General features: G+C 34.3%; 2 protein-coding genes across 5 annotated transcripts; both read left to right on the forward strand.

Annotated features, from left to right (window-relative positions):
- The first annotated feature begins 10,258 nt into the window (after positions 1–10,258).
- Positions 10,259–18,694, forward strand: LOC149808463 (uncharacterized). 2 transcript variants are annotated; one of them, XM_089977645.1, is made up of 4 exons: positions 10,259–10,692; positions 12,709–12,832; positions 14,774–17,272; positions 17,818–18,694. In XM_089977645.1, exons 1-4 carry the CDS (start codon positions 10,687–10,689, stop codon positions 17,901–17,903), a joined length of 2,715 nt encoding a protein of 904 aa, XP_089833771.1. In that variant the 5' UTR covers positions 10,259–10,686; the 3' UTR covers positions 17,904–18,694. The 2 variants fall into 2 exon arrangements, with proteins under 2 accessions (XP_089833771.1, XP_089833763.1); XM_089977637.1 differs by lacking the exon at positions 10,259–10,692 and adding an exon at positions 11,854–11,944.
- A 4,709-nt stretch (positions 18,695–23,403) lies between these two features.
- On the forward strand, positions 23,404–43,038 carry LOC149808464 (BPTI/Kunitz domain-containing protein-like). Of its 3 annotated transcripts, none has more exons than XM_089977653.1 (5): positions 23,404–23,528; positions 31,359–31,452; positions 31,850–31,909; positions 39,669–39,792; positions 42,004–43,038. In XM_089977653.1, exons 2-5 carry the CDS (start codon positions 31,362–31,364, stop codon positions 42,476–42,478), a joined length of 750 nt encoding a protein of 249 aa, XP_089833779.1. In that variant the 5' UTR covers positions 23,404–23,528; positions 31,359–31,361; the 3' UTR covers positions 42,479–43,038. The 3 variants fall into 3 exon arrangements, with proteins under 3 accessions (XP_089833779.1, XP_089833792.1, XP_089833784.1); XM_089977658.1 differs by lacking the exon at positions 23,404–23,528 and adding an exon at positions 29,810–29,834; XM_089977666.1 differs by lacking the exon at positions 31,850–31,909.
- Positions 43,039–51,365: the final 8,327 nt, after the last annotated feature.

Here is a 51,365-nt window from a genome sequence, read left to right on the forward strand (position 1 = left end):
AACGAATTGTGGAACCTTAGAACAATAACGTCTTGAAGAAGTTTGATCCTTCCGATAGTCCTATGAAAAAAAAAACAGTTGTGATTGTTTTGAGTTGATGATAATAAATGTTGAATTTGAAACTGAACTGGCTTCTATTTGATTTTAGCAGAATTAGTTAAATTTAGGCTGGATCAATCAACAGTTTATTTTGGCAATCCTGCGGGTTTGTTAAAAATATCCCAATTTCGACCACTGATGTTAGTCACGTGGATGACAAGTTGTAGACAGACATTGCAGACATGCAATCATATGAAAAATAGAACAATGGACGTAAATACATTTTCACAGTGGTAACTGTCTTTTGAAAATACGCATAGGCTGAAAAAGTGAAAGAAAAAGATGACATACAAAATATATTTAGAAGTATTTAATGAGCGAAAGACTTAGAAATATACAGTTCGATGAAGAAAACGTTTGGTTGGATTGAAAAATGTTGAATACTTTTAAACTTACCCGAATTAAAGCATCGGTAGTGAAGAAGGTATCATCAAGTTATAGACTAGAAGGTGAAAATATTTCACTCAAAACGAAACCAGGAAATGGACTGACGCTTTACCAAAGGTAACGGAGGGATCTAATACCACTCATATCATATCAGTAAACATGGTTCCTGTTGAAGCAAGCAAGGAAGAAAACATTAAAAGTATTAATAATTCTATTACGTTACATGACGACTTATTCATTCAGAATGCGCAAATTAAACTCGATGAAATAGTTAGAATTTGGAAATACAAAACACGTTTTTAATGGGCAATCTTTTAACTTTAAAGAGTATATATTGTAAATCCGGGAAGTAATTTGCAGGAGTCATCTCTATACGACAAACAAGATGACATACACAATGTTTAAATGACTACGAAGACGAAGAGAATGAAAGGTACGACGTTTATACTTGTAATATGGTAAGGAGATGATGACTCGTTTAACAGTTTTAATAAACACCATCTGTCCTTTGGAGATATGTACAGAAGAGCACACAGATACAAGTATTCAAAACATGAAAACTCTGAGCTTTTGAAGGGCAATGAGTTTTAGAATGTTATATATATATATATATATATATATATATATATATATATATATATATATATATATATATATATATAAAGAAAGGCGTATCAAAAAATGCAGGAGTTACGACATGCACTGCATCCGAAATTATCCAGATAGCTAATCAAGCGGGAAAGAAGAAAGTGTATTAAAATATTATCAGTAAAAAAAAAAAGAATGTTAGACATGAAAAGCGTGAAAAGCAGACTTTAAAAATGACAATGTGTCACAGGGTAATAAACTATCTGACGGTATCTGAGCATTAAATCCAAAATTCATATACGAATTACGTGCGAAAATTGTTCAGCGCATTAATCATATGAAATTTTAATTATATGAAATTTGCCGAAGCACACATGCTTTCTTCATTACCTAAATAACGGATTTTAGATTAAAATCCATACTATAAACAAAATAACAAGTACATCACTTTTCATGTCCCATATATGAATTTACGGAAAATTGTACTTGCACAGCACCTTATCCATATCTTGCGGATTAATTTACTAACGCAGCATCTTAGCATTGTCCCACGAATTAATTTACTAACACAGCACCTTATCCATATACAAGGGATACGTTTACTAACACACCACCTTATCCATATCACACGGATTAATTTACTAACACAGCACCTTATCCATATACAAGGGATACGTTTACTAACACACCACCTTATCCATATCACACGAATTAATTTACTAACTCTGCAACTTATCCTTGTCCCATGGATAAATTTACCTGCACAGCACATGATTTATGTCCCACGGTAAAATTTCCCAGCACAGAATCTTATGCATGTCTCAACTATACATTTGCTAGCACAGAAGCTTATTCGTGCCCCACTGATACATTTACTATCACAGCACCTTAGCCATGTCCCACGGATAAATTTACTTGCACAGCAACTTATCCATATACAACGAATAAATTTACAAGCACATAACCTTATCCATGTCCCAAGGATAAATTTACTAACACAGTACCTTACCCATGTCCCAAGGATAAATTTACTAGCACATCACCTTATCCATGTCCCAGGGATAAATTTACTAGCACAGCACCTTACCCATGTCCCAAGGATAAATTTACTAGCACAGCACCTTAGCCATGTCTCAAGGATAAATTTACTAGCACAGCACCTTACCCATGTCCCAAGGATAAATTTACTAGCACAGTACATTACCCATGTCCCACGGATAACTAGCATAACACCTTACCCATGTCCCAAGGATAAATTTACTAGCACAGCACCTTAGCCATGTCCCAAGGATAAATTTACTAGCACAGCACCTTAGCCATGTCTCAAGGATAAATTTACTAGCACAGCACCTTACCCATGTCCCAAGGATAAATTTACTAGCACAGTACATTACCCATGTCCCACGGATAACTAGCATAGCACCTTACCCATGTCCCAAGGATAAATTTACTAGCACATCACCTTAACCATGTCCCAAGGATAAATTTACTAGCACAGCACCTTACCCATGTCCCAAGGATAAATTTACTAGCACAGCACCTTAGCCATGTCTCAAGGATAAATTTACTAGCACAGCACCTTACCCATGTCCCAAGGATAAATTTACTAGCACAGTACATTACCCATGTCCCACGGATAACTAGCATAGCACCTTACCCATGTCCCAAGGATAAATTTACTAACACAGTACCTTACTCATGTCCCACGGATACATTTACTAGCACATCACCTTATCCTTGTCCCAAGGATAAATTTACTAGCACAGCACCTTATCCTTGTGCTTTGAATAAATTTACTGGCACCTTATCCATGCCTCACCGATATATTTCCCAGTACAGCACCTTATCTTTGTACCACAAGTGAATTTACTAACACAGCACCTTATCGGTGTCCCAGAGATGAATTTACTAACACTGTACCTTATCCTTGTCCCACGGATAAATTTACTAACACATCACCTTAAATATTTCCCACTGATAAATTTACTAGCGCAGCACCTTATCCTTGTCCCACAGATGGATTTATTAACACTGTCTTATCATTTACTGCTAACTCCCATTCTGATATTAATGCTCTAAAAATATCTCACACTGAAAAACATTCTTGATACTTTACAATTTCATATTGATTATTTAGGGAATAATGACGGGACACTATGCAATATAATATTCTGGCAGAGTAAATTAATATGGTCCTTATGGATGGCGATGCCGTTAATGATGTACGTTTTAGCAAACTGAGTTGTTCTTGAGTGGCGATAGTAGGGTGCCGTTAATGATGTACGTTTTAGCAAACTGAGTTGTTCTTGAGTGGCGATAGTAGGGTGCCGTTAATGATGTACGTTTTAGCAAACTGAGTTGTTCTTGAGTGGCGATAGTAGGGTGCCGTTAATGATGTACGGTTTAGCAAACTGAGTTGTTCTTGAGATTGTTGCATCTGTTTATAGATTTCATATTTACTTAACAAGGAGAAATGTTCCGTCTGACTGTATTATCCCGCTACCTCTTCATGATTACTTTAAGCCAACCAACAATAACAGTCTGCAACAGTGTAAAACTCCTCCTCATCATTGCTGGAGACATGATACAAAAAACAATGATCTCTTTCATTATAAGAATTGGTTCGACTTATCTGCCGAGGGAAGTAAAAAAAAAAATCATTATTTTTTTTTTACTGGAGACAAATATTGTCATGACATTTTCTTTTCCTTATGGTCAAGATGCATAAAAATAATAAAGAGTTCAACAAACCAGAGATAAAACAAGCTCGTTATACTGTTTAGAAGATATAAACCGTCTATCAGAACCCTGTATTGCAAATTTAATAAAGGCATATAGTCTCATGTAATCTTCATAATAGATGCACAGGTGTAAAACTGAGTATATAGTATACAGTCTATTCTATAGTATCTGACACTTTTACATAGATAACAAAGTGATTCATATTACGACAACAAAATAAGAACCCGGATGAAAACATTAGGATAAATGTCAAAAATACATAGCAGATTCGAAAGTGAAATCGGACTTTGAACACTTTGCTACTGTAGTCTGGTGTCAGGTGTGATCACATGCTACTGTAGTCTGGTGTTAGCTGTGATCACGTGCTACTGTAGTCTGGTGTCAGGTGTGATCACATGCTACTGTAGTCTGGTATCAGGTGTGATCACATGCTACTGTAATCTGGCTTTAGGTGTGATCACATGCTACTGTAGTCTGGTTTCAGGTGTGATTACACGCTACTGTAGTCTGGTGTCAGGTGTGATCACATGTCCCTTTAGGCAAGATCATCATGAATCCTGAAGCTGGTCCCATCACTTGAAAAGTTTGATTATTATCTATACTAACAACTGGTTTATTATCCGGTGCAATCAATAAGAAACAGAGTACATATATTTGTTTCTTTGGTAGGTCACCAATATACGTTTGAACAGGTATATTTGCAATTTGCCGCAAAAATCACCGTGAGTTACCCCTGGACAAGCTATCACTTGTTGGTAGTTTCGTGTTTTAAATTTGTATGAAAATTCAATTTGACGTTCTTTTTTTAAAGATTTAGTTAAAATAAAATTATTTTTTCCATCTGAAAAACTTTAAGATATAAATTATCCTGTATTATTAAGTTTTCATTGCATTAAAAAATTCATACAATTAAGGAAGATATAGCAAATGTAGTTTTAAAGTCTCGAAAGTAAGTCCGAAACTTGCATATTTCTAATAATAACGTTATACACATTTTGCCATGAACATCAACAAAATTTGGTGATTAGAGTTTAATGGGTGTGACATTGCCATGAATATCAACAAGATTTGGTGATTAGAGTTTAATGGGTGTGACATTGCCATGAACATCAACAAGATTTGGTGATCAGAGTTTAATGGGTGTGACGTGCAAATGTAACGTTTGATTTATACTGGTCACAAATATGTTGGCCGGATACGCTTCAGGTCATAATTAGTATTTCTTGGTAAGATTCCACAAAGGTAATCCCAATCTATTGCTGTTCTAGTTCTGTAGCGATCATTGGACTAGATTTACACATTTTGGTTTCAAGGCTAATGTTGATGCTGTGGAATATGAGCATTATGGTGAGAGTGTCTTCATGTCTTCTGACAATATTTCACATTAAGCTCTTTGGCAGTGATGAGTGCCCGGGAGTGAAAGGTGTGACCCACGGCATGTTTTGTTTTATAGTTTAGCGTTTCCAAAATATATGCAGGTTAATCGATAACAAGAACATCGCCCTGAGATTAACATATGATCTGTTAGGAGATAGCACACTGGAAAGTTCAGTAGTGACAACCAAATGTAGATACAATAAAGGAAAAAAAATAATTGTGACCCTATTTCAGAAACCTCAATCTTTATCGGTGTCTTGCTGATCTATATTTTCTCACATCCTGGGATGTGAAGACGTTGCTATAACTAAAACATTGCACCTGTCTCATCTGTGTGACGTCAGTTGCTTATTTTAGATGAAACTACACTATACTTGTTATTTTACAAATAAAGTGGTTAAGACTGATGTCAACATGTTGGCTTAGCTCAAACCACAATTGTGCTTTCATGCGTCAGAGTGTCATTCATATTCCGTGACACATCATTATTCTGCACAATCGCCGCTTTGTTGTTATGGGTTTAACACCATGTTTCAGAACATGATGCATAGCAATCGGTATAGCTGGTGGAGGAAGAACCCGGGCAAACTGTGGGAAGAACCACTGACCCAAGGAAAGATCTTGACAAGCTTTCTGACATACCCATGCTGGCAGAGCCTAGACTAGAACCCACACGGATAGAGGTGAGATGTCAGCGATATGTAACGCCGAGCTCCTTTGACCACTAAGCTACCCGGGGCCCCTCGCTGCTAAGTAAGCGCCTCTGCTATCTGGTGATTTACTATATCCAATATTTTGATATTATCCATACGTCGACCAATTTCGATGACAGATCTATCACATAATTGTAACAAAATAGTGCCACACATTGTCCCCACTACTTTGCTTATTTTCATGGCTCTCTAAGTTCAATGCAATTTATGACTTTACTGTAATTTAACTAAGTAAAATTCTTCGTAGAAAGTATGTTATAATGTGCCTTTGCAAAGCATATAACATCCCGTCCTTTGCTGGATCACTTTAGTTGTCAAAGCTTCAGTTTCGAAGGCGAGAGATTTTTCACGTTCTCAAGATCTTCAATTCAGGAGCAATTAATCTTGGACTTTGTCCGCAATCCCATAATGCCTAAATAAAAGTGATCGGTTTTGAATTTTTTTTAAAAACCCAGAGACTTTTGATTTTTGGACACACAACAATGAGCCTTTAAAAGTCAGGAACAATGCACTGTCACTAAATAATGGGTGCAAAGGCTATCGAAAAGTTATTGAAGTTACAATGACACTCACTGACCCCTCAGAAAACGGAGAATGCCCCGCCTTCTCATATCCATGGCATTGTTCTTATTACCAGCTAGCTTTTATTTTGAAAAAAAATAGTCAGTCGATTGAAAAAGATTTACAAGTATGTTGTGAAATATGCAATACAAATAGGATGAAAATGTTGACGTTATTAAAACTTGTGTTTGCACATGTCATATAATACGTTCTATGTATTTGCTCTAATCAGTCTAGCGAGCAATCGTCTGGCCACCTGATTATGTCACGATTGATATCTAATATGGCAATCGAGCTCTTTTTTTGTGGTCCATTTGAATCACTGTTATGCAATAGCTGACTGGCATATGCTAGCATCGCCCAAGGGTTCAGTTATTGTATCGGCCAGTTGCAACCGTTGGACTGAATAAATTCAGTACTTATTATCGGGCAGCATTAATACCTACCTTCAGTATACGCTTGTGATTTTTTTTTCGTCAGTGTTTTTGTTGCTGGATGAAGCAGGGTTTGAATTGGATTTAGCGAAGACACTGAAAGAAATATCTTTTAATGAGATGTTTATTTATCACGTAATTCAATAACAAATGAATTTGACGCCATACTCGTGAGAATAAAGCCCAACAATGGATTTAACAGAATGATGTGCAGCAACTTGAACTATTGATATAATGAGATGATATCATTTCTAACTGGGACTAATCAGAACATGTAACTTCAACGAATAGTCAAACAAGAATCAATGTATGGAACCCAAAAACAACTATAATTTATATATACGTCTATCACAATGGATGATCAATATTTAGAATTTAAACGAAACAAGGACAATGTTTCATTTATCACCAAATCACCAAGGGTAAAAAACAATAGCATTTACACAACTATGAATAAGGTATGATTATGTCAGCATGGATAATCAAAGTATAGAAGTTTTGCAAAGATGTCATGACTAGAGTCGTGTGGTACACGAGACACGGTTACGTACGAGTACAATGATATACGTTCTGCATGCGCGCACATGAATTTGCTTTGTTACATTAATAACCAGGTTTGTTAATGAACCTGTATCCGACATGAATAATCTCACTGAATTATAAGAGCTCAAGCATTGCTCATAATTTAATGAACGCGTTGTATATTTAAATTCGATTTGTCTGTCCGGTTATCAAAACGGTTCCCATGAAAAAGTATGTCTGATAGCATGTCATTATATGACATATGTCCGATTATCTTTAAAATACGTGAATAAAATATTGGAACATTCAATATATCAAGCAATTCTATTACATAACAAGTACAGCGAAAAAGAACGCAATTGTTTAATTCACATACCTTTACAGCTGAAGATTTCTCACGCAAAGGCTGTTTTTGTATGTCTTTTTAAACACACAATCAATATCTAGTTTGGTTGGGCTGAGCCCGCTGTAATATATTTTGCTTTACAGGATTTTTGTTTGTTCAGGAAGACGTCCGTAAAGTAGAAAGCTTCTTAACAAACCCGATGTGTTGTGATTATACGGTAAGATTTAAATCCATATGTATCAGTTTTAGGTGAAATCTACGGCCAGAGAGTTTAGAGTTATCAGTTTCTCAATGTATGTACATTTTCGTCCATATATTGTCAACAAATACACACAATTCCGCGGCTGTTTCTTTTTAAATAAATAAAATATGCATAATCGCTTTATGGTCTTAAGATAATTTGACTCGTACTCGCAGGATCTATCTGCCTTCTCACACACACCCCTTCGCCGATCCCATTTGACTCTAGGTAATATTTCAATCGAACACCCTTTGACTTCCAAACATCAAGATGTCAAGTGTTATCAAACCAAGTTCAGATCCTTCAAATAAGTCGTTGTTCATCGACAGCGTATTCCCTTATGGCCATTTCAAATACGTAACTCGCACTTTTTATAGGTTTAGTGAGTCTGAAGTCCTAACTGTATCAAATTAGTATATATTTAAAGTGTTTTAGCTTCATTCATAATGGTATATCGTAAACATAATTGCATAGTTCATATTTTAAAGGTATTGGAAAATGTTTCATGTAATTCTTAATAATGCTTTAGCTTCATTCATGGGGTTACGTCTGCCACCAAATGTGTTGTTTCTTAACAATTTTAGTTTTGCTGTTGATATATCATTGATAAGTCCTTCTATCACAGGTTTAAGGAAATTATTAAAGATATGTGAACAATACGCATTTGAGAATGATATCATCTATAATACAAAAATTCAGTATGCATGGTCTTTCAGTCAACTTCTTTCAAATTACCATCTCCTCCCCCTGTACATCTTAACGGCAATGCTCTTACATATGTCAACAGCTATACCTATTTGGGTCATATTTTGAAATCCAATCGGTCGGATAATGAAGATATGATGAGACATTACCGATTTTTGTGTACTCGAACAAACATGCTTCTACTTAAATTTAAGAATTGTTCATTGAGTATTAAAATTAGATTATTCAAATCTTATTGCTGCACTATGTGTTGTGCTCCTCTGTGGACAAACTTTAGTTAATGCATGAAAAGAAAACTAGTTATTGGTTATAATAACAGTCTTCGTTTTCTATTAGGTCTTTTTAAATGGAACGGTGCATCCAGCATGTTTGTAAATTATAATGAATTCGGTTTTGACGAAGTAATGATAAAGTATGTATTCTCAATGATGACAAGAATATCTAATAGTAAGAACTGTATATTGAAATCTCTTTTGAACTCTGACATTCATATAAATTGTTATATTATTAGTAGATGGAACAAATTAGTCTTTAAATGTGCCACTTAATTTCGTTCTTATCAATGCAGGGCGGGGTTAATTGTTGTAGATATATCTGTATACTTGTATGTATGATAAATCTTTTTCTTTTATATTTACAATGTTTTTAATTTACATCTATGTTTTTAATTTAGATGTATGGACTATGTAGCCTGAAATAAAGAATTATCATCTTATCTTATCTTATATGTCTCAGTACATTGCATATGTTTTATAATAGTACATATAGTATAGTTGGTACATACATTTTGGTTTTGTTGTAAATATGATGTACACTGATGAGGCATTAAAAAAGACTTGTGTGTCTATACAAGAAAACCATGCCATATATTGCATTGTTATTTTGCTTTGATATTCAAAATATGTATATTCAAACATTCAGCAGAATCATTTTTAAAATTGTCATCTCTTAAGAAATATCTATCTGTGTATAAACATTGCAACAAACAAATGAATAAATGTTAATAACAATTATTATTATTATTATTATTATTATTATTAGTAGTAGTAGTAGTAGTAGTAGTAGTAGTAGTAGTAGTAGTAGTAGCAGCAGCAGTAGTAATAGTAATAGTAACTAATAAGTAATTTATTTTTTAAATTCTTGTTCAGTGATAGCACCCTAACTCTTGCACTGTAATAATTCTTCTCAAAGTTAATGAACAGCAGACACCTGGAAACGTTTCGAAAATAGGTACCATATAGTGAAACATTATGAGCGTACAACTTAGAATAAGTTTTATTATTTTGTATACGTAGACCACGAACTGTATATGTAATTTGTCAGATTCGTGTTTGCTTTTGTGCTATTTGAATTGTTCAAAACAATCGCCGATGTCGTCCACAACAGGTAAACGTAGATTTTTTGAGAAGTACAAACCCTGCCTCCAATAACAACTAATGACACAGTGTTACTATTTTCGATTAGCCTGGGGTTAAGACAGGGTAATACTGTGCCCTGAAAGGGAAGTTTAAACTTTTCGTGACATATTAGAACTGCTCTCTGATGAACACGGATCAAAGCTTACTCACGTTCTCGCCGCCCTGCGCCATCATCTTTCAAATTAATGATTCCTGTATGAATCAAAAGGTACTTGATGTGACTGAATACGAACATAAGCGAGAAGACGTTGAAACCGAATACACCAATTTCTATATAATAAGTGTTTCTTTATCATTATAGAAACGAAACCAAATTAAGATTTTCTCTCGTTGGAAACGTATGTTTTTGTCAAGAACATCAAACTTAATTGGAGTTTGGAAACATGTTTTAGGCGTGTGGACATTATTGAACTAAATTTATCACCCAAGGATCATCATTGGTTTCTGCAAGTCAAGCACGTGACTTCCCAGTATTGTATATAGAGGAGAGGTCATAGATTAAGCCGATGGTTTAAGTCACGAAAGGAACTAGTAACATAGTCTGGATAATAGCATGAAGGTAGGTGATAACACTAATATTTTTACGAGAGGTATATAAGGGCAAAATACTTTCGATAGTGAACATAATTGCAAAATAAAAAATAACGCAAAATGCAGCAAAAATTCTACTCAAATCAGCTTTTTTCTAATTAAAAAAATCTTCGAGATTAGCAAGTTAGTTGCCTGATACCGATGCTTTGATTAACTTATGAGCGGATGGTTCTAACATTAACATCACACTAATTTAAACTCGCATTCTTGTCTTGTCCGGGTCCGCATTAATTTCTTTATTTCGAGCACTTGAACAAGGTTATAAATGAAACCGAAGAACCTGCTATGGACCGTTGTTAAAAACTCAACACCTAAATAATTATTACATTGTTTTTGTTTTAGCGGGTCCCGTGATTAAATAAATTACACCGTACAAAATTATTCCTCGTGTGTGGACTGCTAAAGATCTGTCTCTCTGGGACCGTTGAATTGGAATACAGATTGATATAAAATCCATTCTCAAGATCTTGAAAATCTAAAATGTTGCATCTTTTCGGTTTCTTGTGCAAGGTATTAACAAGTATTTGTTAATACATGCTTATGTATGTATGTATGTATGTATGGCATATGATATTTGCGAGGGCAGTTTAAACTGAGCATCAGCGAACGATACATTTGGTTTTAAAAAAAAAGCAATCATATTAATGACGTCACGTCATCGTGTAATTTATGCATCATTTAGAGCTGCACGGTAGATTTCACTACTTTCATTGTCATGACCATTGATTAAAGTATACAACTTGCAGTTTTGGATTATATAGCATAAACGTAAACTTTTTTTGCCTTATTTAGGATTTGAAAGTCATTTTCATATTTTCCATTCTTTCTTTGCAACCATTTTCATTTTAAAAAATATTTAGATAGAATTAGAATCATGATGTCACATAATTCACTATGTTACATGCCTTTTATGGCCTTTTTGTTTGGGATAGATCAATATCTGAATAAGTATGTCATTCAATCAACTTTCTAAAGAAATCTTGAGATGTTCAACAGGGAGTGAATTTAACACAGGAAAACAAAAGCATAACAAAAACATGAAATAATTGTAGGCATAAAGTATACTGCACTATAGATATATTATAAATTGTCAAATTCTTTACAAAATTACAATAGATGTGTTCATTAATTGATCTTCACTCTTGCATTGACCTGTTATGATAGCAGTAGTATCAGTCGCTTTGGCGGTAGCAGCAGAAGCAGCAATGTTTGTGGTAGCAGTAAGTTTTGATGATTTATGTATTAGTAGGAGTATAATTGACATTATTTCATTATAATCAGGACTATTATTGTTATTATTGTCATCATCATCATCATCATCATCATCATCATCATCATCATCATTATTGTTGCTGTTGTTGTTATTGTTTCTCTTCTTGTTAAGTGCAGGCAATACCATGATACAAACTTAACATTCATGCTCAATGGAAGCTTAATATGCATCCAGGTGTTACCAGCCGTGAAGTTGCAATTACTGTATATTCATGTCCATTGTCATTTACTGCTGGTCACCGGTCACATGGACCACGGTAGCCATATTTTATGTCTCAACCATCGTTCTAGTAACTGCCACGGACTGTCCTAAATCCGCAGGTAGTCTTGATGGGAACTGACGTCGTTGTTTTTATAAAATATATGAAGGACTGTATTGATGATAGTGTTTAACCTATGTTTATTCAAATTTCAAAATTTGAACGTGAGTCATTATTTGTCTCTTTACACCATGACACAGCTCAGTATTGAAAAATGTAACAACTTCCATAAATGTGTTGAAAAGAACAAAATGATATAAAACAACAATTAATCGAATGACGAATAGAGGTACAGAAACATGAAAGACATAAATATAAGAATACATTCACTGTGTTAAAATATAACCTTCACTGGAGTTGCGTATTTTGTTATTATTAAAGAGGCATATATATATAATTTCTGTTTTCAACATCTTCGTTTGAGAAATATCAAGGTTTGTTTTTCACCGCAGGGTCACGCATGGTTGTTGACTGTGGTATCCACTATTTTCGTGTCATGTGAAGGACGGATACAACATTCGTATCCCCAGCCAAAATGGGGGCAACTACAACTTGATACAGGCACAGTCCCTCCACGTAAGTGTACTGTTTATTGAACGTATTATTATTTAATAAGTGTCCCAATTGTTTATTTAACTTATTACTCATTAATATATCATGGCAATATTTTATACAACCAAAATACGTGTGCTGTTGATTGCAAAGGGATTCCATTTAGACTGCAGAAACCAAGAAGAAAAAAAGAAAGAATAAAAAAACAACCAACAAAAAATAAATTATAAAAAAACCATTTAAAAAAACAAATAACCAGCTAAAAAAAATAAGACAAACCAAAAGGTTACTGCTTCAAGAACTTATCCCCATCAGACTCTGTCGAATTTAGATTTTTACAATTTTAGATTCAAATATAGACTCCGAAAATATATATTACTAATTGGAATAATATCCAACTTTGCTTTACTTTCTTCAAAAAATGAATGCAGGCATGCAGTTATTAACTGACAATGGTCTTCATTGAAAATCAATATATAGTAACTCCTCTACAGGTTAAAAACTTGCAATTGTCCAGAGCAACGTTATCGCATTGTTGTCGTTATTGTTCTCACTAAATTCGATGAGCACATGCAACACTATGTTTTATTATGACGAGGAACTGTTTTATTTGGCAACTAATAATTAGTGTTACTTTATACAAATGATATTTTGACAGTAGTGCACATTTCCCGCAGTGTCATGCCAAAAATGTTTTCTGCAATCGATTTCCTGAAAACTTTTACGTCGAAATTGATATGAAGTGATATATGACAGTCGTAAGTTTGCCAAAGATTCAGACAAAAACATCAAATCTTTTCTACGATAATCGAGAGTAATTGATGGGTTGTAAGTATTGCACATCTCACACGATGTCTTTTAAATAATTATATTTGCTATCGATTCACTGATCAACAATGACAGTGATATATCGTTGTATATGACATATCAGACTTTGTCAAATGTTATGATCGAAATACCAACTCACGATGAAGTGATTTCGACGATATTTTCTCGAATGTACATTAACAAAGTATTGTCATGTGTATTCCTTGCCACCATCTTGAATATGCATTAACAAAATATTGTCATGTGTATTTCTTGCCACCATCTTGAATGTGCATTAACAAAGTATTGTCATGTGTATTCCTTGCCACCATCTTGAATGTGCATTAACAAGGTATTGTCATGTGTATTCCTTGCCACCATCTTGAATATGCATTAACAAAGTAGTGTCGTGTGTATTCCTTGCCGCCATCTTGAATGTGATTAACAAAGTATTGTCATGTGTATTCCTTGCCACCATCTTGAATGTGCATTAACAAAGTATTGCCATGTGCATTCCTTGCCACCATCTTGAATGTGCATTAACAAAGTATTGTCTTGTATATTCCTTGCCACCATCTTCGCTTGGTAGTAACACTATTTGTACAAATATTTATATGCTGGCTAAGCTTGAACCAAAGATAACGACTGATATAGATCAAATCGAAAGTGTTCGGACAGTTCGTACTGAGCCACTAACAAACAGAAAAGTATAGGAATACATTTGCAACGGTATGATTACCGAACTGTTTCCATATGCGGCCGTTTTACTTTGATAAAATGACAATATGGCTTTGGCGTTCACTTTACTTAGTATAGGTGAGTTCAACGCAGGTAGCATACGAATCAGGGAACCAAAAGATTTACTGTGTCGCATTTTATTCACTATGTATTGGGTCGATGAAGCGGTCAGTCAAAATCGTTGAGGATAATATGAGGGTCGGACTATAAATTTAATGAAACTTTACCACATGCTCAAATGTTAGCTGTCAATCATATTGATTTAATAAAAAAATTTAAGATTTTAAAGAAGTATTTATGCTAGTTATTGGGTGGAACGTTCTTCGATTCTTGAAGGAATTAGCCAAGTTGTTTTTTCATGCACTATTTGGGTTTTAGTACTCATTTAATAGTATTTCACAACAATACTTTACTTTTCAGAATGTTTGTTGCACGTGAATGGAGGGCCTTGTCGAGCGTATATGCAGAGGTTCTTCTTCAATACAACATCTGGCAGATGTGAAAAATTCGTTTTTGGAGGATGTCAAGGAAACGAGAACCGGTTCTTAACTTTTGAAAGTTGTCGTAGTGTTTGTTCTTGCAACCTTCCACCTGAGGTTGGTCCTTGTAGAGGACATGTCAGAAGGTGGTTCTTCAACCCAGAGGCAGGATCGTGTCTTCCCTTTATTTATGGAGGATGTGGTGGAAACGAAAATAACTATGGGGACTGGGCTGAGTGTAGTTCTTCATGTGGCTACCGCACTGGCTCTTGGGGCAGCGGGAGATGGGTGTGGGCAAATGGTAAATGGCAATGGGAAAAGACCGGACATGGCGGGCACGGCCATGGTCAGTTTGGCAAAGGAGACTGGAACTGGATTTCTGCTTTCATCAAATGGAATCAGATCACTGGCAAATGGGAATGGATAGGGAATGAAGCTCCTGATAATTCTTTATTTGTAAATGGAAAATGGATGTGGAACGCAGTGAGAGGAAAATGGGAATGGAGTGGGTCAGGTTCTCCACAATTTGGATTGGGTAAGTGGAGGTGGAATGCTAATACGGGGCAATGGGAATACTGGAACGGAGACGCCAATGGAAATGGAAATGATAACGGAAACAATGGTATGAGCTGGAAGTGGAATTCTATAAGTGGCCGATGGGAATGGACGGGATTAAATAGACCAACGGATGTTGGAGTCGGAAAGTGGATGTGGAATCAAGCCTCTGGAAAGTGGGAATGGACAGGGACAGGCGCTCCTAGAGGTGGAAGATGGGTATGGAATCCTGATATGGCAAAATGGGAATGGGAGACAGGAACCGATAATGGAGTCAAAGATTGGGCTTGGAATGGCATGTCAGGTCGATGGGAATGGACTGGAAGTAAGGCTCCGGTAAATATCGGAAAAGATCAATGGATATTTGACAACATCTCTGGAAAATGGGTTTGGAACGGGAGAGATGCACCAGGAATATCTGGTGCAGACTGGACGTGGAATGAGAGACAAGGACGATGGGAATGGACGAGCAGTGAAAGACCCACAAATATTGGCCCAGGCAAGTGGATGTGGGATAATCTATCCGGTAAATGGGTATGGAATGGTAGGGCAGCCCCAGGAGAGAGTGAAATAAACTGGACTTTTGATAGGAATACAAGTAAATGGCAATGGGCAGGAAATCAAGCCCCTACTGACACTGGTCCTGGGAAATGGATGTGGAATAACATCTCTGGCAAATGGGAATGGGACGGAATTACAGCTCCTGGAATTGCGGGCTCCACAGGAGATATGCATGCAAACGGGCATTGGCGTTGGAATCCAAAACTTAGCAGATGGGAACTGGATGGGATGGGCGCTCTAGATTGGATATTCAACAGAACTTTCGGAACAGGAAAAGAAAGCTTCAGAACTTACTTTAATATTGGGAAAGGGGAATGGATATGGAACGATCATGAGGTAGAATGGGAGTGGTCCGGCTCTGAACCACCGATCACTGTAAAGAACACCATTTGGAATGGTACTACTGGCAGATGGGAATGGACAGGCGCAGGAGCTCCTCCTGATGCCATCTTTGGGAAAACAAATTGGGAATGGAATGCAGCAAGTGGAAAGTGGGAATGGTCCAGTCAGATGCTTCCAGGCATTGGAAATGTAAACTGGCGATGGGATGGAATATCCGGAAAATGGGTGTGGATTGGAAAAACAGCTCCTGTTAATCCTAGTCTCGGTGGTAACCTCTGGAAATGGAATGATTTAACTAGTAAGTGGCAGTGGACTGGACCGGGAGAACCATTTATCTTTGGGTCTGGCGGTTTGGACTGGGAATGGGATTTCGACGCAAATAAATGGATCTGGACAGGATCGAAGTCTCCAGCTACGAATATTAATTACGGACATGGGCAGTGGGTGTGGAATAATGTTACAGGGAAATGGGAATGGTCTGGATCGAGCGCGCCATTAGTATCTGATGCTAAACTTTCCAGCTGGCTTTGGAATAGAGATAGAAATATATGGCAATGGTCGGGAAATACAGCTCCATCCACTGAAATGAATTTTGGTAATGGAAAATGGGTGTGGAACCAATTGACGTCTGCCTGGGAATGGTCGGGCCCAGGTGCTCCTGTTGATCCCACCACTGTGAGATGGGTCTGGAACGCTGAGGCAAAGTGCTGGGAGTGGACCGGAGTTGGGTCTCCGTTCTTGGCCGTGGCTGACAAAGATGGTTGGCTCTGGCGCGCACTTCCTGACATAGATTTAGACCGGGACTCTGGAGACTCGACAGAATATGAATCTAGAGAGAATGCATTAGAATGGGAATGGGAAGACTCACGGGAAGAGATGGTGTGGAAGGGGGTCTCGTCGCCACCAGATATTAATATAGGCAAGGAAAAGTGGACATGGAACGCACAAGAGGAGGCGTACGAGACGGGAGGCTCATCAGAAGGTACGCACATGACTGGCAATGAATACAAATTTAAAATACATGCATTACATACATGCGTGTATGCATACATACATACATACATACACATTTACACACATACATACAGACATACAGACAGACAGAAAGACAGACAGACAAAAAGATAGGTGAAGTACGTAAAAATAACAACAACAATAATAATATAATCATTTTTTACTACTTCTACTATTACTACTACTACTAGTACTACTGCTACTACTACTACTAATGACATCCTTTTGACCTGTATTCTTATTATTGCTGCAATTATTCCATATTTTAATCTTTACAGGTACATGAATACTACCTATTGTATGTAGCAAGTCAGTGTACTATTACTCAGAGCTTGTATAGTATTGTGAAATGTCTGAATATTTATTAAAAGATTCAGCACCATAATTCACGTACTTTACATTGTTTTCTCTTTTAGTGTAAGAAACATTGGTGCTAGTATTTACCAATATTACCGAACATGGTCACTATCACCATTTAAATAACTGTCATTTGGTTCCATTCATTCTTTGCAGAACATGATGAACTCTTCAATTTTATGGGTCAATTGCTAACTGGAGAGGACTCATCAGAGGAAGCTGTGTTCGATCTTGACGATTGAAAATCAATTTAATACTAGAAATGTTGCATATTTTTGCTGATGGTAGAACAAGACAACTTTTAGTTTTCCTTGCAGTTCAAAAGACAGTTTGTAGTTCAATAGGCGTGTTTTGTAACACTGAACGTATTTATTTTATTCGTATATTACACGAGGGTTACCATATTCCGTTAAGTGAAGAGAAAAAGGGAGATGACTGGTCATATGAAGAGGAATTAAAATTATGTTCTTTTTACATTTAATTTTATATTTTGTTCATGCAAATACTTACGTATATATTATTATTTAAACCAGTCTTTTGTGTTTAGTTACAATATCAGGTCATAATTTTGGAGTTTTCCAATTTCATAAAGACGCTAGTTTGCCTCTTGAAGTGGTGTGAAACCTGCATTGAGTTATTTGAACCAGTTACAAAAATAAAACGTAGCGTATTTCATACACTATGCTTTAAAGCAACTAAATTGTTGCTATTTGTGTACAACATCTAGGATATAAAGAGCACCAAAATCATAAAGACCAAGTTAGCTAGCATAATGAAGAAAACATCAATCGAGGTGTTGTAAATAAGCTTCCATAATTTAAATTGATACATTCTGTCCTACATTATGGTCTTTTTTATGCATAAAGGCTGCATTTGGTTTACTGTGTGCAAAAGGTATATCAGTCTACCAGAGTATTGTTAGGGGTAGGGTTTAGAAAGATAACTTATGTTCATCTAGATGTTTATATAAATGTAACATATATAATTGATAAATAATAAATTATGGAGTTTGAATAAACAATATTTCGACTGATACATGTTTGCTTTGTGCATAGTGATGTCCATATATTTGATTAAGAAGCTGAACTACACACATGCTTTGTTGTTCTTCAAAATTTAAATATGTCATACGGTCCTGCGCCAGTGGTATGTTTGTAGTACGATCCTGCGTCAGTGGTGCGTTTGTAGTATGGTCCTGCGTCAGTGGTGCATGTGTAGTAGGGTCCTGCGTCAGTGGTATGTTTGTAGTACGGTGCTGCGTCAGTGATGTGTTTTTGAACGGTTCTGCGTCAGTGGTGCGCTTGTAGTAAGGTCATGCGTCAGTGGTATATTTGTCGTACGGTCCTGCGTCATTGATATGTTTATAGTATGGTCCTACGTCAGTGGTACGTTTGTAGTATGGTCCTGCGTCAGTGATGTGTTTGTAGTACGGTCCTGCGTCAGAGAATTGTTTTTAGTCCTCACTCATTTATAATATTCGGTGAATGGCTCAGTATTCAGGCGACCAATTAATTGTATCGCCTATGTAAGGGAACAGTCAATTATTTGTCATCTGTGTGAGTGTTATTCATTACTATGAATCGGAAATAACATTTTGAAGACTTCTGTTTCAAATAGGCCGCTAAAATGACACATCTCTTAAAACTTTAATGTGTTAGCTTACTTTGTCCTGGGTTTGCAAAGAATAAAAAGAGTACATACTACTAAGGGGGTAATGGTGGGGTGCAGTCTTAATCTTGTTTACTTATTAGAGATCTCCCATAACTAATTTCGGATCTCAGTTTACTAATCGAAAATCATGACCGGTTAATTTGAAGTTTTGTTTAATGTATGCAAAATCAGATTAATAAGTTTTCATCTCGGATTATAAGTCTGAAATCTCGGTCTACTACCAAGAAAACATTGGCAGAGGCTCTTGTTTATTAATTTAAGCACTTAGTTTACTGATTAAAGTACTTTGTTTACTGATCTGAGTACTTTGTTTGCTGATTTAAGTAATTTTTTTACTGATTTAAGTACATTGTTTACTGATTTAAGCGGTTCGAGTCTAGGATTCAGCCAATGTGGGTATGTGAGAAAGCTTGCCAGTAGCTTCTCGTGGGTCGGTGGTTCTTTCCGGGGTTTTCCCGGGTTCTTCCTCCACCATTAATACTGGCCGCCATGTATAGCTTATCGTGTGCTGAAAAATGGCGTTAAGCCCCAAAACAACAACAACAACAACTACTGATTTAAGTACTTTGTTTACTGATTTAAATACTTTCTTTATTGATTTAAGTACTTAGTTTACTGATTTAAGTACTTTGTTTACTGATTTAAGTACTTAGTTGACTGATTTAAGTACTTTGTTTACTGATTTAAGTACTTTGTTTACTGATTTTAGTACTTCGTTTACTGATTTAAGTACTTAGTTGACTGATTTAAGTACTTTGTTTACTGATTTTAGTACTTCGTTTACTGATTTAAGAACTTTGTTTACTGATTTAAGTACTTTGTTTACTGATTTAAATACTTTCTTTACTGATTTAAGTACTTTGTTTACTGATTTAAATACTTTCTTTACTGATTTAAGTACTTTGTTTACTGATTTAAATACTTTCTTTACTGATTTAAGTACTTTGTTTACTGATTTAAATACTTTCTTTACTGATTTAAGTACTTTGTTTACTGATTTACTGATTTAAGTACTTAGTTTACTGAATTAAGTACTTCGTTTACTGATTTAAGTACTTTGTTTACTGATCAAAGTACTTAGTTTACTGATTTAAGTACTTTGTTTACTGATTTAAATACTTTCTTTACTGATTTAAGTACTTAGTTTACTGATCAAAGTACTTAGTTTACTGATTTAAGTGCTTAGTTGACTGAATTAAGTACTTCGTTTACTGATTTAAGTACTTTGTTTACTGATTTAAGTACTTAGTTGACTGATTTAAGTACTTCGTTTACTGATTTAAGTACTTTGTTTACTGATCAAAGTACTTTGTTTACTGATTTAAGTACTTTGTTTACTGATTTACTGATTTAAGTACTTAGTTTACTGATTTAAGTGCTTAGTTGACTGAATTAAGTACTTCGTTTACTGATTTAAGTACTTTGTTTACTGATCAAAGTACTTAGTTTACTGATTTAAATACTTAGTTTACTGATTTAAGTACTTAGTTTACTGATCAAAGTACTTAGTTTACTGATTTAAGTACTTTTTAACTGATTTAAGTATTTTGTTTACTGATTTACTGATTTAAGTACTTAGTTTACTGATTTAAGTACTTAGTTGACTGATTTAAGTACTTTTTAACTGATTTAAGTACTTTGTTACTGATCAAAGTACTTAGTTTACTGATTTAAGTACTTAGTTTACTGATTTAAATACTTAGTTGACTGATTTAAGTACTTAGTTTACTGATTTAAGTACTTAGTTTACTGATTTAAATACTTAGTTTACTGATTTAAGTACTTAGTTGACTGATTTAAGTATTTTGTTTACTGATTTAAGTACTTAGTTTACTGATTTAAGTACTTTGTTTACTGATTTAAGTACTTAGTTTGCTGATTTAAGTACTTAGTTTACTGATCAAAGTACTTAGTTTACTGATTTAAGTACTTTTTAACTGATTTAAGTACTTAGTTTACTGATTTAAGTACTTTATTTACTGATTTAAGTACTTTGTTTACTCAGTTTTAACTTGGATTTTTATACCATGACATCGAATTAGTGAACAAGATCTAAGCCTAGTAATCTAATACCGATTAATCCATAATATCGGATTGAAAACTGCGCCTCGGATTAGTACTTTGAAACCTAGGATTAGTAAAGTGTGTTTACAAATTATTTAAAAAAAGTAATTATGTATTTTCGGGTCAGAAGGGATAGGGGTCTGTCATTGAACTCTTTTTCCTTGTCCATACAATTAAAAAAACTACTCTGAAGGCCATCTTAAAGATGTATGGGAATGAGAAGAAGACGAGTGGTTGGTGTTGGGCTCATCGTGGCTAACTTTTAAAGCAAAATTTTTTATATCAAGGCCCTCTTTGGTGCGTCATTTACATTGTTAGTATATTCAAAGATTGTGCACTCTCTCCTTTCTTCTCACGTTGTTTTGAGTCCTCAACAGGCTATTCAAAACAGTATGTATCTACAGACAATTCGATTATATCAGCCTGTATTTTAGTATGTATTTATGTATGTTGCATAGAGTGTTGAAAAGTGGTTGAAGAAAAGCCATAGTGCAACTTCGTATGTAAATTCAAAATAAATCCTTCCAATTCTGCTTAAATATCGACGTTAATTACAGCAATCATATACTCACAAATCTTCTGTCGACGTTAATTACAGCAATCATGTACTCAGAAAGAGAACCGTTATTTCTTTGACGAAACGTAGAAACAGTGCTGTTTGTAAAATCTGCATTGCACGCGCTTCTCCATTAAAAAAACCTCCACTTCACAATTTTCCAGCCCACTGGGAACCTGCCCGGGATAGCATTAGCAAGTGATTGATATTTTAGTGCTATTACAGCAGAGCAATGAAAGTAAAGTGCCTTTTCTCATAACAAACTATGGTAGCCAGCTTTTTCTCATGACAAACTATGGTAGCCAGCCTTTTCTCATGACACACTATGGTAGCCAGCCTGAGTTGGTCCAGTTGTAGGATTCATATTTGCACCATTTTGTTTGCATGTAGTGCACACTAACTACTGAGCCAAAATGGCTGCAGTGATATTTGGATGGTTCGGTAGTCGATTTCCTGCCGCTTGAATCGTAGTCTCAGCCGTAAATACTAAACTATTAGCTTAAAATAAATCCTTGTTTCCAAGGGAAGGATCAAATACCGTCAAGATGATATATTTTCTCATGCCTAATCCATGCCATATTTCAAATAGTGCAGATATAGATCTGCAATTGCAGCATATACCAGCAGATAAATCTTTACATGACCTGGTACAATGATGCATTCAAATAAACAGCCTAGACCCAAATCTGCCTATTTATTATGTTATGACATATCTGGGTCTAAAACGCCTGCAGTTCAGTGTGTACTATGCGCAACCTAATATGTGTATTGATGGTTCTACATGGATAGAATCATGGATATATAATGTATATGCATGCAACCTAATATATGTACTGATGGTTCTACATGGATGGAATCGTGGATATATAATGTATATGGTTCTACATGGATGGAATCATAGATATATAATGTATATACATGCTTACAAGTCAGGTCCAACTGCAAACAACAGCGATACTGATCAGGATGTATGTGTGCGTATGCGCGCATGTGTGTGTGTCCGTCTGTCTGTATAACGACGAAGGCGAAGGGGAGTCCTTTTTTGCAAGATCCCCAAAATTTGCATTTATTCCCTGACAAAATTAACACTGACGGAAATGGAATTTTGCAAACTCTAGCTGACATACTCATGAAAACGACGAAATTCTCAGCTGCATGCATGCAGATCTTCGTTTTACCTACTTTTGTCTATTTTAGTTAACATAATTAATTAAAAGACACGTCTTGTAGAGTTCCAATTATATGCGCTTCTGTTTGTAAAAAATATACAGATCGCAGTTTTACTTAAAGCTTAAATCAGTTCCAGGCTCTGATCTAAAATAACCCACAACAAAAAAAAGCAACATTTTTCGTCTTTTTCGGAAGAAATATGATAGAATGTAGAATAATGATACTAATGTCTGATTACTTGTTGAATTAGCGTAATTTTATGGAACAATATGGCCGTAATTAGCATGTTAATTATGACGGCAGTTATCTAAACGTGTCTCCAATTTTAATAAAAGTCGCGCCACAGTCTACAGAAATTTTGTATAGCTCGTTCTCTTCTCGAGGAAACTACGTTCGTCAAGAAGAGGTAATATCATTTGTTTAATTTTGATAATATTTTCTTTTACATCTATGAAACAGAAAACAATACAAGTTTAAAAATTAGGATAGATGTAAATTTGTTTCTTCTTAGTTCAGTTATACGTGTAGTTGATGTCCTTTCAGCGAAGGTTTTGGTCATTCAGATGACCTTGATGTCGTTGTGGAAAGACTGGAGCAAAGTCTAAATATGGTTAAACAATACACTAGTGGCAATACGTCGGCTCTCGTTACGTGTCTTTCTTGACAACAAAGTTTGCATGAAACAAAAATATTTTACAAAACATCACTCCTCCAATGATCGTTAATTTTTATATTCCTTAATTTTTACAAAGCCGAACGTAACACAGATTAACAATAAACATTTTTAATTATAATTTACAGATTTTGATGTCGCAGAAAACATTCAAGATGAGTACACAGCCTGCATAACTGTTTTATAGGCCTAATCACTCTGGTTCAAAGTACAATCGTTATGTAAATGTTGCATACATTTATGTTACACCCCATTTTTGTATAAATGCCCTTTTCGTGAAAATTGTTAGCTGAATTTCTGTCCATGTCATGTCATGAACTGAAAGGTGGTGTGCACAAACTTGTATGTTTCGTGTGCAATGTTATATAAATATTCAGAATTATATTCAGTCTTTTTTCATACAGCCTGATGGGCATTCCAGCAGTTAGTCAGAAAGCATCATCAGAACGTATATTTGGAACAAAAGTGCATCTAATAGCAGCTACTAAAGGCCAGCATTGCTTTATCAAATGTCTTAGAGATACTTAATGACTTGCCACATACCCTTTCTGATTCAATTGTAACTCAATACAACTCTGTGTATAGACGGATATTTACTTAGCATAAGTGTAGAGATGAATATTTACTTAATATATGTGGTTAGATGGATATTTATTTAGTCTATGTGCGTAGATGGATATTTACTTAGTCTATGTGCATAGATTGATATTTACTTAGTCTATGTACATTTATGAATATTTACTTAGTCTATGTAGCTAGATATACATATATGTGTATTAATTTAGTCTACATGCATCGATTGATATTTACTTAGTTTATGTGCAGAGGTGGATATATATTTTGTCGATCTACTCAACAACCATTCGTAACTTCCAATAAAGTGATATAAAATACAACATTCAAAATTGTCACCTCTAGTCCTAAGAAAGCGTTAGTTTTTGCAATCTCGGCAATGTGCTGATTTTAATGATCGCAAGGGAATGTCTGGAAGACCGTGACCATGAACAAACTGCCTTCCAAGGTCAAAAGGTTTGGGATCTCGTTTCCTTTCATTAAAATGGTCAACATATAAAGGGTTTATCAGCAGTGGCGTCACTCGGGTTGGTGTCACCCAGTGCGGTAGCTCATGGTGTCACCCCCATAGTCCTCCTTCCGTAACAGACCATACAGAATCCTTAGTAATGTCATTTTGGTGTCACCCTCTCTGATGGTGTCACCCGGTGCAGTCCGCACCCCCCTCATCCCCCTAGCGACGTCACTGCTGTGCCTGCTAGTCATGTATTTAACTATGATCGGTTATCCGCTTATGAAATCCGACTAGACCGAGCAGTGTGTGCTCTGTAAAATTTGCAATTTTTCATTTTGGTGTTACCCCTCTGAGATGGTGTCACCCGGTGCGGTCCGCACCCCCACACCCCACTAGCGACGCCACTGTTTATCAGTCATACTGATAAGTTATAAAAATGTTAAAGTGGGAAAAAAACAAGTTGAAAAAGGGAAACGCTCTTAGAGCTTGAGGCTGTGCGTTTTGCTGTTTTATTTTTTACAAAGAGATTATCGCTGCAATTATTACGTATACATTTTATAACAAAGTCTGTACAACTTACATAATCGCAGAGTTCTTAATCCGTAACAGTGTATGTATAACCAGCATTTAAAATGTATCTCGCCTTGTGCAAGAAATGTTAAGTTTCATAAATGATTGCCCATCCCATGAAACAGGTAGCATATGACTTGACCGTCTCTTAAAGCGTTATAAGCATAATGGCAACTACATGAAATGAGCAAAATGACTACAAATTTCAGGAAATGGATAATTTCATATATCGGGTGTAATATATAGAAAAGTACGTACATACCTACCATACAATTCACTGTCTCTTTCAAATGTGTTTTAGATGTTATGTAAAAGCCATATATTCATGTTACACTATCTTATGAGATTTATCACATGCGCATATCCCAGAAAACTGAAATTTACCACATGAGCATCTCGCAGAAAATTATTAAATGACCAGATAAACGTATAGGAAAGTCACCAGAACTTACAATGATTTTGATTTCGTTGCCAATAGCAAAGATAAGTGATGCAAATTTACAGCATAGCACGCATCAAGCTACGCAATCCTTTAAGTAAGCACACAACAAGCTACACTGACAAGTAAGTAAAACCCATCAAGCTACTCAGATTTTTAAGCAAGAACACATTAAACTATTAAAACTTTTACAAAAGCGCATATCAAGTTACACAAACCTTTAAGTATAACACATCAAACTACATTGACATGTAAGTAAACAGATATCAAGGTACTCAAACCTCTAGTTAACACACATCAAAGTACTCAAACCTCTAGTTAACACACATCAAAGTACTCAAACCTCTAGTTAACACACACCAAGCTACTCAAACCTCTAGTTAACACACATCAAAGTAATCAAACCTCTAGTTAACACACACCAAGCTGCTCAAAAATGTTAGTTGCTACGCATCAGCGATCTTAACTAAGAAAAAGAAGTGAAACCAACAAGTTTTGTAAAAATCAATAATAAATCTTTTTCCTTGAAAACAAAGTGAAAATTCGAAGAGATACCTACAATATTGTTCATTAAATTCAAAATAATAACAAATATTCTATTACAAGTCTACAAGAATAAAATGTTCCGAATGAATTCCAATAATCTTGAATGTGCTAATGTACCAATTGTCTTAATGTATTACAACGAAATAATCAGAATGTCATTGACTGAATTCCCAATAATCCTAATGCAGTGTTTTAGTCCAAAAAGGCAATGACCACTTTGTAATTCCAATGCATAATTTAAATAAATGATCCTATCAAATTATATGTGAATATAATAGTTAAAGATTGCACAGATTAAACTTAAAACAAGAATGGATAAGTGTTTGTTAAACCCTCTTTGTATACAAACTGTCACCTGACCTATGGCACATCAGAATGTTCTAGAAAACTAATGATTTCTAATGAAAACATTCACTAATTCGTCAACAAGGTCAGGCCTTGAGCGTAAATTCAAGTAAACATCTTTTATAAAAGTGGCAAAAGTCAGGTAGGTCGAAACTCTACCCTCAATTACAAACAAAGGTCGAACACATAATAAGCTGCTCAAACCTGTAAGTAAACACACATCAAGTCATTCAAACCTTTAAAGAAACACACGTTATGCTAGTCAAACCTCTGAGTACACACACATCAAGATATTCAAACTTATGAGTAAACACAGATCAAATTACTCAAAACTTTAAGTAGACACACATCTAATCACCTTCAAGTAAAATACACATCAAGCACACCAGTTATTGAAGTAAACATACATCAAGCTAAGATAACAAATAAATAAACACACATCAACTACTCAAAGCTTTGAATAAATATACTCAAGCTACACACAAACCATTATATTAGTGCACAAGAAACTACTCAGACATTTAAGTAAACACACATTTGGCTACTCAAATGTTTGAGTAAACATACATCAAGCTACTCAGTCTTTTAATTAAACACACATCAAATTACTCAAACCATTTATGTAAACATACATCAATCTGCTCAAACATTAAAGCAAACAAATACCAAACTACTCAGCTACTCAGTCTGTAAAGCAGACGAAAGAAAACCATCACACACCAAGACATTCAAGCCTTCGATTAAACACACATCACGCTACTCAACCTTTGAGCAAACACACACCAAGCCACTCGAAACTTTGGGTAAACACACGAGTTACTTAAAACATTTAAGTAAACAAACACCAATCGACTCAGCTACTCAATCGTTTAACTAAAAACATACAAAGACACTTTGAGTAAACACACATCAAGCTATTCCATCCTTGGAGTAAGCATACATCAAACTACACAAGCCTATGAAAATAACATCAAACCTTTCAGTAAGCACACATCAAGCTACACAATCCTTTGTGTAGTTGAGTAAATAGTATATAAGCATAGGGAGGGCTCAGTTAGTAAAATGCCCAGAAAAGCAAACACAAAATGTGCTTTCATTATTTTTTTTTAAGCTAAAGATGAACTAATGAAAACATTTGCCAAATTGATGGTGTTGTGTGGTTAAACGCCATTTTTCAGCACACGATACATGGCGGCCAGTATTAATGGTGGAGGAAGAACCCGGGAAAACCCCGGAAAGAACCACCGACCCACGAGAAGCTACTGGCAAGCTTTCTCACATACCTACATTGGCCGAATCCGAGACTCGAACCCTCGCAGACAGAGGTGAGATGGCATGATCCATAACGGAGATTGCTTTAGACCACTCGGCCACTCGGGGAACATTTGCCAAATTGAAATAAACTTCAAGATTATGATGTTGTAACACTTCGTGCCACGGAATAAAAGAAAAATGTCTGTACAGGATTCGGTCATTCACATAACTAACCATCCACCAAGTCTTTCTTGTACAAGAAATAAAAAGTTTACGAAACATGTTAAATCTTATAGCCACTATTTATAATATATCATACTCTATTTTGTTGAATGATGTGTGGTTATTTGAATCGAGTATTAATATTAATTAGTTTGTTTAAAGGTGTGTGGCTAATTGAATCATTATAGTCATAATTTAGTTTGTCTAATGGCGTCTGGCTATTTGAATACAGTGCAAGGAAAAAGCAGCAGTATATCACATAAATCTACCATTTTGATTGCTAAACAAGGTCTTTGTTTTTATGTCTTCCATTAATAATTTAACATCTTCAAGGCATTAATGTTTGTGTATCTGAGTGCATCAATTTATCACTTCAAATATCCATGCCCTGACCAAGAGCAAACATTAGTTGACATTAAGGATGGAGCTTTCTAGCCTCATTTAACACTGTATTTCGCCCTTAGGTGAGAGATCTGTCCTCCCGTATCTTAATTTGCCAAAAATGCCTTCTTGGAAGGAGATTTATTGTGTGAATAACAAAGGTAAAAAGACACGATGACCAGGATATATATATATATATATATATATATATATATATATATATATATATATATATATATATATATATATATATATATATATATATATATATATATATATATATATATATACATATATATATATATATATATATATATATATATATATATATATATATATATATATATATATATATATCTAATATATTAACCTTACCTTGGGACCTGCTTAAAAATTACGGCTTCAAGTTCACATGTACTTTTCACTACATGGTGTGCTAGTGATACGCATTATTTCGTTATATGTCGTAATATTTTGTTTTTCATTTCAATGTATTATAATTCGTGTCGTGTTACAGCAACCTCATGAAGAGCTGTCTAATCTCGACAGTATACAAACGACTTTGTTTCTTTACCTGTATCACACTTTGCTCGAAGAATGAGCAACATGTACATGCTATTAACGTGGCAGGTAAAGGTAATAAAAATAGGTCTTCTTAATCTTTGTACAGTTGCAGTGGATTCTACTTCAGAGTTTTCTATTTATGTATGTTCTATATATATTCTCTTTGATAATATTTCATTAACACAGAGGTAACATTGTTTAAAGTTGTCTTTTCTCATTCAACCATCTGTCTCCTTCCATCCGTTCAACCATCCACTTAGCCCCACCCCACCCCACCCGCCGTGTTCCTTCCTCCCAACTTAACAACTTAACTAGTAACTTTATACCTGTTCGTCTGTCTGTCATTTCATGGACAGCGAGTTAGTAAAATTGCATACGAAACTAATCTAATTTAGGAAGAAGATGGATAGTTAAGTTTTCTGAATTTTTAAGAGCATAAAATGTAGATTCGAGAGAGAACTGCATGTCAGTCTAGTCACGCTTTCTCTCAAATATATGACAGGAGAGATAGAATAAAATGACAGCATGAATACATTGGGAGAACATATTCGGTGTATTTTAGCATACGTTAACGTGACTGTGCTGCAATTACAAAACTCTCTGAAAATATAAGTTGGTAAAGGAAAATGTCTCTACATATAATGAAGGTGGAGGAGAGGAGGGGTGGTGTGGAAGGAGGCCGTTTAAACAAGTACTGTATGGCGGAATTTAAAATATCCCTAAATGGCAAAGTCAGATCTTAGAAATATATCCAAACTTGAATTTTTTGGGAACGATAAGGAAAAGCCATTTCAGAAATCTTAATCTCGAGTTTATATCGACTTTATGATGTTCAGTCCTGGTCACGTAATAATAAAACATTATGAGCAAAAATCTGAACTAGGACTCAAACAGTATAGGTCCATTGATATATCCAGACAATATGCCAAATATTAGTGACAAGATTTGAATTGTAATTTTTATTTTTGGCGTTTGAGCCGGAGTGCTAGTTTGCCAGGTCTTCAAGTAATAATACTATTGAGCTTGAAAATTAGTAGATCAGAGGACTTTAAGTTTGAAAATTAATTACAATTCAGACTTAACTGTTTTATGATAAAGTTGGGTCTGTTACATTTATATCTTGTTTACACATAAGGTATTTGAAATTCACTTGGTGCGCCCATTCGTCCGTGTGTATACGCGTCCCTCCGTCCGTCAAATTGCGTTTAAGATACTGCACCGAATGTGTACTATTCAGATTTGTTCTTCGAAAAGAATAACGGAGTCGTTCACTGCAGTAGTTATAATATGTTACATGTAAATGTAATTGTGAAAGAAAAATCTCTTTTCATTTGGAGGAAAGAACATTTTAATGTTTTATTCAAATGGTACTAAATAATATATTTTATACATATATTATAATTGTAATTGTTTTGCTCATAATCTGCTTCAGATTATTCTGCTAGATTTAAACCGAGTCACTATTCTTTAACATCACTGAATATTAAGACTTGTCTTTCTTTTCCTATATAATACATTATTGCTTTGGATGTAAGGATGTGTAAGTCACGGGTTAATCTATTTTAGAAATGTGACGGAAATAGATGGCATTGAGGCACATATTGCCAAATCATGTAAAGTTAGTTTTGTAATATGCATAGTATCGTTTGAACAGATTGCTATGCGATTCCAAGAAATCTACGGGAAAATAATCTCTGATTTGATGTTACTTTATTGATATCTGAGAAACTGGCTAAGCGAGACCACACCATGGTGTCAACTAGATTGGCTTAAAACCACGTTAATTTAAATGTCAAGAGGATTTTAATTGAAATGAAAAGTTGGTGATATTTTTGTTTCCTATCTGATCATATTTAACGAGAGTATAGAAACAACTAAATCAACTTCAACATATTTCATAATCTGACAAAAAATGCACTTTCCGTCGATCGTGGATCAAGTGTATATACATTGTACTCCTAACGCTCATGTTTAGGTGAGATGCTGAGACACAGTGCTAATACTGGAGAAAAGCAGATAACCACGACGTTGCCGCTAGCATTTGAGAGGGCACAATTCAGCCTTAAACATTTTTTTTTTTTGGAACTGGGATTAAATACCTGGTCACAGAAATGCAAAACAAGGCCATTACCACATTATTCCAGGTTCCACAAACGATAACAATGAATTTGACGATAATGAAATATATTTGTCACCTATTCTCTTTTGAAAACAGATCATGAATACCATAGTCTGTCTGTTGACCGTGATATCATTTCTGCAAGTCGCTTACGCACAACAGGGAGCCACCACAACTGGACTAAACACAGGTTAGTACAACAGCTACAACAACGCAATCAACTTTTCTTTAAGATGTTAAATGATTTCTCATTTACCATAAGTATCTTACCCTATAACTTCGAGGCTGGTGGAAATTCAACCCATATTATCATATTCGTAGAAGTGCCATTATTTAATTAAGAAAAGTTAAACGCTAAGGAAAGGGTATAAAGGTTCCATGCAGCGACGACTCGGATGCTTTGGGACACTTAATTCAATATCATTTTTAAAGGTTTCTAAAACAGATGCTACGTGACCCACTTTACTGAGTTATAAGAAACAATTGCATCTGATAAACCCCAGCGCAAGTTACATAACAGCGAAATGTCTTGGATCTAGAGAATCGTGTACATCTGAAAATCGATTACCTCCCTTGATGTCATACAGGTGGAGCAGGCGGAGCTGGAGGTGGTGGCGGCAACGCTGCTACTGTCGGCTTGCAGAAGGGTAAGTTTTGAATTGTTGCTTTTGAAAATGACGCGGATTGCAAGTGCAAATCATCCGGTAAATCGTTATTTCGTGACAAATTCTAATATACCAGGCATGAAAATGACCAACTGTTGCTAAAAAAGGAACACATCGCACTTAAGTATCTAAGAAAGTACCAAAAAACGAAGACCAATGTTCAGATCGATCAGTCGCAAAGCATTTTTTGAACTGAAGCGGAAATCATCGTAGCATTTTGTACCTAGTTAATTAACACATCGCTAACGCAGCATTTTGTACCATGTTTAGCAAACACATCGTTAACGCAGCATTTTGTACCCAGTTAATTAACACATCGCTAACGCAGCATTTTGTACCATGTTTAGCAAACACATCGTTAACGCAGGATCATGCATGATTAACTGTTGTTTGGCGCTTTTAGCTGTTATGACATGAAACTTAATTCCGAAATTGAACTTCATATTTTACAGGATTTATGCAAAACGTATAATCTATTTTCTAGCTCCATGACGTCACGAATCCTGTAGCTGTTAAGTTCAATTCTTATAATTACAAATAGTTATAAAAATAATTATTAAAACGATTATTTCTCAACCATTGTCTGCAAACATTGTCAAATCACACAAGAAGAGTGCAGAAGTAGCTCTTTCTTCGCGCCGTGGACTTTTAGCTTAGAATTTTCTGTGTCACTGATGCAATTTTAACCAATGGAATTGCTCGTGACAAAAGCCTGGTAAAACATAATAGTTATTTGGGAACAAAAGAGATAACGGATGATTTGAACTGGCAATGAAATTGATTTTGGGATGGAGGCTTCAACACAGAAAATAATTGTCATTGCAAAAGGAAAGATTAATGCGTTGAGACTTGTGTTTGTGACGTCAGCAAGGTTTGTGATTTGACTAATCTGCGTCTAGATCCCAACAGGTGAGTAAGAGCCGAATTAAAGACTAACATTATTTAATATAAAAATCTTGTCTTATGGTGCTTTTTCTGTGTTCTATACACACCTCAACGATTGTTACATGTTATTCCAAAACTCGTGTCACAACAAACACTGCTGCCGATAAATTTGTTCCTGCGCCTGCTGAGTTTGGTTTTTTTTGGAAGGGACTTCATAGATTACACCTTCGTATATGATAAAATTTAGAAATGTGCTATCTTTTGGGGTTCGTTTTTCAAACCTGGCAGTACTTCAGGAAGCTATGTTCTTCCGTTCTATGTAAGCAGTCTGACTAGTATCGTTGGTAAAATAAAAGTTACTGAAACTAATCTTGATAGCAAGAACAAAAAATGAAACAAACTAACAACACCCACCCATACACCCACACGCACCCCCCCCCCTTAACAACATAAGTACCAAGCCGAGGAGTTGGGTGCAAGAATCACATCATGAGATATGTAGTCAGGGATTGGCTGAATTTTGTAACCGTGCAAAATCTTTTACTAAAGAAACCAACTTTATCTCTTCTGATTTTATGTTAATGCATATAATACTCGTTACGTAGTATCTTTGACAATAATTAGCATATTAGATAATGACAGATGTACTAATGAGTTTAGGAAATATTTCGGATCTATTGTATTGAATTAAAAGGTACCGTTTTAAACAGAAAATAGGTCACAATTACAGTTAGCAAAGAAATGCAAGATCGTTTTCAGATCTCTTTCGAAATTTCACCTATTTACAATCAGGTGTTCTGGAATTTTGGAAATCCATTGGCAATAATAAAAACTGAACTGTCCTAGATTGGATCAGGGCACAATTTTACAAAATGGTACTCACCATATAGACAAATAGAAATCTGCTAATGTCTTGCCTCTCTTTAAAAAAAAAAAGAGACAACAATAATCAAATTATAGGTCTATTTCTGTCTTCATGTACTGACAAAACTATTCGAATCACACTTTTATACCTGTTTGTACTCATCTTTATCAACATACAGTTTGTTGTCGTAATGGTGATTAGGTTTTGGAAATCGAACTTCTGTCAGTTCTTTAACAAATACTACTAATTCTTGGTGTCGGGAAATAGAGAAAGGAAATCCTATTGATGCGTGTTACTGTTAGATTTTAGAAAAGCATTTGTCACGGTGATTCAGAATATTCAATTAGAGAAATTATGAATGTATAATTGTCCAAATTGAAAACTAAACAGCATATATGAAACAATTTGTTTTCATTGTGTATTTAGTGATATCTTTGGTCCTGTGATATTTTTGGAGTTTCTCAAAAGTCATCTTTAAGACCATTTCTCGTTTTGCTGTTTATCAACGGCATCAGACGGTGCTGATGTGTTATATACTAGGTTCCTCAGCTTGTAGGAGTCACAGTTGACAACGTTCTATTATGAAATAAACAAATCAATTCTGCATATATCCAAATTTTGTTCAGGTTATATAATTTGAATGCGGAGAACAATCCTTTTCATAAACGCCAAAATCGAAGATTTTTCTTAAAATATTTAATGTTATCTAATACTTATTATTTTTACGATATTTGGGTACACCGTTCGTCTTATCTTTTAAATGCACTGAACACCAACATAAGAATGGGAGAAAAATATTTAACATCCAGTTAAACTTTATTAGAATAATTCAAATTGTCACTTTTGAAAGATAGAGTAATTACAACAACCTGGCAAAGCATTATATGAATAATTGTAATGCAGTCTCAGAAGTTCTTAGTTGAATCACTCAGTATTGTGCTAGAATTCATATAAGTCCCTCCAGAACAAAACACCAAAAGAAATGTGTAAAATTGAAAGACAAATGTGAAACGTTAATTTTAACACAAAATATAGTTGTATCGTTTTGTACAAACTTGCATCCAGACAGCGACAATTTTTGTATTATATCATTCATGTATTTTAATGTACATAATGTGAATACTGCGTATTTAAATACGTATTGGTCCAGCAAGATGTGTGCATCGGCCTCAACAGTACCATTATAATCATGTTGTGCTATTGTTATTATTATTATTATTATTATTAAAAGAATGCTTGGAAACATTCCGCATCTCTTCTCTGACTGTTATTATTTCATAAGTTTTGTAGTGTTTTATAACATAAATGGCAGGACGACAATATTTTAGAATTAAACACTGGTATATTTGGTTAAAATGTATGCATATGTGGGTTAAATATTATGCTTCTCTTTGCAGATTCTATATATGCAATTATTCCTTTTATGCTTTTCAACAAAAGGTCATAAACTATGTACGTACCACGACACATTTAATTTTTTTTTTACATTTGAACTAAAAAGCAATAACTAAAAACACTGGTATATATGTACGAGTACAATAATTTTAAATTTCTTTTTAAAGAAAACTCAGACCTCGGTTTTTAAATTTAAACAAACACAAACATATTGACTACCATTTTTAACATTTATGGACAACCATTTTTAACATTTAAAAAGTTAAAAAATTCGACAGCGAGTTTTTAAATAAATTGAAAAATGTATGGAAGCAAATTATCAAAAACTCTCAGACTAACACATTATTTGCTCAAAACATTTGACTAAAAATATTTGTGACAAAATCTTTGACCATTAAAATATCTCAAACATCATCGATATGAATAGACTAATCAGAGATTCACTGCTTTATCCATTGCCGTGTAAGCGTATACAAAACTGTAAGAGAAAGAGGACAGAGCACGCCCACTATAGAATAAGACTTATAATCACTTAAACACAAAATAAAAACAGAGATGCATTAAAGGAAAATATGCTAATAATAAAGAAATCTCTAGAAGTGATTCTATTTTGCAAATATAGTTGATAAATCAAGGGACAGATTAATTGCTGCGACTAGATGAAGAACTGAATAGATTGAAAACATAATGAATATTTTTTAAAATGCTGTAGTAAAATCGTGAGCCAAGATTATTGCTAGCGTTGATACTTTATCAAAGTTACTAAATATTATTGATTATGCAGAAGTGCTAAATGACATTGATGACAACAACAAACAAACAAAGTTTTCAAGAAATTACGATTAGAATTACGAGCACTACATAAATGTACTTATTACTGTCGTAAGTGAGAAATAAAATTGATAAATGGGAAACTTTAACCAAAAATTAAATTTAAAAAACAACGTTAATGTTAAAAATATATTCTAATAGATGTTGAACACTTTGACGATGGAAAATGTTCTTAACAATATAGGTGCTATGCAAAGAAGTGCTGACAAATCACAGAGAAATTAAGACAATATCAAGAACACATATAGATGCAGCTAAAACTATTGTAGATGAAGAAACACATAAGAATAAAATAAACACATAAACTGAAATAAGGTTTATTGCAATAGTGCTTCATTTGTTACAATTAAAAAATGTTAAATGTTGCAGATGAAAATAAAATACCTTGTTATGTTATACTTACCGATTATCGCATTTGATTAAATTTTTGTGTTTTAGCTACCAATATGATTGAGTAAAACTGAGTAATAAAACGAAAAAATGTTAGTAGATTAAGAGATAAAATGTTTTTTTTAATGCTCTATAGTATTACATCACAACAATCAATGATTGCAACAGGTTGGTATGAATTTAAGTATACTTACTAAAATAAATTTTATCTCCATTATTTATTTAATTCATTCTTCCTTATCTTCCACATCTACTTGCTATTGATCATCAGTGCGTTCGTGTGTGTTCATAGCATTTGACATGTTATTCGTTTATTTAATTAATGTATTTTTTCATTTTTTATTTTTCCTTGTCTTTCTTTGCTTTTTATTGTTTTCTCCAGAATTATTTTATATGAAATTGGCTTTTTATATCATAATGCAAAAGTCTTAACTAATTCACGTCATGCACTTTTTTCAAATTATTGTGAAATATACGAGAGAGAGAGAGAGAGAGAGTCTAACAAAGTCTAGCCAATATGTGTTCTACTCTAATATGCAAAGGCAACAATGATACTATCAGGGACATATGTTGGCTTATGCAATGACGTACACGTATGGACAGAAATAATAATTCCAAGTCAGAAGGTAGAAACACAAGTCTAAATATTTCGTTACAAGAAATAAAGAAAAGAATAAATCATACTGTTGAAAATGTGAATTTTACAATACAGTGTAAGTTATTACTAAAACCTTACGGAACTTGAAAGTATGAATGTGATAATAATTTTGAACTCGATACAAATAAAAGTTGCAAAGTCTTCTAAATGTGCTTTTTAAACTAAATCTAAACGACACTATATTTTCTCTAAGTCTGATAGTAATAATTTGTCTAAAATAGAAGTAAGTAAGATTCCATATTGTAGTAAGCTTAAATGAATCAAGTTTAATTAAGCCAGGAAGATAAATATGTATTAATATTTATTAATAATTCTAAATTCGTTATATTTATAAATCATATTTTTAACCTAAGCAAGGTAAAGCAAAGCCTATATATATATATATATATATATATATATATATATATATATATATATATATATATATATATATATATATATATATGACACGTGCCCCCTACGAAATTATTACTAGCACCGGAGAAGGACGGACAATTAAAAGATTAAATAGCTCCTGCCCCCCCCCCCACCAGTCAGCAAGACCGACGGTCTAAGTGTATAAAGTATAAACTAATAAGGTGAAATGTATAACAACTTAATAAACTATATCACGGTATTCAACAATTACAGGACAATTTTTCAATGCATTAGTTTCCAATCTATACAAGACCTATTCAAATTGACAGTTATTTCATCACGCTAAATTAAAGGTGTGTGAGTGTTTCCTTCCTGCGTCCTTTCTATGTTACTCGTCTGTAACTTCCGCCTTGTATTCCTTTGTCGGTACTTGCTTTTACCTCAGAAGCCTTTGTTCCAAATGTCGTCCGAAGTTTCCAGAACTCCTTTCCCATTCTTTCTACGAGTGCCTTACTTGCTCTTGGAGTGCAGTCTAGTGTCCCTCAACTTCGCTATGACCCACTCTTTTGCTTCAAAAGTATAATGATTCTTTCACAATGAAAAAAAAAAAAAAACAACAGAGAGTAATATATTGCTGCGTGTGAGATCCGCCCAAATATTTGACTATCTTAGTTCTGATTGGATACCGATGGTCTCTTTGATATATTACAATGTCTGGTTTCTGATCTCGAGGTCGAAGCCGACTGGTGACAATAATGGTTGATGGCAAAATAAACAGAGTTAGTTTCTCACCCCGTGGCAAGGTTCTCTTTGAATTAACCGCGAACTTGGTTGTGACGCAATGGCTAAGGCACGGACAGGTAGATTCTTTCTTTCAGAATAGGTCTAAAGTCGTAATATCATATAACACGTATTGACATTACACAAAGTACTTTAAATTACGAATTCTATCAGAAGACATGTATAACGTAAGAAAGGAATTGTTAGCAAGTTATTTAAGGTAAATTAGTTAACTATTAAGAATACTAAATGGTCAATTCCAAGAGATTCCAGGACCCATGATTTTCAATATAACCTTGTATTTTCTAATTTCTTCAATCTTTTATTTAAATTTTGCTGCTATTATCTTGAGAACTTGTTCTCTTTAATTACGTATTTATGCTTAAGTATTTAAATGCTTAGTGTTTTGTCTGGATAAATGGATCGATAAGTGACTTTTGTGATGCTATTGGACCAGAGGTCTTCAATATCAAATAGTAATCACGTTTTTCATCAATTTGTTCAATAACTTTGTATTCGTCATAGAGATGTTTATTTTTAAAAATTAAATTGATGGTCTAAGATTTCAACAGTTTGATGATCTATGTTTTCTAGAAAGCCTATGCTGCTACGTGTGTTTGAAACATTTTAAAATGGTATTCTATGGGTATAGAAAATGCATAAAATGGTGCTCCGTCAATATTTGAAATATTAGAAAGATATGAAATATTAATGTTGTACTTATACGTGTATACCAGCCTTTTTATTCATTTTTTTATATTAAAGAGTACAAAAGGGTATGTCGTCTATGACGTTTATTATCCATATATCAACAATTAATTTAAATATCTTAAAATGTTCAAAAATAAACATTCAGATTAAACAATTAAGTGGGCCATTTTTTTGGAACTTAAACATAGAGCCTTCTGTAGTTCTTTGATTGCCAATTGTAAATCGATAAAAATATCTAAATAAAACAAATGGTGTCTCCTGGCAGTTTTGGTATAATGAACCATTATGCTGTCCGATCATCGACCATTGTCTAGTCCCCGTAGTTAAGTGTACCTCTTGATGGAACGTGTATCTACATTCTTTAGTCCTTCCAAGATGGCAAACTTGTCAATTTTGTTTAAAAAGATACCTTGCTTTTGTTCCTTTTCAAGACAAAAGCAATACTATGTTTTTAAATTAATTTTATTTGGTAATGTATACGGTTAGATTAATGTTTAAAATATAATGAAGTAGTTGTTCACTGGAAATATGATATGGTGTAAACATTATTGTATTAGTCTTACTTTAGGATATATACCGCTTCTTATCATCCTGTAAGGTGCAATAATTAAACATTTACTTCTAGATTTATTGCTTGTTTTATAACATTTGGTTTTAATGTCAAAGAGTTTCAAGATTAGATTTTCTCCCATCCACAATATCGAGAATCAAAGTGACGACACGCCTTACCATAGGCAGGTTTGGGTTACTTGATGAAGTGACCTTTATTCGATCTTTAGTTGCACTTTATTCCAAGTCTAGACTCTGAAGATAGGTAATCAAATTCGATGCGTGTAAATGTTACCTGTACTGGATTTTTATACTCATAGAATGTCTGTACCCTCCGGATAGAAGGCAATGTGGAAGCAACGTCAGGATGTACTACTTCGACGAAGCGAGCGGAAGATGCAAGTACTTCTTTTGGGGAGGCTGCTTATGGGGAAGCATGAACAGGTGCGTGCAATGTCAAGCAATCGGACCCTCTTATTCCCATTCGAGTGCTCTTTTGTCTTAAGAACAAGACAGGGAAATGATAATGAAAATTATTTCAGCCGTGCCTTATCTCCCCTTTCTATGGAGACGAACATACTTAAGAATATACACCTGACTGGTAACGTTTGTGCTTGATTCGTTCGATATCAGGCTTTGTCTCTTACTGGTACTAATGTAACCACCCAGTTTCATAATACTTCTATTTCTCTTTTCTTTGTCTTTTGGTCCACATGTTATCCATTTTCAAAAGGTGTGCTACCAACTGTTCTCGCCTATAAGACGAGTCCAACTGCAAACAGCACACAACCAGATCTGCCGTAGCATAAGGTGCAAGCAGACCTGGATCTGTGCATTTTGTTAGAAGTAATCAATAGAACAATTAATTTAGACCCTGATCTACATGCGCTTTATGTGACAGCATATCAGAACTTTTGTTGTTTGCAGTTTGTCTCGACTCATAAGCACTTACAGACGGTATATTTTCATTTCCTTCCTGTGGGTCCTTGAGACAATAAGATTAAATGTAAAATGTTTGATTACATCTTCGCACACTATTTGACTCAAGTGTGCAGATACATGATAGAAAGACGACACAAAACGTATGCGATGGATCGGGAGCATGAATCCTTGGTTATAATTAAGGACAGAGTGTAACAGTGGTCTAAACTGATGGGCAATGTTTGGTTTGAGATGGAGAGTCATCGACTATACATTTGTTGCGAAGCCTTGTTATGGGTTTGTTTAAGATTACTTCTAAGAATATGTTGATTAGTATTCAGTTAAGTAATTATTATCGACTCAGTTTCGGTAAATTTTTGAAACAGTGGTCTTTTTTTACTTAGAATGGTTCCATGAAAAAGTGATATTTGGAGATAAAATGGCGGGTGTATTTAATTAAATTCCTCTGAGGATTGCATCATCCATAGGACACTTCTATTCAGATCTCTGCTATGTTTGGTTCAGGCGTTTCGCAATGCTTGTGTCCGTTGATTAATCCCTTGTCTTGCTTTCATTTTATGCATATTATTTTCTACCGATAATTCATCTTGTATGTGTGTGTTATTTGTAATTTAATTATTCCATAATTTCGTGCAAGATCACACTTGTCTCGATATGAAAGAAATCGAATTCACTTGTCTTGAAATGACACTCTCTGACTGCTATCAGAAAGTGCCATCACTAGTCTTGAAATGACACTCTCTCTGACTGCTATCAGAAAGTGCCATCCACACGCGGTACTAAGTATTCACTTTCGTTGCATTTAAAGGTTTTCATAGGTTTATTCACTTTTATGTATTGCACTTTAACGCAATATCGGCCGGAAATCTTATTTATTTAAACAGAAGCAGTGTTGGTTCATTGGTTAGCATGCGATTAGCCATACACTAGGTTAGAGTTCGATTTCCTACTAACGTATCAGTTTGTGCTGGTGGCTATCGTGGCGTGTCTCTGAGCAATGCATTTTACTCGGCTCCAGCTAATATTTATTGCACCGTGAATCGCCAAACCAAATCAATATATTTAAGATCCTATATAAGGGAATTTCAAGCAAGTGAACTATCTCTGGAAACTCTCTTTCTTGTTTGCTTTTTCAAAAAAGACTTTTTCTTTTATTGAGAAAACAGGACCATGTAAATAATACAGAATAATAATACAGATTAATAATACAGACTATCGCAAAGCTTATAAGGAAGTTTGACAGACTTGATAATTATTGTTTCATACAGGATAGACGAAGAAATACTCTCCATGTGGTTTGTGATAAAACGATTGAAAATAAATGAGAATCAAGAGATAATTAAATAGATTTTAATAGCATTTGTTTTTCCTGCACAAAAAGATATTCTAAATTTTATTTTAATTAACTCATAAGAATTGTAAACTTTAATTTGCATTTAAAAATTAGAAGCGAATGCTCCAGAATAATTTGGTAGGAACAGCCTAACTACAACAGTTAATGAATTGCATAAAATTGGATTTAGCTCTTTAGTGAACGAGAATTGGACTCGCAAATTTGATATTAACAACAGATGGAAGAGAGAGAACCTGCAGTTTAAGAGTTTTTTTTTTTTTGTTGTATGGGGAATGAAACAGAAATAGATAAAGGGTGCACCTTTAAAAATAAACTATAGCTTCTTGTCATGAGTTCTAATCTGTGCCACTTCTTTGTAGATTTTCAACTTTGCAAGAGTGCAACCGGCAATGCGCGTGCCATCTTGCCTTCAATGAAGGATCTGGAAATGGTCCTAAATGTGAAATGGAGGTGATTAAATATTTTTATAATAAGAATACGGAATTATGCCAGCAGTTCACGTACATGGGCTGCGGCGGTAACGGAAATAACTTCGCTACGAATGGCGAATGCCTGTCTAACTGCAAACCTCTAGTAGAAATGGAGATGACAGTCGATGTTTCTGGTGTTGGAGATGTGCCAATCGCCATGTTTGGGGGCGGAGCTATGGGCGGAATGGGCATGGCAGGAGGGGGTGGATATGGTGGTCAACAGATGGGAGGATCGAATATGCGCGGTGGCTTCCAAGGCGGTAGAATGAATGGAGGATTTAATGGTAGAGGCGGAAGGATGGGAGGATTCGACTATTACTATGATTACCCTATGACTGGAGGAGGTCAGACACAAATTTTCTAATGCGAAGTGAACAAAATATTATCTGTTTACATCGGCAAATAATTTCATTAAGATAAATTAATGCGACCAAGTGGCAGGAAGCTTAATAAAAGAGTGAAGAAGAAAAAAAGTACAGAATTATATTTTAATGTTACAACCGTGATGAGTAACTTTAGAACTTGGTGATTCTAATTTGATCATGTTAGGGTTTCCTAGCAAATCACGTAATGATCACATTATCAAATTTAACTTGTATTTTAGGCAACAAAATATATGTGCCTTGGTCTTTAATATGTCCAAACAAGCATACATCACAGTAAAACGAATAATATGCGAATACAAAGATGAACGTTACAATCGTCAAGCAGGTATAAATGGTATAGAATGTTTGTTCTATCACTGTTCACACCACATACTATGTTAAGTAAAACACGTATATTAAAAACTCTTTGTTGTTTTTATGCACCGCTAAAAATGACCAGGTGTTTTTTTTTTTTTCATGTGCCAATCTATGTGAGAAACTGTCAGAGTCATTCAACTCAATGACAATTGTCCGGACAAATAAATGCTTAACAATTCAATTTTACTACTTTTGCGAATTTGTTCTTATCCTCTCTGCAAGAATGAGTTGCACTCTCCTCCATAAACCTCTTTTAAGGTCTCATATACTGATACTATTAGTGTTTGATCCGGGATAGAGGAATTATCATCTGTTATGGTGGGTGGGAGTTGGTTATGCCAGCAATAATGTCCCTGCGCTGTCAATTGGAATATAACGTTAGTCCATATATTGAACACGGTAGGATAGTCCAGGGGTCAAAGTGCAATGTAATGTGAAACGTACTGGCACCGCCTTGTCAAAGCACAGTTTTACTGATCAAAACCACTTCTATTGACAAGCACACCGCCTTAATGACCATTAATCCACACCTATTGACCAACACAATCTTTCTAATTAGCACTGGGGGAAAGGATAAATGTAATAGAAGACTGTCCATACGATTAGCATGGACGATTTGTGTGTGGGAAATGGGAAATTGACCAATATATATCTTGACCGAGCAACACTAACATGTAATGACCAGTATCCACTTCCATCCATCATCATACCCATCGACTATGCAGCACCCACACCTACTGATTACACCCAATACTACTGACCAACACATGTTCTTATCAACAAACACCAACACCTAATGATAAAACGACTATGGGAATGAAACGTTGAGGGACACGATAGAAGTTAAAAATAATGAGAAGAAGAACAAAGAAGTATCAAATGTCATCTTTTTACTTATTTTTAGAAACAAGTACACTATTTTGTATTTTTCAAAGCTGGAGTGACAGACAATTTTCATTTTTAAATGTGTTGTGAAATATCCAATGTCATAGTTCAAGTATGGTTCCCTCTGTTAGAAGTGTATTGTTCTTTATTTTGCACAAGATTTAATACGCCCACTGATCTTCTAACCATGGTCGCTTCGTTACACATTGGCAGAAAGTGTATTGCAAAATATGCAGTAACAATGTTAAATGGTACAAGTTTGGTTCAAACTGTTACAAATTTACTGTTGTCGTTTTTGTCACTCTAGATTTGATATGCTCACTGACTTTGTTAGTTATTGTAATGCGATGTTGGTGACAAAGGCAGCGGACCGTTGCTAAAATTTCAGAAATGGTCAAAATTTCGCCTAAGATAAGGTTTTCGTTTATTTGGAGATAGGTACCTTTAATGACTGTATTCATCGTTCTGAGTTTTGACTGATTTGACGAGGGAGTACATCATTTTGGTTCTTCACTTTGTTACAAATGCATTTGAGTATATGTACTTGCCAAGAATAAAATGATAGTATCCCTACTGTAAGAAGAGAGAAGGAACACTTCGTATCACCTACACTATCAATGTTTAACAGAGAGAGAGAGAGAGAGAGAGAGAGAGAGAGAGAGAAAGAGAGAGATATTAATAAAACTCGCATTGTACCACCCATAGGTTTTTATATTTAATATTTTTATTGCACTGTCACATTCAAGTCCGAAGTTACCTTAGAGACATTTATTGTGTTAATCATTGATGCGTTCGAGAATATGTTTGATTGAGTTGAAATGACAGGATCTGACTAAAGCGATAATCAAGCTTCTTTGTTTAATGGACAAAATACATAAATAGCTAATGTGTTATTAAAACGTTCCAAACAAATAATTCCTTAACAGCGACGCGTAAGGTAATTTATAGTAATAATTAATTCCTTGACAGCGACGCGTAAGGTAATTTATAGGAGTAAAGAATTCCTTGACAGCGACGCGGAAGGTAATTCATAGTAGTAAGTCATTCCTTGACAGCGATGCGTAAGGTAATTTATAGTAGTAAATAATGTTCAAATCAATAACTCTACGGGCATTTATATTTTGTTTTTGAAAATGTTGAGTGATTCTAATCACAAACAGAGAAAACGGAAACGATGTCTGATATTTGTGACGCAATATTTGTAAGTATTTATCGTTAAATACTTAAACTAAAATACTCGTGCTTGGCGAGGTTGTCAATGAGTGTTTTTGCTCAAACAATTTTGTATCGACAATACGGCGTCATACTTAACCGTCATTCTAGTGGGTAGAAGTTTTATTACACTGTGCCTTTTGACATTTGGATTTGCGACTGAGACAAATTGTTAAGTTATAAAGAAGCGAACTGTAAAAGCAAGCAAACAAACACTCCCCAACCCATACCAAAACCAAAACAAAGACCCCACCCCCAATCGCCAATGACAGCAGCAACCACATACAGTTCCCCATAGAAATAAATGCTATTGAGATTTGGTGTTTAAGCTAACAGTGAATAAAATACTGGATGAAGGTTTAACTTGAAGGATAGTTAGATCCAAATCAACCTAGGGGTTTGTGGGTGGGTGAGTTTTATTATATATTAAAAGAATACTGAAAACGATTGCTCCTTTACCTTTGTCTATTGCCAAATAGAAAGACATTTCTTACAATTACCTTTGAAGGGGCCGTTCTAAATTTATCTAACTCATCTACTTTTAATTCTAACCGTAACTTATCAGTCTCGGTAAATGCATAACAGTAGAAACACACACAACACACACACCAACACACACACACACACACACACCCCACACCACAACATACACACACCCCACACCACACCACACCACAACACAGTCTGATGATTTGTATCGCAAAGACATTGAAAAACGTTTACAATGTACATATCAAGGATAGACAGTAATGCAAAATGATGTTTTACGTTCAAAGATGTGTCGCAGATACTTGCGAATTGATTGTGTGTGTTGTGGATTTTTAACGTAGCTTTAACAATTTTTCAGTCAAATCGCTACGATGTCTGCAGTGTGACCGTTTATAGCGATGTTTAGCACTGTCTGACCACCCATTCACATTATCCTGACACCAGGCCGACCAGTCCTAACATTAACGCCGTAAATGCTGAGTATCAAGCGAGGTGTCGCAGAATTGCAACCGAGTGGGTTTTTGGACTAAATGAATAAGACAAACACAATGTGAGAAAGATGGAAATTTATGAATGAATTAATAAAGATAAATATATGATGTAAAAATACAATGAATCTCTCACGCTCTCAACATACGATTTACTCAAATCACTCTACACAACATTCATACATCGAAAATAAACCAAAAATATTAAATCAAAATGAAGTACAGATCCAAGAAACCTCATGGACTGCACATACGCTTCAAACAGTATTTTACACAGTAAGAGATTCACATAATCTCGAATATGAATTCTATTAAGATTCAAAATAATCTTAAGAACATAACGAAGATTCAAAATAATCTTATGGATATAAAAAAAATACAATGGAACAACAATTGATCCAAACGTATGCTTCTAGACCCCTTGTACAGTCGCACGATTCCTTGGGTTGGTTCACACTCTTATCGACCGCTCGCACCCTTTATGAATCCACCACGAGAACAGTCATACGTTACACGTACAGACAGCATACAGCACTTTTTCTAATTTGCTACGTCTACGTCCCTGGCACAGACATGCGTACATACAAACATACGTATCGACAGCACGTATCTTAAATGTTCTGGAAACTCCAGATAGCTCTAAGCAACTTTAGACGGCTTCGGACAGCTTCAGACCGTTCTAGTCATATTCACAGTCACATTGACAATCACACTTCATAGACACAATCAGTGACAGTCACAATCAGCTACAATAACAGTCAGCTACAATAACAGTCAGAATCAGCTTCAAACACATTCAGCTACAAACACAATCAGTTACAATAAAACCAAATTGGTCATAATAATAGTTTCTGTATAATCTCTAGATATATGATAATACTTTAACCTCTAACAGTTACTTATAATTCAATACTTTAAATCTGCGTTGTAATAAATACATTATTACGCGATAAGACATTACAAACCGAATAGGCTTTGCATATCAAATGAAAATGTAAATTTAACACTTACCCCTATGGCTGGAGAACAATGGAGAGTGTAGACTCCTTGACGTGATCCAAAAACGACCAGTATGGTTTTAGAAATTGGTCTTACTTAAATCCATAGCAGAGTGAGTACAAGTCAGGGTAGAATACCCGTGCATATCATGTTAGTCATGTTACCTCGTCACAAGTAATCACTGTGGCTAGGTACATGTTAATACAGTCGCTTACCTGGAAAAACACATTCACCCTAGATAACGTTGTAAGCATGTACAACGAGAAATGGTCGAATAGTTTTAAGACAAAACCAAGTTATTTCTTTGCCTAATTCTGTGACACGAGGCAGCTGTTAGTACCATTTTTTTATAAGTGTTTAGTATGACTCAGACGCGTTTCCAATCCGCGACTTCCCACATTCGAGGCGACCACTCTAACCACTAGGCCACTGGATCGGTAAATATTAATAATCTACAATGACGAAAAAAGATTTACTTTCAAAGTTTACAAGTGTAACGACAACTTCACTCTAAAGCTATCATCGTCAGGAATCAGCATGATTAAAAGTGCTCTCCAACATATGAAAAACCTAAAACAGTTTCATTAGTTGAGACTATTAATCAAGATTATCACACATATTAGGTTAGAGATTTATTTATATGCTCGGAAATATTTTTCATTTTGAAGAAGCTGAAGAACAAAATTAAACGATCAGAATACTAGAAGGAAATAAACACGCTTAAGAATAATAATATAAGAAGAAAATGAGTAATAACAGTGATGCAACTGATACATGTGTGTATGCGTGTGCATCTGAGAAAGAGAGATGTTTACAGCGCAGAAGAACACCTCTAAAGGAATAACGAAATATGAAGGTAACATCCTTAAAAGGAGGAAGCTAATTCGTACACAATTACAGGAGGTAATAACAACAATTGATATTTGTTGAACCTGACATCGACAGGATTGTGAAGCGAGAACAAGCAAACAGCGTATTCGCAAAGGAACAACTTAAACTTCAGGTAATGCTCAACACAATTTGAAGCAATATTTAGGAATCTAGTAGCCTCAGATGCATTAAATAATGTTTGAATATTCAAAGCCCACAGTTTGACAAAATATCACCGTAAGAACGAAATTATATTTAGACAAAAGCAAAGCCCTTTACTTGAACACTGGTGATTTTAAACAATTAAAGGGTGGGACAAATATTATGTTGCCTGAACGGGTAAACAATTAATATAAAAAGTATCAAGAAAAAAAAATACGAAGAAAATAAATTAAAAAATAGCATTAATATGGAAGGCAGCGAAAACAGATGCTTTTGAAACAATCGAAAACATTATACTCAGTCTTGCAAAAGACCCCCATTGGTCTGCACAATGCAATTCGAACGAGCACTCAACGCATTTCGATTCAACTACCATTTGTCACATTTGCAATAAAATATTTTCAGAAGAAATGTTCGTGATCATGACGATTTAACCATGTTATACATGTGTCTTGCACATAACAAGTGCAGCGTGATATTCATGCATACAAATATCGTTCTGAATTTCAAAGAAAAAGAGTGAATATTCTGAAAAATAAGTGGAATAAAATACTTGGAAAGCACTATTTTTAAACTCTGTAACAAAGTCTGGAACACAACTCGTGGTGCCCATCCTACATTTAAGGAATATTTGTATTATTGCTCTAAACAGCGTATTTTATAGTACCAGAACTTATGAGTTATGAACAGCGTCTTAGGGAAAAATGTTTCAATACTATACTTTGTCTTTCTGTTTGTCTCTGATAAATACACTTATACAACCAAAGACACGCCTTCCCATAACAATAAGATTGTCTACAAAAGGAGATTTCATGACTTGATGGACACAGATGGGGCCGGTTAGTTACGTATACTTTACAGCCAATTTTTCAAACTATTTCCAGTTATTTTCTTTCAGATTCAATAAATACAAAGTGTTCATACCTTGACATACCTATGTACGTTTCAAAGATAAACGAATAAATTATTTTTGATGAAGCATTCATGAATATTTTATTTTTGCTCTTAACAAAGTTTCAAGTCCAACATTACTGAAATGCCTGCGAATTTTAGCTATCAAACAGCCTTTACAGTTCATCATTCAAGAACGTTGTCCATGTGTCGAGCACAAGCTCCAGGCATTCCGGAAGACTACTTGACTTTGACGCCAAGACCAGGTCTGATTGGGAAATGTTATGAAACGAAACACACAAAACATTAGCAAAAGTGTTGAATTGAAAATAGTCGGACTCTTTACAGTGTATCAAATGAAGCGTATATATTATAGGCCTGTAAATAATTTTAAATATAGAAACAGGTATTGGTTCTAAAACCGTCTATAAATCTCTCTGTACTGTGTTCTTCTTTGAAGTCCCGAAACTATTCTTTCTGCTGCAGGATCAGGGTTTATAGCCAAATGCATATATCTAAATGTACAAATCTGACATATCAGCTACATTTATCATACATGAATCCTAACGATTTCACACCTTTCGTATACCTCATTGTCTCAAAGATATGTTTAGTTTTCATGTCTGCAGGAAAATTATTAAATATCATATTTAATTTCATCATTAACTGATTATTTTTCATTCGCAACCTATTTTATACTTAGCAAAAGTACATTCCACACTGGAAACTAAATTTTAGGGAGACAAGCAATATTTTGTAATAAAATAGCATTTCCTTATGTTTCGATGGGTAAACTATCATTCAAGGATATATTAACCATATCTTCCTCGGTCTAAATAAGATAAAAAGAGAGCTCCTGTTTAAAATGAAACACAGAAATAATGGTGCTGTTAATTTAAACTTTTCTAGATCAGAATAGTAAAGAGTGGATACATCGCGGGCCACGCACCCAACCAGTTTTGTTATTTTTCTGTCAAAGAGAAACACCATACCTACAACAATATGCAAATATATATATATATATATATATATATATATATATATATATATATATATATATATATATATATATATATATATATATGTATATAAATATGTGTGTAAATATATATATATATATGTATATATATATGTATATATATATGTATATATATATATATATATATATATATATATATATATATATATATATATATATATATATATATATATATATATATATATATATATATATATATATATATATATATATATATATGTATATATCTATGTATATATATATGTGTCTATATATATATGTATATATATATATATGTATATATATATCTATGTATATATATATATATGTGTCTATATATATACATATGTATATATATGTGTGTCTATATATATATATATGTATATATATATGTGTGTGTCTATATATATATATGTGTATATATCTATGTATATATATATGTGTGTGTCTATATATATATGTGTCTATATATATATGAATATATATATATGTGTGTGTATATATATATATGTGTATATATATGTATATATATATATATGTGTGTGTATATATATATATATATATATATATATATATATATATATATGTATCTATATATATGTGTGTGTATATATATATATGTGTATATATATATGTAACTATATATATTTTGTATATATACATATGTGTATATATATATGTAGCTATATATATGTGTATATATATATATGTGTATATATATATGTATCTATATATATGTGTATATATATATATATATATATATATATATATATATATATATATATATATATATATATATATATATATATATGTATCTATATACATGTGTGTATCTATAAATATATGTGTATATATATGTATCTATATATGTGTGCATCTATATATATGTATATATATATGTATCTATATATGTGTGTATCTATATATATATGTGTATGTATATATATATGTATGTATATATCTGTGTATCTATATATATGTGTGTATGTATATATATATGTATGCATATATCTGTGTATCTATATATATATGTGTATGTATATATATATGTATGTATATATTGTTGTTGTTGTTGTTGGGCTTAACGCCATTTTTCAGCACTCGATAGGCTATACATGGCGGCCAGTATTAATGGTGGAGGAAGAATCCGGGAAAACCCTGGAAAGAACCACCGACCCTCGAGAAGCTACTGGCATATGTATGTATATATCTGTGTATCTATATATATATGTGTATGTTTATATATATGTATGTATATATCTGTGTATGTATATATATGTGTATGTATATATATATGTATGTATATATCTGTGTATGTATATATATATGTGTATGTATGTATGCATCTATATCTGTGTGTGTGTCTGTGTATGTGTATGAACGTATGCATCTATATCTGTGTGTGTGTCTGTGTATGTGTATGTAGGTATGCATCTATATCTGTGTGTGTGTATGTGTATGTATGTATGCATCTATATCTGTGTGTGTGTGTAT

This window comes from Sinohyriopsis cumingii, chromosome 1 (genome assembly GCF_028554795.1).
Source record: "Sinohyriopsis cumingii isolate HCF-2022 chromosome 1, ASM2855479v2, whole genome shotgun sequence".
Lineage (NCBI taxonomy): Eukaryota > Metazoa > Mollusca > Bivalvia > Unionida > Unionidae > Sinohyriopsis > Sinohyriopsis cumingii.

Coding starts and splice junctions, on each gene's coding strand:
- LOC149808463 (XM_089977637.1), top strand. CDS start 11,882: ATGATAGCAGTAGTATCAGTCGCTTTGGCGGTAGCAGCAGAAGCAGCA. Junction 11,945..12,708: donor CAGCAATGTTTGTGGTAGCA/GTAAGTTTTGAT, acceptor TTTTCACCGCAG/GGTCACGCATGGTTGTTGAC. Junction 17,273..17,817: donor GACGGGAGGCTCATCAGAAG/GTACGCACATGA, acceptor CATTCTTTGCAG/AACATGATGAACTCTTCAAT.
- LOC149808464 (XM_089977653.1), top strand. CDS start 31,362: ATGAATACCATAGTCTGTCTGTTGACCGTGATATCATTTCTGCAAGTC. Junction 31,910..39,668: donor TACTGTCGGCTTGCAGAAGG/GTAAGTTTTGAA, acceptor TTATACTCATAG/AATGTCTGTACCCTCCGGAT. Junction 39,793..42,003: donor TTATGGGGAAGCATGAACAG/GTGCGTGCAATG, acceptor ACTTCTTTGTAG/ATTTTCAACTTTGCAAGAGT.